This window comes from Leptopilina heterotoma, unplaced genomic scaffold, assembly GCF_015476425.1.
Source record: "Leptopilina heterotoma isolate Lh14 unplaced genomic scaffold, ASM1547642v1 Lhet_281, whole genome shotgun sequence".
In the NCBI taxonomy this organism is placed as follows: Eukaryota; Metazoa; Arthropoda; class Insecta; order Hymenoptera; family Figitidae; genus Leptopilina; species Leptopilina heterotoma.
Genome location: NW_025110988.1, coordinates 600,721 through 672,809, shown reverse-complemented (window position 1 = coordinate 672,809; position 72,089 = coordinate 600,721). Strand labels below are relative to the sequence as shown.

Genomic DNA, 72,089 nt, shown 5'->3' with positions numbered 1-72,089 from the left:
TGCAACAAGTCAATTATTTTCATAAATAATAAAATTTTTACAGTGATTCAATTAATTTTGTAAATAATAAAATTCTTTATGATAATTGTATTTTAAGCAACATTAAATTATTCAATAAATTATTTCTGTTTGTATTAAAATAATTGAATTCTAGTAGAATTTTTAAATAAAAATTGATTTAAAAATGAATTTCAGTTGAAATTTTATATTATAATTGAATATTAAAAGCATTAGAGCGTGAATTTTTAGTGTCCTTTTTTCTGTGTAAGGAAGAAAATGTCGTTTTATGTTTATTCGTTTTTTTTTTGGTGAAGGAAGTGTTTGACTTTTTTTTTGCGGAAATTTCGAATATAAAATTTTGTCTGGGGTAGCAAAATACCCCAATTTGAGAGTCTGAGATTAAAACAAGTTTGTAGTATTAAAAAAGAAATCGAAGAGTGTTTTAGAAAATATATTTTACAACCGAAAGATCCAGATCTATTACTATATAATTTCTTTTTGCCAGAAAGGAAAAACTAAACGAGAGATTCTCCCTCGAGAATTTCCTGAGGGAAAGCAAAAGTCCTGTGTGAATCTTTCTTTGGGTGGTCGCATTTCAGGATGCTTTTCCCTTTTGCTCTCTCAGTAAGAGAGAGAGAGAGAGAGCATAAGAGAAAGAGAAGGAGAGTGAGTTCTCTTTCTCTGGACCCTCAGACTCCCACAAAAGGATCAGTAAGTCCAACGCGTAGTAAAGCCTCGACGAGAGTTGAAAGTTTGCCTTTAACCCATAGCTATAAAGTGTAAACTTACTTACGTGTCGACTGACGTCTGTTACAGAATGAAACGCGGGTGAAAATGTGTTTATTAATGGCAAAGGGGCACGCGAGTCAAATATAAATATCAGGGGCAGTTGGTCTCCTAAGCACATAATTTCAAAACGTTTACTACTTCAGGTGCCAATTATAGAATTCGTTCATTGTGTCTCGTTTTAATAAAATGCTTTTGATCTTTATTTGACATCAAATCTTTTCTTTCTTTCCTTTTCTCTCTCTCTCTCTTTTTTTTCTTTCTTTTTTTTGCCTTCCTCATCTCTCCCTTTATTTCTTCCTTTTTTTCTCTTTCCGTACTGTTAGAAAAATGAATTCAGACCAAACTTAATTTTACTTAATTGGACTTGAATTAATTAGTAATAGTAATAGAATATTTTTTTGAGTATCTAATAATTTTTAGAGTGAATCAGAATATTCTTTAGGGCCAGGGAACAAGTCAGAATCAGTCAGGATAAAGTCTGTAAATGAGGGAAAAGTCAGGGAAAAAGAAAATTAAATTTTTCTTGCAACTCTATTATTGATATAGTTTTATTTTTATCTCTGAAAAGCAGACGATGATACAAATATAATAAATATTTCTTTGTCGTTCTCACAACATTCTTGTTTTCTAGGGAAAAAATGAAAGTGTCTAAATATGATGAAGTCTAAAGTTTCCAAGTTTCTTTGTCCAAAACGGGGAGAGACTCTTCCCTATTTTTAGTCTCATCATGATAAATTTCAGTAGAGTCGAAAGATAAATAACTTCTTGACGGACTTATACTGTTTTCACATTCAAGTTTATATATAAATTACTTATTTATACAAATATATGTTTTTATTTATATACATATACACATATATAAGGAGAAGAAGGAATTGTTAACTAGAAATTTTCATTTGTTGTTGAAACAAAATTTTTTATTATTTCAACAATTTTGAATTGCGTTATTAACAAAACCACTTCAAATGTTTGCTGTAACAATAGACTTAATTGTTTGAGACAAGAAAACAATTTTGTTGCAGCAAACAGTCGGATATGTTTTTTTAAATACTATAAATCCTATATTTTAATCCGATAGTAAATACAACAATCCTTTTTCTTTATATGTATACAAATATATACGGTAAACAAAAATATATATATATATATATTCTCCCACAATATTTGTCATTGAAATTGAAAACCCATCCCCACCACTATTAAAATTCCCAGTTTCCATCAATCGAATTGGAAATAAGGAAGCGTATCGGAAGAGCAATTCGGGGCCAAAAACGATACGATGCGAAGGAATTTCGAGTGCATGTCACGGGTTCTTTGTTGGGTGTATATATATATAAAAAGGATGAAACTGCGTACCACATTGGAAGAGGTCCCTTCGTAATACCCACACATTTATATATAGAGGAAAGGAGGACAACGACTAGGACAAAAACTGGGGTAGGTGCCAAGGGGATCCCCCGTTTAGATCCTATAAAAGTCCATACAAGGACATTTGCGGTACTTCATTCAGTTTCCGAAGAGAAACGAATAAAGTGGAACGATGAAGAACTCGAGAACTGCTCCACTTGCAAACAATGATCAGGTAGTCGAGGTCCTATCATCCTTTTCTTTTTTTTCTGCTTTAAGATCATAAAAAAAAGAAAGATCTCTCGTCTCCCTCTTTCTTGTGGGTTATTCCCGGGCGTGAAAATAGTTGCTATAGGACTTGTTACCACATACCGGTTATATATATATATAGTAAAGGACGCACGATATACTCGTAAATTTTGCGTGCGAACGCAACGACAATGTGCGTTAAATCATTCTCGATCGCTTTTAAAAAGGGCTATGAATTATTGCTCTCGGGATAAATAATTTGAGAGAAGGCTGCACTGACGACGACGACGACGGGCGTCGACGTTGTCGTCGTCATCGTCGTAGTAGTTGTCGTCATTGCGCTTTTCGCACGGTCGATTATTTATTAAAAGGAGAATGAAAACGAGTCACTGTAAGGGTATATTATATGCGAATATGTGGCGAAGGAGGGATGAAAAGTGTGTCCCTTCTCTATGTCGGGTAAATACTTCGATATATATTGTAATATACATGGTAAAAAGTTTAGGGCGCGTTGTGCGGTTATGGTCGATTAAATTATGTGTCCCGCATCGCATGATATCTTCAAATAACTTTTCTCCGCGTATCTTTTCGATTTTGTCGGGGAATGATTAGATTTTTAATATATTAGCCATGAATTCTTAGCTGACTATACTTTTTTTTTAATACTCTAGATGGAAATGTAATTTGAATTTATTGCGAATTTGTATGTGTTAAAGGCTTTTTTCATTTCTGAAGAATGGATGCCTAGAAAAATATTTCTGTTGATTTAAAGAAAATGCATTTACAGGCTTCGCGCTCATCTACTAAAACCTACTATTTACTATACTTTTTTTTACGTTATGCTACTATTTGGGTACTTTATTTGAATTTCAACCACTAAAAGCTACTATTTCAGTATTTTTTAGAACTTTCACTACTTTAAATTTGGTTATACTGGAAATCAAAAAACTATTCTCAAAAATTATAATCAAATTCTTTAAAAACAATATTTGCAAAAATAACAAAATTTTTCACATAAATTCAATTCTTTTTAAACGTTTTAATAAAATTTTTTACAATAATTTAATTATTATCATAAATAGTAAAATTTTTCTGAGGAATTCAATTATTTTTGAAAATTTTAATAAAATTCTTAGCAGCTATTCAATTATTTTCATAAATAATAAAATTCATCTTAGGATTTAAATTATTTTTTATACAATTTTACAGGAATTGCTCCAAAATTGTAATTATTATTTAAAATTTAATTTCAATTCCTCGAAAAAATCAATCATTTGAAAGAATGTTTTTTTAAAATTGTTTGGAAAAAATTAATTATTCGCAAAAATTTTAGAATTTTTACAGGAATTCAACTATTTCTAAATATTTTAATAACATTTTTTTGAAATAATTCAATTATTCTTTTAGATTTTAATAAAATTCTTCCCAAGGATTCAATTATATACCTAAATAATTCAATTATTTTTAAGAATTTTCATAAAATTCTTTGCAAAATCCAATTATTTTCATAAATGACAATATTCATCACAAGAATTTAATTATTTTGAAAAGTAATAAATTTTTTCATGGAAATTCAATTATTTAAAAAAAAATAAAATCGTTTGGAACAATTCAATTATTTTCATAAATAATACAATGCTTTTTAGAAATTAAATTATTTTCAAATAAATTTAATAAAATGACACACAGAGATTCAATTATTCTCAAAAATTTTAATTGCATTCTTTGTAAAATTTAATTATTTTTATAAACTTTTCGCAATTCAATGATTTTTAATATCTACTATTTTCGTAAAATTTCTAAATAGAATTTAATTATTTAAAAAATCCAAAAGGACTACAAATATTCAATTATGTTTAAAAGTAATAAAATTCTTCGCAAAATTTCAATTATTTTTATAAATAATAAAATTCTCCAAAATTCAATCATTTTCAACAATTTTAATAAAATTTTTGGCAAAATTTTAATTATTTTCAAAAAGTTTCCTCAATTCAATAATTTTTAATATGTATTATTTTAATAAAATTTTTCAAAAGAATTCAAATGTTTAAAAACAAATTTAATAAAATTGTACAAAAACATTTAATTATTTTCATAAGTAATAAAAACTACATAGGAATTTAATTACTTTCAAATTTTTTTCTAAATTTCTCTGCAATAATTCAATTATTTTTATAAATAATAAAATTTTTTACAGGGATTCAATTATTTTCATAAATAATAAATTTTTTTTTATAAATTCAATTATTTTTGTAAATAATAAAACTCATTGCAGAATTTCAAATTATTTTTAATACAATTTTAATCAAATTTCTATAAAATTGCAATTATTCTTAAAAAAAATTTTTTAATTCGTCGAAAGAATTTAATCATTTTTCAATTTGTTGATAAAATTCTTTATGAAAATTCAATTTTAAAAAATATTCAATTATTCAATACGTTATGTATTTTTTTATTTAAATAATTGCATTCTTGTGGAATTTTCTAAAAAAAAATTGATTTAAATATGAAATGCAGTTAAAATTTTAGATAATATTTGAATATTAAAATCGTTATAGCGTGAATTTTTAGAAACAATTAAATTTTGAAAGTCTTGCAAATTTTAATCTTTGAAAATTTGAATTTTGCTTATTTTTAAGTAACAATTCTGTAGAATTAATTTTTTTGGAAATGAGAAATTTAATTTTTTTTAAAAATTATTTGAAGTTTTTATTTACTAATATACATATATATTTAATTAAAGAATTTCCAAATAATAGACATTTCGTAAAATTGAAATGTAAATGAATGGATTTAAAAATTCTCAAAGAAGTTTTTCAAAAATTATTGAAAATCAGGAAAAAGTCAGGGAAAAATAAAATAAAATTTTTGTAACAACCCTGAATATTAAAAATACCAAAAAATTTGTGGTTTGAAGAAAAATAATTTTAGTTCAAAGAAAATTGTATAAGTTGAAAGAAAATTTTCTTTGTTTAAAAAAAAAAAAATTTTGAACCAGTGTAAAAAAAGCTTTGTAAAAATGTTGTGCGGTATTGTTGAATTTGAATTCGAACAAATAAAAGAAAGACGACAAACAAATGTATATATATATATAGAGCGAGGAAAGTACAGATGGACCTTTCTAATTTGCCCTCGGGAGCTGCCAACCCTGCTTACAATTCGAAAGGATTTTAGGGCACTGGGGACATTTTTATTGAGTCCTAAGTAAACGCTATTCGGGACAAAAATTTTCCTAATGCCGAATCTAGAATTGACTATTTTATACAACATGCTCTTTATTGCCCTTTGTGTTCTTTCTTCTTTTTAATACTGTTTCTTTTATTATTAAATTTTCCATTCATATTTTTTAACACACCCTTTACTGCAATATATTTATTGTAATTTATAGTAATATATTTTTAATACTATATTATTAGTATATACTACAAGAGAAATATTTTATTTGAACCAAATGTAATTTATTGGAGACTCTTGTTTCATTCAAAATATTTTTTTTAAATAACAAAAAAACTATGTTTGCTAAAAAAATGTTAATTTAAAAAACGTTTCTTTGATTTAAACAAATTTTCTTTGAATCCAGAAAATATGTTCCTTATATCAAAGAAATTGGAAAATTATTAATACATGGGGCAAAGAAATAATTCTTCGACTAAAAAAGGAAAATTTCTTTGAAACAAATAAATTATTGTTCACTGAGAAAATAATACACTTGAATCAAATAAATTTTCTGGATTCAAAGAATTCAAAGAAAATGTTATTTTCCTGACTTATTACTAATTTTCATCTCAAAAATATTTACTTCTCTCTTATCGTGCTAATTAATTGAATTCCTACAACGAATTTTATTATTCATGAAAGAAATTAAATATTTATAAAAATTATTTAATTCTTGCGAAGAATTTTATAAAAAAATTTAAATAATTAATTTTTTCGACTAATTTTATGCAACTTTTCATTTAAAGAATTGATTTCCTGAGAAATGTTTATTATTCATGAAAATAATTGAATTCTTACGAAGATTTTTATAGAAAATTTTTTAAATAATTAAATTCTATTTAGAAATTTTATGAAAATAGTAGATATTAAAAATCATTGAATTGCGAAATGTTTATAAAAATAATTAAATTTTACGAAGAATTCTATTAAAATTTTTGACAATAATTGAATGTCTGTGTGGCATTTTATTAAATTTGTTTGAAAATAATTTAATTTCTAAAAAGCATTGTATTATTTATGAAAATAATTGAATTGTTTTGTCAAATTTTGTCAAGAATTTTGAACTTGGAGAAGAATTTTATTATTTATATTAATAATTGAAATTTGTCGAAATTTTTTAACATAATTGTATGTCTGCGAAAAATTTTATTACCTTTAAAAATAATTTCAAACTAAAATATTTTAGTTATTATCCACGAGTTTTGAACATATTTTAATTATAAAAGCTTTACTTGGAACAGATATAAATTTCCCTATATTAGCTAAAGTTTTAACTGAAGTATTTTAAAAATTTGGCTAATATAGTGAAATTTGTAGCCATTCCAGGTGAATATTTTTTTTCATGATGAAATTTAATGTTATTGCAATAAACTTCTAATTTAAAGAAGAAATTAATATTTCGTTCATTTGAACCATTAGAACTTTAGCGATATAAATATTTTCAAGAACAGAAAAAAAACCTTTCATTTGAAAAAATTTTCTAAAGGGGAAAAATGATTGAGGGAAGAAAAAACACAAAGGAACTTAAGGCAATGGAATTTGAGATGTTTATTGATAATATACATTCTCAGAGAGAGAGAGAGAGAGGGAAGGAAATTTGGCTTTGGCAAAGATCAAAAGAACGAGAAACGTTCAGAGTCAGGAAGTAAAAAAGCAGTATTATATATATGTTTATATGAAAAAGTTTTTCTTTAGAATTGTGAATTTTCGGGAAAACGGAGATTGACGAGTAGAACAAAAGTGATTGGTCTGACAGTGCAGTGACGTTTTCTACTTTGAGAAGTAGAGAAAAACTGTGACGAACAGACGGTATATGAGAGAAATTCTATGGTGACACCCTCACGGGCAGAAACTCACCGGGGTAACATTTCTCTTGATTTAGCGAAACAATCCGAGCATCTGAATTTCAAATATGAACGCGTTGAAGCATCTCGCCCCCTTTTCCTCGCATCACCATCCACAAAAGTAATCCGTCCTGTATATAGATACAAGGCGCGCAAAGGCGCACGTGACTCGTATCGTATTAATTCGAAAAAAAAGAGAATCCTCTCTCTCTCTCTCTCTTTATTCATATCAGAATTCTTTTTTTGCAAATTAAATGTCGAGAAAATTATTTCTCAATTCATTACTTTTCTGGTAGGGAAAAAAATTGTTATTAAAATTTCCAATTATTTGAATTTTTTAAAATTATTTTTAGAATTTTAACTATTTGCAAAACATTATTATTATACTTATAATTTTTCAAAAACTTCGTTTTTTCAAGATTTCAAAATTCAGTTTTTCAAATTTAATTAATTTTTCTCAAATAAATATGAAAATATTTATTGTTAACGTGGGTGAAAAGTTCGCAGCGTTTATGATTAACAATTGAAAGAAAAAAATTATTTTCCTACCAAAAAGAATAAAACTTCTTGTTCATTAATATTTTTTTTTTGTAAATCATTATTCAAAAAAAAAAAATATATCCAAAATATTTTCTATTCAAAAATTAATGAATAATTTGCTTAAAAAATATTTTTCTTCGTAAATCGTTGATTATAAACGTTGTGAACTTCACCAACGATATTGTTATTATAATTTCTAAATACTTTCAATCTAAAACCTTTTGAAATAAATTTCTAAAAATTGTAGTTTCAATTCTTCAAGAATTCAATTAGTTTTTAAAATTTTTATTCATATATAAATAAAAATTTTAAAAACAAAAAAAAAACAAAATGACACAAATTTTAGGATTTTAAGTAAATTCTGAATTTTTGTGTCTTTTTGTTTGCCTCATGAATAATAAAATTACCACAAATTAGAATAAAAAACCTTCAATTTTTTCAATTTCTGAATGTAATTTCTTTTTAAATAACTTAAATCTTGAACAACTATCATAAAATAATGATTTATAAATTATTATAAAATGAATAATTTTACTTAAATATTACAAAATTAATTTAATTTTAAAAGAGTTGTATTTACAATTTTCATAATTAAGTCAATATCTATTATTTTAATAAAATTTTCCAAAAGTATTACAAAAATTCAATTATGTTCAAAAGTAATAAAATTCTTCGAAGAAATTCAATTATGTTCGAAAATTTAATAAACTTCTCGTCAAAATTTCAATTATCTTCATAAATAATAAAATTATTTTTCGAAATTAAATTATATACAAAAATTTTAATAAAATTCTTGTCAAAATTTCAATTATTTTCAAAAATTTTCAATATCTCTACTATTTTAATAAAACTACCAAAAAGAAATCAATTATTTAAAAAAAATTTTAATGTAATTGTACGCAAACATTTATTTATTTTCAAAATAATAAAAATTTCACAGGAATTCAATTATTTACAATTTTTTTATAAGTTTTTCTCGCAATAATTCAATTATTTTCATAAATAATAAAACTCATCCCAAAAATTCAATTATGTTCAAAAACTTAAAAAAAATCCTCTACAAAATTTCAGATATTTTTATAAATAATAAAATTCTTCTCTAAAATTCAATTATTTACAAAATGGTTGATAAAATTCTTTTTGAGAAACATTCAATTATTTAATAAATTATTTATTTTTACATTTACAATTTTTATCAATAGATGAACTTCGAAAGGTTTTAATTTAAAATTTTATAAAATTTCAATTTTAAATGAATTTAATTAGAAATTGTAAAGAAGAGATTTTTGAAAAAGTTTAAAATTCAAATTATGTTCAAAAATTTTTCAAAAATCTCGTGAAAATTTCATTTATCTTTATGAATAATAATTTTCGTCTCCAGCATTCAATTATTTTTAAAAATTTTAATAAAATTCTTGGCAAAATGTCAATTATTTTAGTAAAATTTTCCAAAAGTATTCAATTATTAAAAAAAAATTTTGATTAATTTTACCCAAACATTTAATTACTTTCATAAATAATAATAATTTCATAGGAATTCAATTATTTACAAATCTTTTATAAATATTATTAATAAATTATTTTCATAAATAATACAACTCATCGCAGAATTTCAATTATTTTTAACGCAATTTTAATCAAATTCCTTGAAAATGTAAATATTCTTAAACATTTTATTAAAATTCGTCAAAAGAATTCAATTATTCATAAATTTTGTTATAAAATTCTTTATAAGAATTAAATTTTAAGAAACACTCAATTATATAATTTTGTATTTAAATAATTGAATTTTCATAGAATATTCTAAAAAAAATTGATTTAAAAATGAATTTTAGTTCAAATTTTTGACAATAATTGATTATGAAAATAATTCAATATTCTTATAATATAAAATAATTATTTTATCTTTCGATCATCTTTAATTAATTGTAAATTTGTTTAATTTCAAAAAGGTTTGAATTTGATATTTTTGAAAATCTTAATTCCTATGGAAAAATAATAATAATTAAATATTTATTTAAAATAGAAGTTATTGATGTTTTTGAATAAAATTTTTTCCTTTATTTGCTAAAAATTAAAAAATTTTCAATTTAGTTTTTAATTGAAATTTGTAATTGACAAATAGAATTTATAAACATTTTTTTCCTTTATTTTTGAAAAACTTTGAATTTTATTCAAACAATTGTAATTATGAAATAGAAATAATTAAAATTATTCCCTTATGAAAATTGAGAATTTTCTACAAAAATATTAAGATACGGGAATATATGTAATGTTTTTTTTTTCCAAAATAAAAGAATGAGTTTGTGAACAACATTGTTATTGATAATTAAAAATTATGCATAAAATGGGTATTTATTTCCTATTTCTTAATCATAATTTTTTAACATTTTTTTTTATTTCTTTATTTATATCATTTTTCTATTTTTTATAAATAAAAAGGAGAAAAATTTGTATAATTTTGATCAGTCAAACAAAAATTATAGAAAAAGCATATAGTAAACAAAATGGGTATATTTTTCATTTGTTAATCATAATTTTTTTTAAATTTTCTAATTTCTATTATTTTATTACGAATCATGAAAAAATACCTGCATATTTTTTTCGATTTGTCAAACAATATTTTTTGAAGAAAAAAAAAAACAAAAGCATACACAGAAACTAACTTCAAATTGCGAACAGAATGAATAAAAGAATACGAAGATTAATATAGTTAATTAATTAATAATAATATTTATTATTATTATTATTATTATTAAATTTCTCTGGTATAAAATATACACTATCTTTTTTTCGTTTTTTTTTTTTGTATATAAAAATCGTTGAATTAATCTTGTAATACAATTTTATAAATAGGGGGAGTAGAGGGGAGATATAATTCCGGACTGAAGAGACTCTTGAAGAGCAATTTTTGGTGAAAGAACTCAATTTTCTGATGCAATCGTGAAAGACATCAATTGTATGGGACCCCCTTGAATTGATTTCAGAAAGTAACTCTCGACTCTCGCGCGCATCTGTTTCGCCTTGGTACTTTTTCTCTCTGTATATACCTAAAATTCTATATCTATATATATTTTCTAAGTAAAAGTGCACATTTGCAGAATTCATAGTTCATCGAGTAGAAATGAATACAATTTCCCACTAAAGTTGTCCTCTGATTAACGAAGGGGAATTCGTAATATTGTCGATAGGGCGTGATAAATTTCGTCAAATGTATATTGGCGCAATTGAATTTTCATTTCTCGTGAAAATTAAATTTACCTTTTTTCTTTCTCTCGTGGATTCGTTTTTTGTCTTTTGCTTCTTAGCATTGTTTATGGTATAAATTTAAATAAAATGTTTAAAATGTTAAATTATTTTAAATATTAAAATGTTAAATTATTTTAAATATTAAAATATTAAATTATTTTAAACATTAAAATATTAAATTATTTTAAGTATTAAAATATTAAATTATTTTAAATATTAAAATATTTTATTGTTTAAACTGTTTAAATATTTAATTTAAATAAAATTAAATTAAATTTAAAAAAAAATAAAATAGTGATATGATGAATTCGTACTTTTTGGTTTTTGGTCGAAAAATTTAAAATTGACTCCTTCGTGTTGACGACTCAATTATTATTGTTGCATTCGCAAAATTCACGAGACGAGCATTGTGTCCCTACATCTCTTATATACGTGTGGCAGATGGTTCTAAGAAATCTATGTGTCATGAAAACCTGTTGGTAGTCCCGCAACATATTACATGCCAGTTTTTAAACTGACGTTTCATTATGTTAAAAATATCTTCGAAAATATTATCTTTTACATGACCGAAAGAAGCGAAGCAAGGTCAATTTTTTTTACCAGCGATCCAATTAAAATATTTGAAAATACCGAGGAAATTTATCTCTCTTTTTATTGGTAATTTTTTCCTCTTAAATTTAGAACATCTATTTTGTTTTTATTTCGAATAGTGTAAATAGAAAACAAAAATATTTTTTTTAATTACAAAAAAGTTTTTGAGAAATAAAATGGTGGCTCCACTTGAGAACGCCAAGGTCATCACTAGGTGGCGTGGAATTTGGTTTTATCAACTCAAGTGCCATCTTGTGGTGACCTTGGCGTACTTTTTTAAATAAGTATTTATTTATTATTATTTTTTCAAAGGAAATTATTATGTTCAAAAATTTCAAATTTAAACCTTTTTGAAATTAAACAACTTGTAAACATATTAATTGGGGGAAATAAAAATAAAATGTAAATTATTAATATAAAAATATTATTATTATAAAACATGAAGAAATCGATAACTCCGAGTCTTCGACTCGGAGTGATCCATTTCTTCATATTTTATAATAAATAAAGATCATTAAGTGAAAAAAAATTATTTAATACTATTACAATATTATTACTCTAACTTCTTCAAAATTATTATCATCATTTCAATTCAATTATTATTTTCTAGAATTTTTAACTAAAATTCTTCTTTAAATCAATTATTTTTAATAATTTTCGCAAAAGTTTATATTTGAGAATTTTCAAATCCATTTGTTTACCATTCAATTTAACAAAATTTCTATTATTCGGAAATTCTTCAATTAAATATAAATTAGAAACTAAAAACTTTAAATAATTTCAAAAAAAAAATCAATTAAACTTTTTCAAAAAAATTAATTTTACAGAATTGTTAGGTAAAAGTATAAATAATTAAGATTTTCAAAGACAGTAATTTGAAACTTTTACAAAATTCAATTATTACTAAAAATTCACGCTATAAATTCTTTTAATATTCAATTATTATGTAAAATTAACTGAAACTAATTTTTAAATCAATTTTTAATAGAAAATTCTAGGAGGATTAAATTATATAAATACGAAAATAAATAATTTATTGAATAATTGAATGTTTTTCAAAATTGAATTCTCATAAAGAATTTTATCAACAAATTTTTCACTAATTGGATTCTCTTGGCAAATTTTAATAAAATTTTTCAAAATAATTCTCATTTTTCGAGAAATTTGATGAAAATTGTATTAAAAATAATTGAACTTCTGCCAAGAATTTTATTAAAATTTTTGAAAATAATTGGATTTTGGAGAAAAATATTATAATTCATAAAGATATAAATTAAAATTTTTACGAGAAGTTTTGTACATTTTTGAACATAATTGGATTTCTGAGAGGAATTATATTACTTTTGAAAATAATTATATTCTTGAGACAAATTTTATTAAAATTTCTTTTTAAATAATTGAATTCTTTTATGAAATTTTATTGAAATAGTAGACATTGAAAATAATTGAATTTTGACTAATTTGTTAAATTAATTAAATTTTTACGAAGAATTTTATTAAAATTGTAGGTATATTATTTATGAAATTAATTGAATTCCTAAAGAGAATTTTATTATTTATGAATATAATGGAAACTTTATAACAAATTTTATTATTTATAAAAATAATGGAATTATTGAGAAGAAATTTATAAAAAACTTGTAAATAATGGAATTCCTGTGAAATTTTTATTATTTAAGAAAATAGTTAAATGTTTGTGTCGAATTTTATCAAAATTTTTTTAAATTATTGAATTCTTCTGAAAAAATTTATTAAAATAGTAGATATTGAAAATTATTGAATTGGGGAAAATTTTTTGAAAATAATTGAAATTTTGCAAAGAATTTTATTAAAATTTTTGAAAATAATTGAATTTTGGAGAAGAATTTTATTATTTATAAAGATAATTGGAATTTTTGAACAAAATAGAATTTCTGCTAAGAATTTTATTATGTACTTTTGAACATGATTGAATTTTTGTGATACTTTTGGAAAATTTTATTAAAATATTATATTGAAAATATAATATTTATTAATATTATTATATTAAAAATCATTGAATTGGGTAAAATTTTTGAAAATAATTGAAATTTTGCAAAGAATTTTATTACAATTTTTGTAAATAATTTAATTTTGAAAAAGAATTTTATTACAATTTTTGTAAATAATTTAATTTTGAAAAAGAATTTTAATGTTTATGAATGTAATTGAAACTTTGACGAAAAGTTTTTTAAATTATTGAATATAATTGAATTTCTTCGAAGAATTTTATTACTTTTGAAAATAATTGAATTTCTGTAATCATTTGTAACTTTTCCAAAATTCAATTATTTTAGTGTTTTATGTAAAATTCTTCTAAAAATCCATTTTTTTAAATAAATAATTAAATAAATATTAATGAATTTAACTAATTTCATAAGAATTTGAATTATTAAAATTTTTTCAAAATTCATTGAAAATTGAAATTTTTCAAAATTTATTGAAAATTGAAATTTTTCTAAATTCATTGAAAATTGAAATTTTATAAAATTTTAAATTGAAAACTTTCAAAATTCATTTATTTATGAAAATTGTAAACGCATATAAAAAAACAACAAAATACAGAATTTTCTAATGAATTTTAAAAATATATTTTTTTCTATTACTTTTAATTTAACAAAAATTCCTGACTTTTCCTGAATTCTCTGTCTCAGAATATATGATTATTATTGTCACAATAGCATTAAAACTATATTCCAATTCATTTTTTATGTTTGTGAAAAAAAAGTGGAAATACAAATTTTTTAATTTTAATATTTTTAAAATTGCTAATTTTATTTTAAAAATTAAGTAAGGAGTTAGTGTGCGAATTTATGCTGGTTTATAATTAAATCTAGAGAGTTTGACAATTATTTTTATTATTATTATTATATTCAATCAAATAATTCTTTTTAATAAATTTTAATTCCAAAACACTCTTCTCATGAATTTTTTGTCAGTGAAAGAAAAAAGTCAGTTGAAAAAAAATAGAATAGAAATATTTCTATAAACAGAAGTAAAAATAGAATATAAAAAATAATCTAATTGGAAAAAGAGTAAATTTTTTTTTTAAATATCAAAAAAGTAAAATAGAAAAATAGTTGTAAAATTATTTTTGGATAAAAAAAATTCAGTTTAAATGTATAAAAGAGAATAAAAATATAGGTATGCAGAAACGATGAGGCGCATATTCGTTTGCTCGCATGGGCGGTCCCTCCCCTTTTGTTTGGGAGCACATTTCAAGGTTACAATAATTTGCAAGAAGGAAAGAAAAAAGGAGTAAATATGTGACAGAGGGAGAGAGAGAAATAGGACCCACCAGTGGCATGTTACGAGGAGCAGCTGAAAAGCAAGCACGTGGGGCCCAAGGTCTTCCTTTACTTTTGCCTTTATTCTTTTATTTTTTACACACATGCTCCGAACAAATGCCAAAAAGAGAAGTGCGTAAAAGCCCCGGAAATAAGGAAGTGATGACTATTTTTCTCACTTCATTCTGATACACCTGTTCGACTTTTTTTTTTCTTCTCCCTCGTTCGCAAATTAATTTACACCCCCCACTCCGACTTTTTTCTCTTTTTTTTATTACCTAATTTTAATTACCTGATTTTTATGCAATTTTTATTACCTGATTTTCACCTAATTTTATGTCCAATTTTTATTACCTGCGATTTTTTATCCAATTATTATCACAGTAAATCGTGAGGAATTAAAAAGTGTTGCATATTAAATTAACATCAAAAAAGATTAAAATAATCAATTTTGGTGTTATTTTTTACAATGAATGAAATTTTAGTTTATTAAATTTTTTTAAAACTATAAAACATGAAGATATCGATAACTCCGAGTCTTCGACTCGGAGTGATCGATTTCTTCATATTTTATAATAATTAAAGATGACCAAGTAATAAAATCATTAATTTATATTATAAGAATATTATACTTCTTCAAAATTATTTTCATTATTTCAATTCAATTATTATTTTTAAAAATTTTTAACTACAATTTTACTTTATATGTATTATATTCTTAATAATTTTCGAAAAAGTTCTTTGGCAATTTTCAAATTCATTTGTTTACAATATTCAATTTCACGAAATTTCAATTATTCCTAAATTCTTTAATTAAATGCATATTAGAAAATAAAAACTTATTATATTAGAAAATAATATAAAAGAAAATTCAATTAAACTTTTTCAAAAAAATTAATTTCAAAATTGAATTATTTCTAAACATTCACGTCATATTGCTTTTAATATTCAATTATAATCTAAAACTTTAACTGAAATTCATTTTTATGAAATGAAAATAAATTTTTATTAGTAAATTCTACAAGAATTTAATTATTTAAATGCAAATAAATAATTTATTGAATAATTGAATGTTTCTTAAAATTCAATTCTCATAAAGAATTGAAGTAACAAATTTTTAAATAATTGAATTCTTTTGTCGAATTTTATTAAAACTTATTGCATTGAACATAATTACTTTTTTCAAGGAATTCAATTTTAATTGTATGAAAAATAATTGAAACGCTGCGATGAGTTATTTATTATTACTAAAAATAATTGAATCCTTAAGAAGAATTTTATTACTCTTGAAAATAATTGAATTTCTGCAATAATTTCTAACTTCTCTAAAATAAAATATTTTTCCAGTGTTTTTAACTAAAATTCTTCAATAAATTTATTATTTTTAATAATTTTTAAAAAAGTTCTTTGAGAATTTTCAAATTCATTCGTTAACAATTCAATTTTACAAAATTTCAATTATTCGCAAATTCTGCAATTAAATATATATTGAAAAATAAAAACGTGAAATAATTTCAAAAAAAATCCTATTAAACTTTTAAAAAGAATTAATTCTACAGAATTGTTTGTCAAAAATATGAAAAATTAAGAATTTTAATGATTTTAATTTGAAACTTTTTCAAAATTCAATTATTTCTAAAAATCCACGTCATAATGCTTGTAATATTTAATTAGAATCTAAAATTTTAACTGAAATTCATTTTTAAAACCATTTTTATTAGTAAATTCTACGAGAATTCAATTATTTAAATACAAAAATAAATAATTTATAAATTTCATATTTCTTGAAATTAAATTCTCATAAAAAATGTTATCAACAATTTTTTTAAATCATTAAATTCTTTGGACGAATTTTAATAAATTTTTAAGAATAATTACATTTTTCGAGGAATTCGATTAAAATTGCATTAAAAATAATTGAAATTCCGCAATGACTTTTATTATTTATGAAAATAATTGAATTCCTAAAAGAATTTTATTATTTATAAAAATAATTGAATCACAGCAAAAATGTTTTTATTATTTTTAAAAATAACTGAATGTTTGCATAGAATTTTATTCAAATTTTTTTAATAATGGAATTCTTTTGAAAAATTTTATTAAAATAGTAGATTAATAATAGATTATTTTAATCCTTTCTGGTGTTAATTTAATCCTAGAGGGATTAAACTGTTGCAGATTATTTGAATCCATTCTGTTGTTATGTTAACACCTCACGTTTTACTGTGATTTGATTTTTTAATTAGTTTCTATTATCCAATTTTTAATCTAATTTTTACCTAATCTGTACCTGATTTTTAAATTTTTATTTTACCTGATTTTATAATCTAATTTTTTTGCCTGATTTCTTAGTTAATTTTGATTAGATAATTTTTTATCTAATTTCTATTACTTGATTTGTACCTGACTTTAATTATTTGGTTTTTTGAGTTAAAATAAAATAAAATAAAAAAATTTCTAAACAAAAAATCAGGGACTATAGGTTAATTTTATATTTAGAAATATTGACTCGGCTAAAAAGAATATTTGCGAAAAATTCTTTTTTTTTGACATTACCTATACAGGATTTTTTATATCCGTTTAACAAAAAAATAAATAAATATACAATTATACACGGTACGAAGAAAGAATTAAAAATAATAATGCTGAGGGCAAAACACTACTGAATTATTCATATGTAAAAAAAAAAAATTTTTTCGGTGTGTAAATTGACTATATCAACGTGTATGTATATTAAATTTTTTAAAAGTTTAATGCTTCCCGCATATTACGGAAATTACACGAAAAGTCACGAAGGTTTTATTACAAAAACGATCCTAAGATAATGATAAACATAAGTCAAGGTAAATAGGTTTGTATATGTATATATATAAATATAAACGCAAAACAAAGGAAACTGAATCATAATCATTACTTTTCACGACACATTTCCAGATTCTTGTTTTTGAATTTTCATAATTTCAACTCACACTTTATGAATTGTTATTTGCCATTATTTTTAAGTATTTGATCGTCCTTTAGATTTGAGAATTATTTGCAGATCTGTTTTTTCTTACGTCTTTAGATATTTTTTGTAGATAAGTGAGAAATTCTTCTTAATCGCAGGTGTATTTTGTTTTTGGGACTTAGAACTTGGGAAATTATAAAGCTTTTCAAAAGATTTTTGAAACCTTGTTGGTAGAGGATTACAACAATTTTTATATTATTTTATAATGAAGATAATAAAATATAAACATAATTTTAAAATTTTAATTACGTAAAGAATAGTAATGAAAATAATAAAAAAAAAGTGGAATAGAAATAATAGAAAAGTAATAAAAAAAATAAAATAAAATAACAGAAATAGAAATAAATAAAAAATTGTATGAAAAAAGAAATAATTTTTTCTTTTAAATAACTGTAAAAAAGAAATAAGTTAGAATTTTTTTTTCATATTAATTACAGAATTAATTAATGAAAAAACATATAGAAAAACGAAAAAAATTTTTTCTCTAAAATTTTAAAGGCCTTGAACGATATATTCGTTATAGAGTCTCTGGAGAATTCAGGAATTGAGAAACACGTGTCTGACCTTTTTTTTTTCCTTCTCTGTTATTTTTTTTATTTTTGCGAGATCATAAAAGAGTTGAAAATGTGTCGGGTTTTGCCTTCTTTAGAAATATCGTGAAACGCAAACTCGCTAAAGCGAATTTTTTACGATCCACGAGCTATATAATATTGCGTCATTGGGATTAAAATTTAAAGACTTAAGACTATAAAGAGGCGCCTTTGGGGAGTCTGCGATATCTGGACCGTGTGCGGGAGTAAAAAAGATGATCGTGAAAATACACTGCCTTGAATTGTTTTGGTTCAACTTAAATTTTCCACCAAAGAATCACAGTTTGCTTTTGGATAAAGGGAGGGGGTGGAAAGAAAGAGAAAAAAAATGCGAACGGCTGTTAGAGATGAAAGAAAGTGTCCGCTGACGATTAGTCATGTGGATTATTTTCAGAATATGTGTTTATAGAAATAAGTGGAAAATGATATGAATAAAATTTGGAATTTTTTTTTTATTTTAATTTAATTTTTTATTTAATTACATGAAAAAGAAGATTGGGTCTTTTTTTCATGCTTCCATCGTGTGGGTCAATTGCAGGTTTAATACCAGGGTTGACACAGGTCAGGGAATTCAGGGAAAATTTTTGCAGAACTATTATTTCTAGAAACTGTAAAAAAAATTCTTAAGAATTCAATTATTTTCATAAATTTCCATAAAATTCTAAAAAACAATTCAATTATTTTCGAAAATAATAAAAATTTCATAGAAATTCAATTACTTTCTTAATAACTAAAAATTTCGCAGTAATTCAATTCTTTACAAATTATTTACAAATTTTTTATAAATTTCTTCGCAACAATGGAATTATTTTTATAAATAATTAATTTTTCACAGGGAATCAATTATTTTTTTAATAATTAAATTCTATTTAGAAATTCAATTATTTTCAAAAGTACCTAATAAAATTCTTGGCAAAAATACAATTATGTTTAAAAATTTCAAAAAATTCGTTTCGGAAATTCAATTATTTACAAAAATTGTAATAAAATTCTTAGCAAAATTTCAATTACATTCGAAAATTTTTCTCAATTGAATGATTTTTAATATCTGCTATTTTAATATAATTTTCCAAAACACTTCAATTATTTAAAAACAAATTTGGATAAATTCCACGCAAACTTTCAATTATTTTCTTAAATAATAAAAAATTTAGGTGCAGAAATTCAATTATCTGAAAAAAATTTTGATAAAATCTCAGCATAAATTTAATATTTTTTAAAAATAATAAAAATTTCGCTGAAATTCAATTATTTACAAATTTTTCAATAAATTTTTTTGCAATAATTCCATTATTTTCATTTATAAGAAAATTTGTTACTGGGATTCAATTATTTTCAAATGTAATAAAATTCTTTGTAGAAATTCAATAATTATGTTTAAATTTTTTTTTAATTTTCTATAAATTATTCATTATCATTATAAATAATAAAATTCTTCACGGAAATTCAGTTATTTACAAAAATTTTATTAAAATTCTTGTCAAAATTTCAATTATATTAAAAAATTTTCCTATTTTCATAAATAATACAAATTTTTATGCAGAGAATCAAAAATTTTTTAAAAATGTTAAAATTCATTTTAGAAATTTAATTATTTTCATAAATAATAAAATTCATCAGAGAATTTGAATTTGAATTTGAATTTTTTATACTTTTAATTAACAAATCTGCGCAGAATTAATTTTTTTGAAGAAGTTTGAATTTTTTTAAAAATTATCTGAATTTTTTATTTTCTAATATATATTTAATTGAAAATTCGCAAAGAACTTTTTCCAAAATTGAAAATAAATTGAAAAAAAATTGATTTAAAGAAGAATTTTAGTTAAAAAAGTAGAAAATAATTCATCTTTAATTATTATTTATCATAAAACATGAAGAAATCGATCATTCCGAGTCGAAGACTCTGAATAAGAATAATATTCTTATAACTTCTTGAAATTTCGAAAGGTTTTGAATTTGGTTTTTTGAAAATTGTAATTTATCTGGTAAAATAATAGTGATTGAATATTTTTTTTAAAATATGAAGTTATTGATGTTTTTGAATAATTTTACTCTTAAAGAAATTTTGTAAATATGTAAAAGAGCATTTTTTGAGTTTCTAATCATTTTTAGAGTGAATCAGAATATTTTTTACAGTCAGGGAAAAATTAAGATTTTGTCTGGAAATGAGGGAAAAGTCAGGGAAAGACAAAAATTAAATTTTTTTGTCAACCTTGATAATATATTGTTTTCCGTGCTATGATGAATGAAATGAAACGAAATACACAGAAGAATTCTTTTTTCGCTATTAAAAATGATGTAATCTATATAGATTTTTAATGGACGAGTAGTGATATTTCGTCCACGAAAAGAAGTTTTGAACAAAGAGCGACAGCTGTTTTTCAATGTCTGCTATAGTTTCCTAACACACGAAAGCGAGAAGAAAGAGTATCTCACTCTTCCGGCGACTATAACTCTCCGTATTTCCTTTTAGTCTATAAACGTTTTATATATATATACACACACGCTTCGATCGTTTTCAGGCAAAAATACACGTATATATATAATCACGAACCGTTAATTTCCCTATCAATTTCCAGCTCGATGATTATCAATGGTTTTTCCGCATAAATTAGGAACAAGGTCATGGGGAAGTAGCTATCCGGCCATTTGTGTGTTCCAACCGAAAGGCAAATTCATGGTCAAAATTTATGTGTAATCGTTAAATTTAAAAGAGACAATGATATTTAATATTTCAGGATTACTATTTTTCTTTAATATAAACATTATTTTTTATAAATAAAAATTGTTTGGCACAAATAAAAATTGTTTGACACAAAAAAAAAAAATGTGGTGGACACAAACAAAATGTGGTTGATACAAACAAAATTTGGTTGAAACAAACAAAAATTGGTAAATTCAGAATAAAATGTGGTTGATACAAACAAAATTTGGTTGATACAAACAAAATTTGGTTGAAACAAACAAAAATTGGTAAATTCAGAACAAAAATTGTTTGATACAAATGAAAATTGTTTGGTACGAATAAAAAGTGTTTGATACAAACAAAAATAATTTGATATCAACAAAAATTAATTGATACGAACAAAAATTGTTTGATACAAATAAAAACTATTTGATACAAACAAATGTTTACTTGATAAAAGACAAGTAATCATTTACTTATGAATTAAATAAATTTTCCTTTCCGGCAACAAATCACCATTTTCCAAAAGCAAAACAAAAAAAAAAGAGCAAAAGACTTGATGCACAGAAAAAGAAAGGCTAACAATGTTTCTGGGCTTCGTTATGAAGGCAAGTCAGAGCTCGTTTCTCTTGATTTCGAGAAGCAATCGAAAGTTTCTAGACGCTTGGGATGGTTCCCAGTTCGCAGCTACTTTGGGTCTCAAGGGTAGTGTATATAGGGAAGTCCCTATGTGAGGCTTTCGAGGCCTGATAAATGCGATGGTTTACTTTCAGGATGTCTAATTTACCGAGTGTGATTTTCTCTCTTTATATATATGTACTGCAAATTACTTTTTCTGATAAAGAAAAAAAAAAAAGTCCAATTGGAAGGAATTTTGCTATAGTTGTACTTGTATCTTATATATTTACTTTTAACGGTGCATTTGTCTTTGTCAACAACAATAACGAAGATGTACTCTCACCATCTTCCTGGAGCATCGGTCATCGTTTGCCGTTTATTCTTCGAAACTATTCACATATATATATATTTCTTTACACGAGAGAACTCATCGAGATTTATTGTCCTTATGATTGATGTCTCAAGAAACTTGCATTTATTTTTCCTCATTTTCTTCTTTTTTTTTCATTGAAATTGATTTTCAAAAAAGTTTAAATATTTGAACTCATCTACTGAAAACCTACTATTTGTTAGTATTCTTTTCGATTTGCAATAATATATAAAATAAATTAATTATGTGTTGAAGTTAACGATCACTCCGAGTCGCAATATATAAAATAGTCACGTGATTCCGAGGGCTGCAAAAAAAATTTAAATTAAAAACTTCGATCCATAGATAGTTTAAAAGATAAAAATATAAATATTTTTTTCTAATAGAATTTTAAAGTGGGAAATTTTTCAATTTGAAATATATTTGAATGGAGAGAAATTTTTATCTACGGACACATATATATATATATTGGGAAAAATTTGAAAAAAGCCATTCTATAAATTGTACTATAAAGTTGAATCGTATAAAATTCATATTGAATAAATGAAAGTCGCTTTTATCCGAGTATAGATTTGAACATTTACACGAATCCCATTTTTTCCGGGAAAAGAAATGACGCTATTTCGATGGACCAGATGAGTATAAAGATATATTCTTTACGAATATGATCTCTTCGTTTCTTGACAAATGGCGGAGCTTTAAAACAAAAAAAAAAGTCTCTCTTCTCCTAGACTTTTACATATATTCCAAAAGAGCATTCAAAATGAAATAAAAAATGTAATAATAGATTTCTATTCGATTGTGTGAATCTCAATTTTATCGTCAATAGAAAAATATCGTAAAAAATTTCAATAGAATAATAAATTTGTCTTTATTTCTCATCATTATATGATACCTTTTTTAATGTTCTAATTCAGATTATTATAGATTATGCAATATTACACAATTATGTAGTAAAATTAATATGAAACAAATATAATTTCACATAAATTAGAAATAAAATAGAAATTCAAGTTTCAGGAAGTATGGATCGATTAATATCATATCGTCCGTATTTTTCGTGTTAAATTTCGTAATTATATGTTATTTGAATGACTTCTTTTTTACTTCAAAAAAAAAAAAAAAAAAAAAGAAGAAGAAGAAGAAATAAAGAAATGTTGACGAAAGCGAGTACCTCCCCCTAGCCGAGCCTTTGAAATAGTCCCGACTATATTACATGATTTCAAACGGATCGTAATGACCTGGAAATACTTCTCTTGACAGAAAGATGATACAGAGCCAAAGTAAACTCCGAGAACGAACAAAATGTTCTCTCTTCTCACGTAAATTATAATCTCAAGACGAACAAACATGTGTGTACGCTGAGAAAAAAAAATTTCTTCTAATCGTAAAACAAGTGTAATTCAAAATAGCAAAAAATAAAAAAAAATATTTTTATCTATTCTACTCTTAAATTTAAAAAATGTTATGGTGTACAAGAAAATATTAATTGAGCCTAAATCGCATAAAACTGTCCGTTTACATTTACCACGAGATTTGGAAATTTTCGTAGTAGATTTATTGTAAAAAATATTTCTATTTAAACTAAATATTAAATCATTATTATTTTTCTATTGTAAAATTCATGTTTTATAATAATTAAAGATGACCGAATGATAAAATCATTATTTTATATTATAAGAATATTGTTACTCTAAATTCTTCAAAATTCTTTTCATAATTTCAATTCAATTATTATTTTCTAGAATTTTTAACTAAAATTGTTCTTTAAATTAATTACTTTTAATAACTTTTGAAAAAGTTCTTTGAGAATTTTCAAATCCATTTGTTTAAAATTCAATTTTATGTGAAATTTCGATTCATTGGAAATTCTTCAATTAAATATATATTTGAAAATAAAATCTTCAAATAATCCCAAAAAGAAATTCAATTAAACTTTTTTAAAAAAAAATTAATTCGTTAGAATTATTTGTTAAAACTTAAAAGTATAGAAACAATTCCAAATTTTCAAAGATTTTAATTTGAAAACTTTTCAAAATTTAATTATTTCTAAAAATTCGTGACATATAACACTTTTAATATTCAATTATTAACTGAAATTCATTTTTAAATCAATTTTTATTAAATTTATTGAATTATTTATTGTTTCTCAAAATTGAATTCTGATAAAGGATTTTAATAAATTTTTTTAAGAATAATTACATTTGAAAAATTGAAATGAGTTTTATTGTTTATGAAAATAATTAAAATCCTAAACAAAATTTTATTATTTATAAAAACAATTGTAAAAAATTTTATTATTTATGAAAATAAAGAAATTATTGCGAAGAAATTTAAAAAAATTGGTAAATAATTGAATTGCTGTGAAGTTTTTATTATTTATAAAAATAATTAAATGTTTGCGTAGAATTTTATCAAAATTTTTTTTAAATAAATGAATTTTTTTGGGTAATTTTATTAAAATAGTAGATATTAAAAATCATTGAAATGAGGAAATTTGTTGAAAATAATTGAAATTTTGATAAGAATTTTATTAAAATAATTTTTGAAAATAATTGATTTACTGAGAAGAATTTAAAAAAAATTTTTAATATAATTTAATTTCTGCGAAGAATTTTAATATTTTTGAAAATAATTGAATTCCTAAAAAAAATTGTAGTATTTATAAAAATAATTGAATCCCTGCGGAAAAATTTATTATTTATAAAAATAATTCAATAATTGCAAAGAAATTTATAAAAAATTTGTAAATAATTGAATTTCTGGAAAATTTTTAGTATTTAAGGGCATTTGAACCTTGATGACGTCACACATGCTTTGCACAAACTGAAACGTCATCAAGGTTCAAATGCCCTTAAGGAAATAATTGAATTTCTGTGAAATTTTTATTATTTAAAAAAAAAATTAAATGTTGGCGTAGAATTATATCCAAATTTGTTTTTAAATAATTGAAGACTTTTGGAAAATAATATTAAAATAGTAGATATTAAAAATCATTCAATTGAGAAAATTTTTCGAATGTAATTGAAACTTTGTTAAGAATTTTATTAAAATTTTTGTAAATAATTGAATTTCCGAGAAGAATTTAAAAAAATTTGTAAATAGTATAATTCAATTTCTGCGAAGAATTTTATTACTTTTGAAAATAATTGAATTCCTAGAAAGAATTTTATTATTTATAAAAATAATTCAATTATTGCGAAGAAATTTATAAAAAAAATTTGTAAATAATTATTTACAACTTGAATTTCTATAAAATTTTTATTATTTAAGAAAATAATTAAATATTTGCTTAGAATTTTGTCAAAAATTTTTTTTAAATAATTGAATTCTTTTTGAAAATTTTATTAGGATATTAGGTAGATATTAAAAATCATTGAATTGAGGAAAATTTTTTAATGTAAAGTGATTCATTAAATAATTTGTAAGTAAAAATTTTATGATAGTTCTTCAAGAATTGTGGTATTTAATAAGAAATTATTATTGACAGAATAAATAGAAAAAATTGAAGGCTTTGTATTAGAATTCGTGGTAATTGTATAGTTTATGAGGCAAACGGAAAAAAAACACCAAAACCACCGCTAGGTGGTAGTTGAGTTTATAAAATCAGATCCCTCGCCACCTAATGGCGACCTTGGCGTTCTCAAGTGGAGAAATTAAACCACCATTTTGTCTTTAAAAAATTTTTTTATAAATAAAAAAATGTTAGTTACTAAAATTTTGTGTCACTTGTCAATTTTGATACTATTTTTTATTCAGTCCGAGGTCTGAAATTAAGATTTCGATTCTTTAAAAAATAATTAATTTCTGTTTTTTGATTTACTTTGTCAAGTGAAATATTTCCATGGGGGACAAGTGCACCGGATATATTTCATACCCATATATAATATATGTAATTAGTCAATCATGATTTGTTTTTTTTTGTTTTGTTTTTTTTCTATTTGTTTGTCGGCGGGAGTGACGTAAATTTCCGTTACAGATGGTTTGTAGCGACCTAGTTTATATAGGAACCCGGGAATTCTAGCAATACAATTTTCCATTAAGTTGACGACTCAGTCCACCCCTTCAATTTTAGTTTTACTACGCTTTGGTACAACCCCTCATCACTAACCTTATTGTCTGATACCAGTTTATGATTATAGCTTTCTTTGTGTATACACCGGGAAGAGTTAACTTAACTTGAATTTAAAGTAAAGTTCCCGATGCTTGTTTTATCTATATATAAAAAAAGAAAGAAATCGTTTTATATGAACGCAATCGAAAGTATTCATAAATTTTTTCATGGGCAAAAGAGGGAAATTTTTTCATGGTATAAATAAAGCAAATTTTTCATTGCGAAAAGAAAGATATTTTTTCATGGGGAAAGGAATAACTTTCTCGTGAGGAGAAAAGGGATTTTTTTTTATTAGAAAAAGTATTGAAAACTTAAGGAAATGATTTTTATTAAAACTAGTTGTTTTGGGAATAACAAAATTTTTTCATGAGGAAAAAAAGGATTTTTTTTTATTAGAAGAAGAGTTGAAAATTAAAGAAAATAATTTCTATTAAATGAAATCGATAATTTTTATTATCCTGAATTTTTAATGGACGTTAATTTTGCTTTGTCATAACATACATGAGTCATTGTTGACGATCTGTTGAATCATCCCTTGATGTAATTTTGAAATATTGATTAGAATTTACAATGAAATTTGAAATTGATTTTTATTTTTGAAATTAAACAACTTATAAAAGTATTATCATTATTTTATATTAAGAATATTGTTACTGTAAATTCTTAAAAATTATTTTTATCAATTCAATTCATTTATTATTTTCTAGAATTTTTAACTAAAATTCTTCTTCAAATCAATTATTTATAATAATTTTTGAAAAAGTTCTTTTAGAATTTTCAAATACGTTTGTTTGAAAATCAATTTTACGAAATTTTGATTATTCGGAAATTCTTCAATTAAATACACTATATAAGAAAAATTTTGGAAATTTTCCCCAAAAAATTTAGGAATTCCACTAATTATTTAGAAAAATTTACTAACATAAATAAGGGAACTTTTCTAAAAAATTATCGAAAACTTCCTATGAATTTAGAAACATTCTCATGTAATAGCGTAGAAAAAATCCCAAAAGTTTGGAAAAATTCTCTTAAACGTTTAGAAAAATTTCTAAGAATTTGAAAAAATTGACATATTTGGAAAAATTTACATGTAACTTCAAATTATTTTTAAAAAAAATGAAATTAAACTCTTTCAAAAAAAATAATTCTTCAAAATTTCCAGTTAAAAGTATAGAAAATTCAAATTTTCAAATATTTTAATTTGCAACCTTTTTAGAATTATTCAATTATTTAAATAGAAAAGTAAATGATTTATTGAATAATTGATTGCTTTTTAAAGTTTAATTCTTCTAAAGAATTTTATCAACAAATTTTCAAATATTTGAATTCTTTTGACGAATTTTAATCACATTTTTAAGAATAATTACATTTTTCGAGGAATTTGATTAAAATTATACTAAAAATAATTAAAATTCTGCTATGAGCTTTATCATTTATGAAAATAATTGAATTCCTAAAACAAATTTATTATTTATAAAAATAATTAAATTCATAAAAGAAATTTTTATGAAACTAATTTAATTATTGAGAATAAGTTTACAACAAATTTGTTAATAATTGAATTCCTGTGCAATTTTTATTATTTATGAAAATAATTTGTAAATGTTTGAGTGCAATTTTATTAAACAATTAAATTTTTTTATGAAATTTATTAAAATAGTAGATATATTGTTATTTATAAAGATAATAGTGATTTTTACGAGAATTTTTTTAAAATTTTAAACATAATAATTAAACTTTTGTAAGAAGAATTTTTCTACTTTTGAAAATAATTGAATTCTTTTGAAAAATTATATTAAAATAGTAGATTATTAAAAATCATTGAATTCAGGAATATTTTTGAAAATAATTGAAATTTTGCCTAGAATTTATGATCCCCAAGTTTCGGAACGTTCAAATGAACGAAAAATTTTTTATTGGAGATATTTTAATAAATTACTAATCACAAACAAATTTAGAAACTGAAATATTTACGATTAAAAACTCAGTAATTAATTTTTTTGATAGTAACGCAAAATAATTGCAATAAAAATTTTATTTGTAGAAGAAATAAATAAATTTCGTTCATTTGAACGTTCAGAACTTTAGGATCTTTAGAATTTTATTAAAACTTTTGTAAATAATTTAATTTCTGCGAAGAATTTTATTGTTTTTGAAAATAATTGAATTTATGTATAATGACTTGCAATTTCTCCAAAATTCAATTTTTTTTGACAGTTTTTAACTTAAATTTTTCTCTAAATCTATTATTTTTAATATTTAATTAAATATATATTGACAAATTAAACTAATTTCAAGAAGAATTTGAATTATTAACAATTTGCAAAAATGTAAGTTTTTTAAAATTACTAGGATTAAATTCTTTAAAAATTGAAATTTTATAAAATTTCAAAAGCTTTGTGAAGTTCACTTAATTATGAAAATTGTAAACGCAACTCGTTTAAAATGAAATTAATTTTGAAATATTTAAGTAAAATTATTCATTTAATAATTTATAAGTAATAATTGTATGATAGTTTTTCAAGAATGAAGTTATTTAAAATTTTAAAAAGAAATTATTACTGTCAGAAATGGAAAAATTTGAAGGTCTTGTATTAGAATTCGTGGTGATTTCATAGCATAAAAGACACCAAAATTCAGAATTTTCTTATGAATTTTAAAATTTAAATTTTTTTCAGTACTTTTAATAAAAAAGTCTGACTTTTTCTTGAATTCCCTCTCTCAGAATATAAGATTATTGTGATTCTAATAGTAATAATCTTTATTCCAAATCATATTTTTAATTTTTATGGAAAAAAATTTGATATAAAATTTTTAAATTCTATTTTTTCAATTTGCTAATTTTATTTAGAAAAGTAAGTAAGAAGTTAGTTAATTGTAGTAATAATTCTGAAAAAAAATTCAAATAATAAATAATCCAAATAAAAGAAACAAAAAATCTCAATCAGTGTTGAAATCTGTAAATTTCAACGCCGATGATTTGAGATAGAATCTATATACACGAGTGTTGTAACACCTGCACAAACAGGTCCTTTTTGTATATTATAAGTTGTGCAATTTCGCATCGGGAGGATGATGCCTAAATAATAGGAGACTTCCTATAATATTATTACTAGCAACGATGTATTTATGTACACATATATGTGGATCAATATGTATTCGTGTATACATTAATGGAATAAATACAATGGCAGCCAACCCTTTAGGCTCAGGGGTTAGCTAATTGCGTTTGATCATCGATATCGTTGTTTACGATTAAGAGGAGACTTGGTCAGAAATAGAGGGTCCCTTCCGTTTATTATACGAAAGCAGGTGGAAGCCGTACCACAATTTTCTAACTCGTTCGTTTTGTCTACATCATAAAAACCATGTCGCATACGGCGCGGCACTTTGTTGATTCTGTTATTGGTTTATTTCATACCAGATGGCGGATCAACTTTGTGTAAAAAAAAAGAAAGAAGGAAAATTTGACCTTGCTTTCTGTTTATATTCGTTATTTGCAACAGATGTTTGGTTTATATCCATCTATGAAATTCTCATTCTAGTGAAAGAGAAACAAATGAATTGTTCTCAAAAACGTCTTTTCAAATTTTATGATGTATTTTATAACTTAATCCTGGAAATATTAGTCTACACTTTAATCCTGAAAATGTGTTCTAATCCTCAAAAAAAAAAAAACTTTCAAAACTCGTCAAATCCTTTAAATTGTTTTATGACGAGAGTAAAGGTCTCTTTACTAAAATTTGTGTGACCCTGAGATAGGGTGGAGACAAATTGCAAAAAATCCAGGTAGAATCTTAAATTCATTCCCACTCCTCAAAACTTTGTACCCCCACTCTTGTAAACCTTATTTTTGACAGAACTTTACTTCACTTCAATTTGTAACTTGTTGAAATAAACACCTTTGTACAATGTACATTTCACTGCTCAAATTCATTCAAATAACCAAATTATTCTCCGCGTCTTATTAACTTAACACGCGGGCATTGTATCCTAGTTCATTAAAAATTATAAGTTAGTGGTGCAATGCCAAAAGATAACATGGTCCTTCGAGCCGGATACTAAATGAGCAATTGTATGCGCGAAAAGTGATAAGTTGCAGTGAAAAATTGTTCAAGGAAAACAATTGGTGAAATTAATTAAACTCTCACAATACAAGTGTGTATTGTTTTAATGATTGACTCAAGTGACATAAATAAAACAAACGATGCAAAGTGAAACACGCTAATACATAAAATAGTGACAATCAGTTTGCCAAGGACTTGTGCACATTTTAAGACGACATCTTCTTCAAGTTTCGGCAGGAGCAGAGTGGACATTTCTGAGACTCAAAAGAAAATTCTAATCCATACCAATCAACACCTGTCAGCAAGAGAAGAGTAAGTTTGTGAATCTCTCTATCCTTATTCTAATCTATTCCCTGTCAGTAATTGTTAATTAATTCAAAGAAGTAAACAAGGTTAATCAATCATGCCTACCGATTCCTCAGAAGATTTAGCAAATTTAAAGAGCGAGAGAAGAGTATTAAAATCTAAATTTACCAAATTTATTAATTTTATTAAAAACGAACAAAATGCATCCAAATACACAGAAGTTCGTTTGCGAATTCAAAAAATCGAAGGTATTTTAGAGCAGTTTGAAGATATTCAATCAAAAATTGACGCAATTTCGCAAGACTCAAATTCCGACGATTTTGATAGTTTTGAAACTCTTTATTACAGCGAAATGAGTAAAGCTCATGATTTGCTTAACAAAGAAAATGCACGTCCGGTTATTAACGATTCACTCACAAATTCTAGGAATTTAAACCAAGTTCCTCAAAATCACATTCGCTTACCAACTATTGAACTAACGACATTTGATGGTTCATACGATAAATGGTTGGATTTCTTTAATTCTTTTACGTCAATGGTTCACAATAATCGAGATCTTTCAGATTTACAAAAGTTACATTATTTAAGGTCGTGTCTTAAGGGAGAAGCAATGTCAATTATCTCCTCTTTAGAATGTTCAATAGAAAATTATTCCATCTCTTGGGAATTGCTTCAAAAAAGATTTGACAATAAACGCATAATCATTCGAACTCATGTAGATGCATTGTTAGAATATCCAAAATTAATAAAGGAATCTGCCCAGGAATTAAGGAAATTGTTAGATCTTGTGCAAATTCATTTACGAGCATTAAAATCATTAAATGAGCCAGTAGATTCTTGGGACACCTTAATCATACACCTTATCACATTAAAACTCGATAGAAATACACACAAAGAATGGGAAGAGTCAATTGTTGGATCAGATATGCCAAAAATGAAAAAATTTTTGTTATTTCTGGAACAACGATGTCAAATTTTACAAATCGCATCAATTAATTTAAACATGCATTCAAATAATGCAGGTAATTCAGTTCCAAAAAACAAACCACAGAATACACAAAAAAAACAAGCGCTTATGGTTGCTGGAAAATCTAATTTATGTATTATTTGTAATGCCGAACACAGATTATATAAATGCGAAATGTTCTTAAAACTCAGTATTAAGGAACGGGTAGAAAAATTAAAGGAAGCCAAGGTATGTTTCAATTGTTTAAATAGCGGACATATCAATTCAGAATGCAAATGGACGGGTTGTCGTAAATGCGGGAAAAATCATAATACATTACTACATTATGAGGGAAGGAATGATAATTCGAAAGAAGGATCAAATAAGGAAATCAATACAACCACAAATAATCCAACTCCTCAAGTTTGTAGCGCTATAATGACATCTCAAGTTTTGCTTTCAACTGCTGTAATTAAAATGAGGGCTAGCGATAACAGTCTCAAACAAGCGCGCGTTCTATTAGATAATGGATCCCAATCGAATTTTATCACTGAAAATTTTGCAAAATCGTTAAATCTCCCAACAAAAAAAATCAACCTTCCAGTTGAAGGGTTGAATCAGATTGAAACGCGTATAAACCAATCTATTAACACACAAATATTTTCTAAACATTCCAATTACAAGGAAAATGTCGAATTTCTCGTTATACCTCAAATCTGTAATTTATTGCCGAATCAATTCATTGATAGATGCGCACTTACCATTCCACATAATATTCAGCTAGCAGATCCGGAATTTTATAAACCAAATCACATTGATGCATTACTCGGAGTAGAAATCTTTTATGATTTGCTTATGCTGGGTCAGATTGAGATACCAGGCCATAAAGCCAAATTACACAAAACACAGTTAGGGTGGATAATCTCAGGTAAGCTCGGATCAGGTAGGAAATGTAAACCTTCTACTAGTATGCTCACGCTAGGTACACTAAATAAAAACATTTGTCAATTTTGGGAATTAGAAGAAATAAAAGATAAAACCTTTTTATCCGAAGAGCAATTTGAAGTTGAAGAGCATTTTAAAAGAACCACACAACGCGATCCTCAAACAGGAAATTATACAGTTTCTCTACCATTTAATAAAAAGGTAGAAAATTTAGGAGAGTCATTCAAACTAGTTGAAAAACAATTTTTAGCGTTAGAGCGAAGACTTGCAAAAAACCCAGATTTAAAATCCGCGTATGTAAAAGGCATGCAAGAATCAATACAATTAGGGCATATGGTTGAAATTAACGATGACGATATTCAAAAGCGACATTGTTTTTTACCACATCACCCTGTAATAAAAGAATCGAGTTCCTCTACTAAGACTAGAATCGTATCCAACGCGTCCTTTAAAACAAGCTCAGGGATTTCTTTGAATGATTGTTTGAAAGTGGGTGCCGTTGTTCAAAATAGTAGCTTTGAAATCACACTAAAATTCAGAACACACCAAATTGTTTTAGTAGCAGACATTGAAAAAATGTACAAGCAAGTACTTTTAAACAAAGATGATGCGCAATATCAATTAGCACTCTGGAGAGAAAACGAAAACGAAATAATAAAGAAATTTATTATTCCCGTAGTTTTGTTCGGAACCTCCGCAGCTCCTTTTTTAGCAACACGTATTTTAAATCAATTAGCTGAAGACGAAAGAGATCGTTTTCCTTTAGGCAGCAAAGCTTTAAAGGAAGACTGCTACGTAGACGACATAATGACAGGAGATGACGACATAATAAAGACTATACAACTTCGGGACGAATTAATAAATATTACCCAATCAGCAGGGTTTCGGTTAAGAAAATGGATTTCAAACCACCCGGAAGTGGTAGAATCTTTGGCTGAATCTAATGAAAACATAGATTTGCTTATTAATAAAGGTATAGAAACTAAAGCACTCGGTATTCAGTGGAATACAATCTCCGATGAATTTGTTTACAAACTTGTTGAGAAACCAGACCATAAATATACAAAACGTACCATCTTATCTATCATTGCTGGATTATACGATCCCATAGGTTTATTAGGGCCAATTATAGTGTCAGCAAAAATTGTTATGCAACAACTGTGGCAATGTAACATAGATTGGGATGAGTCAGTTCCACATACTATTTACACCCAATGGCAAAAAATCGAAAGTCAATTGCCACTATTAAATGAAGTCAAATTTAATCGAAAGGTTATAATCAAAGATGCAGTTCGTATTGAAGTGCATGGGTTTTGCGATGCAAGCGAAAAGGCATACGGAGCCTGCATTTATATTAGGTCGGAAAATTCTAACGGGAATGTTCTCACAAATCTTTTATGTTCAAAAAATCGCGTTGCGCCATTGAAGGTAATTTCGCTTCCAAAATTAGAGTTGTGCGGAGCATTGTTGTTATCACGTTTAATTAAATCAATATTACCCGTAATAAAAAGGCCAATTGATGAAATCCTTTTATGGTCGGACTCCACCATTACTTTGCAATGGATTACCACACAACCAAATTTATTGAAAACATTCGTCGCAAATCGAGTTGTGGAAATCACTGATGCAACGAAGACAATGAAGTGGAGGCACGTGTCTTCACAGGACAACGCAGCCGATGTCCTTTCGCGCGGACAGCTTCCTGCTGAGTTCTTAAACAATGCTTTGTGGAAAAGCGGTCCACAATGGCTTAGTGAAAACCGATCTGAATGGCCTAATGACCACAGGCAGGTAGTTCCGTTACTAGAAATGAAGACAATAGTGTCACTACCCGCGGCATTAAATCAAAACGCAATGTTATATAAATATTCTAACATTAATAAATTTACACGAATTATTGCATTTATATTGCGGTTCTTAAACAATGCATCGAAAAATAAAGTTCCATCTCGCGGTTCTTTAACCATCACTGAATTAAAAAACGCACTGATAGTTATTTTAAAAATGACTCAGAGAGAATGTTTCTCTGAAGAAATCAAACAGCTGAAAAAAGAAAAATGCGTACATGTAAAAAGCGATCTCCGTTCTCTTAACCCTTTTTTAGATAATGACGGATTACTGAGAGTAGGGGGAAGATTAAAAAATTCAAGTCTTACTTATTCGGAAAAATATCCCATCATTTTACCGAAAGGTCATCATGTCACGACTTTGATTATTCGCGAGCAACATTTAATGAATTTGCACGGAGGAACACAATTAACTTTAAATTCAGTTAGGGCGAAATATTGGCCAATCAATGGAAAAAATGTTACCAAATCAGTTATACGCAAATGTGTTACTTGTTTTCGTGCAAACCCAATGGATCAAAACTATTTTATGGGCGATCTCCCACGCGATAGAGTAGTACAATCACGACCCTTTCTAAATGTGGGACTCGATTATTGTGGTCCATTTTTTATCAAGGAGAAAAAATTTCGAAATCGTGGTAAAGTAAAAACTTACGCGTGCATTTTTGTTTGTTTGGCAACTAAGGCTATTCACATTGAATTAATCACAGATTTAACGACGGAAGCATTTCTTGGCGGCTTGCGTCGATTTTTTTCAAGGCGTGGATATTCTTCGAATATTTATTCCGACAATGCCACGAATTTTGTAGGAGCAAAAAACGAACTTCACGATTTAAATAAATTTATTAATGAAACTGAACACACAGAGGAATTTACAAATTTTCTTACAAACAAAAAAATTCAGTGGCACTTTTCGCCACCTCGATCACCTCACTTTGGAGGGCTGTGGGAGGCGGCAGTCAAATCGTTTAAATCCCATTTTAAGAAAACGGTCGGGGATGCCTTGTTTACTTATGAGGAATTGTTAACCTATACAACTGAAATCGAAGCCATCCTTAATTCCCGTCCCATCACACCTTTATCTGACGATCCCAATGATTTACAAGCCCTTACTCCTGCGCATTTCCTTATTGGAGATATATTCACAAATCTTCCCGATCTCAACCTGAGGGATACTCCAACGAATCGTTTATCCAGCTGGCAACATATTCAGTACGTGCGACAACATTTTTGGAGGAGATGGTCAAAGGAATATCTCAATCAGCTGACGGTCCGATCAAAATGGCAATTCAAGAAACCGGACAATATAACCATTGGGACAATGGTTCTTTTGAAGGAAGACAATGTTCCACCCCTTCGCTGGCCTTTAGGACGGATAACAGAAATTTTTCCGGGAGAAGATGGCCTCATCAGAGTCATCACAGTCAAAACACATGCGGGGACCTACAAGCGCTCCACTAGAGGCGTGGCACGTCTCCCCATTGAATAGTCTCCAAATGCAGTGTATTAAGAAGAAAATTCTAGACAATAATTAGTGAATGAATGTCAATGCAACTTAGAGACTCAGACATTGTGTTGTTAACTTAAACTTTGTTGCTCTGTTCATATCATTAAATATTGAACCGTGCTCGTTCAAGGCGGGCGGAATGTTTATATTCGTTATTTGCAACAGATGTTTGGTTTATATCCATCTATGAAATTCTCATTCTAGTGAAAGAGAAACAAATGAATTGTTCTCAAAAACGTCTTTTCAAATTTTATGATGTATTTTATAACTTAATCCTGGAAATATTAGTCTACACTTTAATCCTGAAAATGTGTTCTAATCCTCAAAAAAAAAAAAACTTTCAAAACTCGTCAAATCCTTTAAATTGTTTTATGACGAGAGTAAAGGTCTCTTTACTAAAATTTGTGTGACCCTGAGATAGGGTGGAGACAAATTGCAAAAAATCCAGGTAGAATCTTAAATTCATTCCCACTCCTCAAAACTTTGTACCCCCACTCTTGTAAACCTTATTTTTGACAGAACTTTACTTCACTTCAATTTGTAACTTGTTGAAATAAACACCTTTGTACAATGTACATTTCACTGCTCAAATTCATTCAAATAACCAAATTATTCTCCGCGTCTTATTAACTTAACACGCGGGCATTGTATCCTAGTTCATTAAAAATTATAAGTTAGTGGTGCAATGCCAAAAGATAACACTTTCTATTTCCCTTCAGAAAACGCACAAAAAGATTTAATAGAAACTATTTTTAGGGAAGGAAAAGTTTTATGTTTACTTTATAATACTCAGATTGAAGGAAAAATTTATTTTGATTCGATTAAACTATTTTTTATTCGAATCAAAGGAAGTGTTTATTAATAAATATTTACATGTATCAGGTAAATATTTATTTGTATCAAATAATTTTTATTTACAAGTCAATTGGTATTTGTCAAAGTCATAATGATATTTGCTTCAAATAAACTGAAAATAATTTGATTCAAATAACAGATTATTTATCTAACTATTATCAATTGAATATTTACTTGAATCAAATAATTTTTATTTACATCAATTAAATTGTATTTGGTATAGTAAATCGTATTAATTAAATTTAATTTTATATTAATTTATATTTTTTAATATAAATTTTTTGTATTAAATTATTAATCAATAATTTCAGTATTTTAAGCAAATACATCATTTAATTGACTCAAAACACTAAAAATTATTTAATTCAAGTAAATATTTAATTTATAATTGGCAAGTAATCAGTTATTTGAATCAAATGATAATTATTGAAATAAAAAAATAATTCTAAACATTGAGAACAATTTTTTTTAATCCAAAAATATGTTGCCTACCAAAAAAAAATATGTTTTGTATTAAAACATATTTTATAATTGAATTAAATATAATTTTTATTGAATCAAACTTATTATGATATTGAATCAGAATTATTAATGCCAAAATAATTTTTCGTTGACTGCATAGCAAAGATAATTAAATTTGATTCAAATATATTGTTTTCTCGGTGTAATAATAATAATTTCTGTTTTTGTTTTCAAAAACATTTCTCATCATGAAAATTGACTGACAAGTATATGAAATTATACAATATGAAAACTGATTTACTTTCAAAACGATTGCTATATATAGAGAGAGGGAGAAATTTAAAATTCAAAGCACGTGAGTTCGAGACACCCATATCTGTCTTTCTGGCATCGCGATTCTAATTTAGATTTTCTTCGTATAAGGAGATTTCTATTACAAATCCATAATAAACATTACAAGATTTATTTTACACAAAAGTGATAATCGAATAGTTTTGAAATTTTTCCCCATTTACATTCGAAAAATTATGTAATTTATCGTATATATAATAATTAATCTTACTAAATAATATTCATTAAAGTTTATATCGAAAGGGGAAGAAAATATTTTTTTATTCCTGTTTCGTATGACTTTTATTCTTCTTTAAATGAATTTAAAATTTTTTTTTTTTTTGATTAGAAAAATTTATCTTTTAATAGGAATTTAAAATTTAAATTCATTTTCAATTTCTTTGTACAATATTTTTAATGTTTTTAATTTTTTTCATTTAATTTTGAATTATTTTTATGACTTTAGTCAATTCCGACTTATTTTCAATTTTTTCATTTAATATTTTTAATTATTTTCAAGTTTTTCGTTCAATTTCATATTCAAAATTTTTGATTCATAATTTTTCATCTAATTTGAAATTATTTACTACTTTTATAATTAATTTTTAAATTATTTTTAGGCACTTGATTTGATTTCAAATTATTTATAAAATTTTTCATTTAATTTCAATTTATTTTCAATTTTCTTATTTAATGTTTAATTATTTTCAATTCTTCAATTATTTTGTAACTATTTTTAACGCTTTTTATTTAAATTAAAATTATATCTACAATTTTTTTATTTAATTTGTAATTTATTTTCAATTTTTTATTTAATTTCAAAAAAATTTCAAAATTTTAAATTTATTCATTCAAATTAATTTCATTTTATTCTTATTTTATTTGAATTTTTGTTTGTATTTAGTAATTGTAAATAAATTGCAAATAATTGTAATGATTAATTGGAAAAAAAAGTTGTTAATTGACAAGTAAACGTTCAGAAGTTGTATTGTACTATAAATATTTTCTGATAAATGTGATAAATTCTCCCCATTTCACCTGTCAAGACGCCCTAAAAACCCTCTTTCTTCTACTACTGGATTCAAACACCCTTTTTATATTGGAAACTTTTTACTCGATAATTATGAAAGTATTTTAAAAATTTCTCATTTAAATTGTTGAAATATTTTTCAAACATCTTTTAATAATTTTCAAAAGTCTGTATTGGAATTTTTTGCAATGACATTCTTTCTTTATATTTTATTATTGGAATTCTCGGCTTGACGCATTTTTTTTTACTTTTAGCTTAAAAATTTAATTTTATATGTTACAAAAATTCACTTTAATTATTATTTAATATTAATTAATTAATTAATTAATTATCATTTAATTTCGTTTTTATTAAATTTATTCTCTTTCTCTAAACAAAGAACTAAATCTTTTTTTTTCTCCTTCAAGAGAGAATTCGAACCAAATTTTTAATTCTTTTAGAAATTCAATTATTTTCATCGCAGAATTTCGAATATTTTTAAGTTAATTTTAAATAAATTCCTCGAAAAATTTTAATTTTTCGTACTTTTAACTGGAAATTCTGTAGAATTAATTTTTTCGAAAAAGTTTTATTAAATTTTTTTAAAAATTTTTTGAAGTTTTTATTTTCTAATATAATTTAATTTAATAATTTCCAAATAACCGAAGTTTCGAAAAATTGAATTATTGTAAACAAATCGATTTAAAAATTCCAAAGAATTTTTTCAAAAATTATAAAAAATAATTGATTTAAAGAAGAATTTTAGTTAAAAATTCTAGAAAATAGTAATAAGTGAATTTAAATGTTGAAAATAATTTCGAAGAAGTTAAAGTAACAATATTTTTATATAAAATAATAATTTTATTACTGAGTTATTTTTAATTATTATAAAAACATGAAGATATTCTTATAAGTTATTAAATTTTAAAAGATTTGAATTTGAAATTATTGAAAATCTTATTTTCTATGGAAAAATAATAATTAAATATTTGTTTAAAAACGAAGTTATTAATGTTTTCGAATAATTTAAGTTTTGAAGAAATTCGTAAATAAATGTAATAGAACATTTTTTTTTTGAGTATCTATAGTCATTTTTTGAGTGAATCAAAATATTTTTTAGTGTTAGGGAAAAAGTGAAAATTTTGTCTGGAAATCAGGGGAAAAGAAAATTAAATTTTTGTGGTAACTATGCAAATATATATTGCATGTTTCAAATGAAACATTTCTCTGGGTGTAAAAAATAAATAAATTTATTTTTAAAGCAGTTATAATAAATACAAATTAATTTTTTTTGTTGCAGTATTAATTATACTTTTCGTCTTTTTTCCCCTCGTATTAAATTTTGTTTTCCTCTTTTTTTTTGCCAAAAAAGTATATCGTGCAGACGGTTTACCAATGAGACATGCAGCCAATATCTATAATAACAGAACAGGGACTCCCCAAAGATAGCTTATTTCTAAGAAACTCAAATCTAAACAGGGAATTATGTTCGCGTGACTATTCGCCACAGTGCCTTTGAAAAATTTCCCCCTAAGTCTTTGGGAAATGGGTATGTAAGTTAAGCAATATTCCCGACAGGAAATGGGAATGTCCGGATGTGGCATCGCAGTTTCCAAACAAAACAAAAAAATGGAGAGAAAAAAAATCATTGATCGCTCCGATAATAACAACAACCCTTCCTCTATTGATATTCAAAATACGCTTTTAGATTATTATATACAATGAAAATAGTGTGAAGAAAAATTGATTTAATAGAATATGGTTGTCATTTGTATATTGATAAAATGATATGGTTGTCATATATTTATTATAGAAAAATTGTCCCTCGATCTTTTTTTTTTGCTTGACCTCGTGACTTCTGGTGATGATGATTGACACGAGTCTTTATAAGAGTGGGCACGCTTTTCTTCTTGGTTAGATGGACCGTTGGAGGGTCCTCGAGAGTTTCTACCCCAGTCATTACTTTGGCATTAACGAGGGATGATTTCCCTCTTTTCTTTCTTCCTACTTTGATAACCCTTGAGCTTCTTTCGTCAGGAGTCAGATTCCCAGTGGTATTCAAGAATCTTTCCAATACCACGAAAAGCCCTTCTTTGATTGCTAAAAGATCGAGTTGTTGAAAGGATATTTTTTCTTCTTATTTTGTACTGTATTCTTTTTTCTTTTTCTCTGTTTAATAAAATTACGTAATAATAACTTATGTCGTTGGAAAAGCAGGAGAAAAAATAAAATATTTTTTTACATCCAAATATTAATTATTCTAGTAAATATATTAGGTAGAATTTACCTAATTTACTTTTCATTTATTTTAAATGAAAATTTACTGTGTCAATATGCAATCAAATATTTTTTAATAAAACACAAATTAAAAGTATAGTAACAGAACTATAAACCTTTATTTTAACTTTAAAGTTATTGCAATCTTAAATTTTATTTAAAAATCTTGACTTGTCAAAGAGTCATAAACATTTTGCAACTTAAAACAACATTTTTTTTCATTCTAATAATTCCACTCAATTTAAAACTGCAATAATTTGTTTCATTCGTGAACAAAATAGAATTGTTTCAAACTAAATGAACAATAAGTATATTTTTTTTTATTTGAACCAAAAAATACAGCCAAAGGTAAACCATTGTAGGCACTAAAAATTAGAGATTTTTAAATTAAAATTAGAATTAAAATTTGATTTTTTACGAACTCTAAATGTTTATTTTTAGACAGAAATATTTTGTACTAAATTTATAAATTGATTAACAATTGCCAATAAATTTCCATACTTTTTTCATAACTAATTTTTTTCCTAACTTAGGGTTGTCACAGGTCAGGAAAAAATCAGGAAACTCAGGAAAAAGTTAGGAAAAGTAGAATTCGTCAGGAAAATCAGGAAAAAGTCAGGGAATTTTATTAAAAATACTGGATAAAATTAATTCTTTAAAATTCATAAGAAAATTCTGAATTTTTGTCATCTTTTTTGTTTCCCTCAATAAACTATGAAATTACTACGAATTCTAATACAAAACCTCCAATTTTTTCTATTTCTGACAATAATTTCTTTTTAACTAACTTAATTCTTGAAGAACTATTCATAAAATTATTACTTGTTAGAAATTATTTAACGAATAATTTTATTTAAATATTTCAAAATTAATTGGATTTTAAAAGAGTTGCATTTATAATTTTCATAAATTGAGGAACTTCAAAAGGTTTCAATTTGAAATTTTAGAAAATTTTAATTTTTAATGAATAAAATTAGAAATTTTAAAGAACTTAGATTTTTAAAAAAGTTTAATAATTTAAATTCTTTTCAAATTAGTTAAATTTATTAATATTTATTAAATTAATTATTAAAAATTATGGATTTTTAAAAGAATTTTGTATAAAATAGTAAAATAATTGAATTTTGGAAAAGTCACAAATGATTACAGAAATTCAATTATTTTCAAAAGTAATACAGTTCTTTGTAAAAATTTCATTATGTTCAAAAATTTCCAAAAATTTTCGTCAAAATTTCAATTATCTTTATAAATAATAAAATTATTCTCTGAAATTTTCAAAAATTTTAATAAAATTCTAGGCATAATGTTACTTATTTTCAAAAAATTTCTAGAAATCAATTATTCTCAATATCTACTATTTTAATAAAATTTTCCAAATGAATTCAATTATTAAAATAAAATTTCACGCAAACATTTAATTATTTTCATAAATAATAAAAATTTCACATGAATTCAATTATTTACAAAATTTTTATGAATTTCTTGTCAATAATTCAATTATTTTCATAAATAATAAAATTTTTGACAGGGATTCAATAAATTATATTCATAAATAAAATTCATCTCAGAATTTCAATCATTTTTAATACAATTTTAATCAAATTCCTCGAAAATTGTAATTATTCTTAAAAATTTTATTAAAATTTGTCGAAAGAATTAAATTCTTTGAAAATTTGTTGATAAAATTCTTTATGAACACTGTTTACTTAAAAGTATCAAGTTGCAATTAATTGATACCAAAAATGTGGATCATATCAAAACTTGATCCAAATTTTTGGTATCAATTTGATCCATTTATTCAATAAATTATATATTTTTGTATTTAAATAATTAAATTCTCGTAGAATTTTCTAATAAAAATGGATTTAAAAATGAATTTCAGTTAAAATTTTGGATAATAATTGAATATTAAAAGCATATTAGCATGAATTTTTGGAAATAATTGAATTTTGAAATGGTATCAAATTAAAATCTTTGAAAAGCTGGATTTTTTATACTTTTAGCTAACAATTTTGTAGAATAAATGTTTTTGAAAAAGATTAATTGAATTTTTTTTGGAAATTATTTGAAGTTTTTATTTTCTAATATAAGTTTCGAATAATCGAAATTTCGTATATTTGAATTGAAAACAAATGGATTTGAAAATTCTCAAAGAATTTTTTTAAAAATTATTTTAAAAAAAATTGATTTAAAGAAGAATTTTAATTAAAATTTCTAGAAAATAATAATTGAATTGAAATGATGAAAATAATTTTAAAGAAATTACAGTAACAGTATTTTGATAATATAAAATAATAATTTTATCACTCGGTCATCCTTAATTATTATAAAACATGAAGAACATTCTTATAAATTGTTGAATTTCAAAAAGGTTTGAATTTTAATTTTTGAAAATCTTAATTCCTATGGAAAATAAATAATGATTAAATATTTATTTAAAAATGAAGTTATTGATGTTTTCGAATAATTTTACTTTTGAAGAAATTTGTAAATAAATGTAATAGAACATTTTTTTTTAGTATCTAATCATATTTAGAGTAAATCAGAATATTCTTTAGGGTCAGGAAAAAAGTGAAAATTCTGTTTGGAAATCAGGAAAAGTAAGGGAAAAACAAAATTAAATTTTTGTTGCAACCCTACTCTCTAAATTTGAATTAGTAAAAATATTTACTAATTTGATTTAGTGACTGATTTTTTGCTTATAAATTAGTAAATTTCACTAATAAATAGCCATTTTTACAATTTTTTTTTATGTTTATTATTTTTATTTTATTATTTCTGTACCTACTATACAATACAATACAAAAAACAAAAAAAAAAATAAAATAAAGTTTTGACTACTGTCAATAAATTAATTAGCAGTAGTTAATTATATTAACTACTGTTAATATAAATTTGTATATAGATTTTTTAACAGTAGTCAATAAATTTCCACAACATTATAAATATAGAAAATTTTGAAAAAGAAAAAGAATCACTAATGACTGTTTACGTATTAAACAGAGTCAATTAACATTCTTCATTGAAGGAAAATTAAAATGAAAAAAACACAATCGATCATTGCCCCAGTGACAAAGTGTCCCTGGACTATGTAAGTTCTATGCCTTTACCTTGAAAATATTCAAGACAAATATAGTCGAGTATATAAAACTTGCATATATAGATATATAAATACATAAAACCCAGAGCGTGGTTTCTCTTCATTGACATCTTTGCAATATGCAGGCGCACACACATATATCTATATATATATATATATTTAATATACTGCAAAGAAACGCAAACCGGCACTGCAAACAAATATTCAATATATGCCTCCTTGAACTGAATTGAGTTCATGAACCTGGCGTTTACGCCGATTATGTACATGTGCGGTCGCAAATGAGATTAAGAAGTTATTCTTCGTTGTACGTCATATTGCAATGACAGTTGCGTTTCTCTTCAATAGGAAATGACGATAAAAATAAGTGCAATCTTTTGTCATCTCCAAGTATATATATTTGAGTATAAACTGACTTTACTTCAGTAGACAATAAAATTTTATGTAACGACTCAGAAATATCTATATATATATATATATATATATATACATATTTCTTTCATTGTTCCCTTTTTTTCCCTCCCTCGTATTAGTATTTTATTTTTTTTTTCAAAAGGAGAAAAAAGAGGAAACTTTATGAGATTCGATATTGAAGTAATTTTTTACGAGTGGAAAAGTTTTAATAATAAAAAAAATTTATTTGATTCAAATAAACGATTGCCTTTCGATTTTATCAAATAAATATTTATTTATTGTAATAATTGTAATCTATGTTAATAATCGTTGTATTCTGGTTATCTGTTCGCAGTTTAAATTTAGTTTTTGTTTGCTTCTTTATTTCCTAACATTTCTAATAATTTTTCATTTAAAATTTGAAAAATTTTAAACTTAATGTATTGAAAATTATTGAATTCTACAGAGAAGTATTTAAAAAAAAAATTTGAAAATAATTGAATTCTTTCGAGAAATTTTATTAAAATTGTAGGTTGAAAATAATTGAATTCTCGCAAAGAATTTTATTATTCTGGAAAGTAATTGAATTCTTCCAAAGAATATTATTAAAATTTTTGAAAACAATTTAATTCTTGTCAAGAATTTTATTAAAATTATTTGAAATAATTTGATTATTGAAAATAATTATTAAATTATTGAAAATAATCGAATTATTGAAAATAATTGAATTATTTAAAATAATTGGATTATTGAAAATAATTATTAAATTATTGAAAATAATCGAATTATTGAAAATAATTGAATTATTGAAAATAATTGAATTATTTAAAATAATTGAATTATTTAAAATAATTGAAATATCATGTTTATTAGTAATTTTATTATTAAATTTTATTAAAATTATTTATTATTTATAGAAAATTAAATTCTTTTAGAGTTTTTGTAAATAATTAAATTTTTTAATATAATTTCTTAAAATTTCTTGAAATTAATGTTGTTAAATTTTATTAAAATTATTATTAAAAAATTAGATTTTTAAAAATATTATTATTAAATATTTTTTGAAGAATTTCTTTCAGTTTTTTTTAAATCAATGTAGTTTTTCCTATAACTTTTATTGAAAATTTTAAAAATAATTTAATTGAACAAAAAATTTTTTTAAACTTCTTACAATAATCTGATTTGTTAATAATTATAATTAAAAATTTTATTATTGAATTTTATTAAAATTGTATTGTAAATAATTGAATTCTTGAGAAGAATTTTATTATTTATAAAAATAATTGAATTCTTGAGAAGAATTTCATTATTTATAAAAATAATTTAATTCTTGCGCAGAATTTTACTCTTTGTAAGAATAATTGAGTTGTTTCGAAGAATTTATTAAAAATTGTAGAAAATAATTATTGAATTCTTTTGAAAAAATTTTATTAAAAATTAAAAAAAATAATTGAATCCTTTCGTCGAATTTAATTTAAATTGAATTGAAAATAATTAAATTTTTTAAAATTGTATTGAAAATAATTGAATTTTCACAAAGAATTTTACTATTTATGAAAATAATTGAATTTTTCCCAAGAATATTATTAAAATATTTATTAAAACAACTGAATTATTTTGAAGAATTTATTTGAATTTTTTGAAAATAATGGATTTTGTTTAATAATTTTGTATTCAAAATTTGAAAAGCCTAATTGAATTTTATGAATAATTTCTTTTAAGGTTTCCAAAAAATAGTGTTTTACAATAATTTTAATTTTAATTTTAATTTTAATTTTAATTTTAATTAATTTAATTAATTAATTTAATTTAATTTTAATTTTTTTTTTAATTTTTTTTTTTTTTTGTTTTACATTAATTTTTTTTTTTTTTATTACTAAATTTTATTAAAATTATTTATAGAAAATTTAATTCTTTTAATCAGTTTTTTTTAGAGTTTTCGTAAATATAATAAAATTTTTAATAAAATTTCTTTAAATTTCTTGGAAATTATCTACTTTTTTCTTAATAGTTTTGATTGAAAATTTTGAAAATAATTAAAATTTATAAAGAATTTTTTCAAAACATTTGAGAATAATTGAATTTTTTGGAAAAATTTTATTATAATTTTGAAAAATAATCGAAATTGTTCGAAAAATTTTATTAAAATTTTATTGAAAATAATTCAATTCCTGAGAAGAATTTTATTATTTATAAAAAATATTTTAATTTATTTCGAAAAATTTTACTAAAAATTTATAAAAAAAATTGAATTGTTTCGAAAAATTTATTAAAATTTTAGAAATAATTGAATTCTTTTGAAAAATTTTTCTAAAAATTTTAAAAAATAATTGAATCCTTTTGTGAAATGCCATTAAAATTATTTTGAAAATAATTGAATTCCTGACAAGAATTGTACTTTTTATAAAAATAATTGAATATTTCCAAATAATTTTATTATTTATGAGAATAATTGAATTCTTGCGATTTTTATTTTCAGTTTCATTTTTACTTTCACTGTAAAAGTGACTTTTGAAAATAGTGAAGTAAAAATAAATTTCCCTGTTGGTTTGATAAATTTTTATTTTTACTTTCACTTTCACAGGAAGTGAAAATAAAAATCTGACAAAGTGAAAATAAAAGAGAAAATCAATTTGTCAAATTGAACATCAAATTGAAAATAACAAACCATCAAAGTGGAAGTGAAAATTGAAAGTCAAAATAAAAATTAAATTACATAATCGACCACCTGATTTGAAAAATTAATTGAGTAAAAACGTTTTGACTGTTAATAACAGTAAAATAATATTAAAATAAAATAAATAAAATAAAAATAAACGAAATAAAGATAATTAAAATAAAAAAAAGTAGAAGAAAAATAAAAATAAACAAAATAAAAATAAACGAAATAAAAGCAATTAAAATAAAAATAAGCAGAGTAAAAATAATTAAAATTAATAAAATAAATAAATTTTTACAATAAAATTAATATTTTTACAATATTTTGAAAATAATTGTTAGAAATGTATAGTTTGAAAATAAGTGATTGGAAAATAATTAAATTTTCTTTCGCTTAATAAACAGCAGTATTAATAGAAAATAGGGCTTCTTCTTTTTTTATTTCTTGTGCACTTGTTGGAGATTCCTTTGAATTTAGTGTCAACGGAATAATTCTATTTGCACATATCTCGATGTTGCTAATAAATTAATCTTCTTCCTTACCTGTTGCTCATGAGGACGTTTAGCGGCAATTAATTGCAACCTGGCCTGTTCAACGTTATTGACTGCATGTAATGCCAATAGTGCAACGTCCGACGACGACCACCAACTAGCTCAAGGAGAAAGAGCATTGCCTTTAGAACTATGAGTTTTCACGCGCTCAACACTTGACCTCGTACTATGTAAGACTATTTTTTTTTATTCTCTTTAATTCACTTTATTTTTTTTTCTTTACATAAGGAACTCGGATTATTTCAATTGTCCTCACTCTGATAATCATCAAACTTTCAATTTTTTTTTTTCATTTATTTTTCTATTTTCAAATCAATTACTTTTGGAAAAATAAAGTTTTTTCCGATTCATTGTTATTTGGAATTTATTCTTTTAACAATTAACGATTTAATTCAATTTAACAAAATTAAAAAATAACAACGACAAAATAAATTTTTAATTTTTAATTCTTATTTTTTATATTGAGTTTTTTGCACAATTTCTCCAAGAGAAATTCTTAAATTTTTTAAATTAAAAAGAACAACAAAACATTTTACATTTTAAATTATTTTTTTTGTATAATTTCTTGAAGATGAAATTATTCGAATTATTTAAGTTATTAATAATTAAAATAGAAAATAACAACAAAACAAGTTTAAAAATTCTATTCCTTATAAATGAGTTATTTTTTATTTATATTTTTTTTGTAAATTTTCTCGAAGAGGGAATTATTCAAATTATTAACAATTGAAATTTTAACAATAAATCAAATTAAAAAAATAGTAATTATTTATTTTTTAAAAACATTTTCTCAAAAAGAATTATTGGAATTGTTTACATTATTAATAATTTAAATAAAAAATAAAGAGAGAACAAATTTAAAAATTTTAATTATTACGAAATTCTTTTCATTGTCTATTTATTTTTCTTTTGTAAAATTTACTGAAGAGGGAATTATTGAAATGAATGAAATGCAGAATCTCTCTAAAACATTCTTTTTTTTCATAAAAATACATGTGTTATCTTTTGGCATTGCACCACTAACTTATAATTTTTAATGAACTAGGATACAATGCCCGCGTGTTAAGTTAATAAGACGCGGAGAATAATTTGGTTATTTGAATGAATTTGAGCAGTGAAATGTACATTGTACAAAGGTGTTTATTTCAACAAGTTACAAATTGAAGTGAAGTAAAGTTCTGTCAAAAATAAGGTTTACAAGAGTGGGGGTACAAAGTTTTGAGGAGTGGGAATGAATTTAAGATTCTACCTGGATTTTTTGCAATTTGTCTCCACCCTATCTCAGGGTCACACAAATTTTAGTAAAGAGACCTTTACTCTCGTCATAAAACAATTTAAAGGATTTGACGAGTTTTGAAAGTTTTTTTTTTTTTTGAGGATTAGAACACATTTTCAGGATTAAAGTGTAGACTAATATTTCCAGGATTAAGTTATAAAATACATCATAAAATTTGAAAAGACGTTTTTGAGAACAATTCATTTGTTTCTCTTTCACTAGAATGAGAATTTCATAGATGGATATAAACCAAACATCTGTTGCAAATAACGAATATAAACATTCCGCCCGCCTTGAACGAGCACGGTTCAATATTTAATGATATGAACAGAGCAACAAAGTTTAAGTTAACAACACAATGTCTGAGTCTCTAAGTTGCATTGACATTCATTCACTAATTATTGTCTAGAATTTTCTTCTTAATACACTGCATTTGGAGACTATTCAATGGGGAGACGTGCCACGCCTCTAGTGGAGCGCTTGTAGGTCCCCGCATGTGTTTTGACTGTGATGACTCTGATGAGGCCATCTTCTCCCGGAAAAATTTCTGTTATCCGTCCTAAAGGCCAGCGAAGGGGTGGAACATTGTCTTCCTTCAAAAGAACCATTGTCCCAATGGTTATATTGTCCGGTTTCTTGAATTGCCATTTTGATCGGACCGTCAGCTGATTGAGATATTCCTTTGACCATCTCCTCCAAAAATGTTGTCGCACGTACTGAATATGTTGCCAGCTGGATAAACGATTCGTTGGAGTATCCCTCAGGTTGAGATCGGGAAGATTTGTGAATATATCTCCAATAAGGAAATGCGCAGGAGTAAGGGCTTGTAAATCATTGGGATCGTCAGATAAAGGTGTGATGGGACGGGAATTAAGGATGGCTTCGATTTCAGTTGTATAGGTTAACAATTCCTCATAAGTAAACAAGGCATCCCCGACCGTTTTCTTAAAATGGGATTTAAACGATTTGACTGCCGCCTCCCACAGCCCTCCAAAGTGAGGTGATCGAGGTGGCGAAAAGTGCCACTGAATTTTTTTGTTTGTAAGAAAATTTGTAAATTCCTCTGTGTGTTCAGTTTCATTAATAAATTTATTTAAATCGTGAAGTTCGTTTTTTGCTCCTACAAAATTCGTGGCATTGTCGGAATAAATATTCGAAGAATATCCACGCCTTGAAAAAAATCGACGCAAGCCGCCAAGAAATGCTTCCGTCGTTAAATCTGTGATTAATTCAATGTGAATAGCCTTAGTTGCCAAACAAACAAAAATGCACGCGTAAGTTTTTACTTTACCACGATTTCGAAATTTTTTCTCCTTGATAAAAAATGGACCACAATAATCGAGTCCCACATTTAGAAAGGGTCGTGATTGTACTACTCTATCGCGTGGGAGATCGCCCATAAAATAGTTTTGATCCATTGGGTTTGCACGAAAACAAGTAACACATTTGCGTATAACTGATTTGGTAACATTTTTTCCATTGATTGGCCAATATTTCGCCCTAACTGAATTTAAAGTTAATTGTGTTCCTCCGTGCAAATTCATTAAATGTTGCTCGCGAATAATCAAAGTCGTGACATGATGACCTTTCGGTAAAATGATGGGATATTTTTCCGAATAAGTAAGACTTGAATTTTTTAATCTTCCCCCTACTCTCAGTAATCCGTCATTATCTAAAAAAGGGTTAAGAGAACGGAGATCGCTTTTTACATGTACGCATTTTTCTTTTTTCAGCTGTTTGATTTCTTCAGAGAAACATTCTCTCTGAGTCATTTTTAAAATAACTATCAGTGCGTTTTTTAATTCAGTGATGGTTAAAGAACCGCGAGATGGAACTTTATTTTTCGATGCATTGTTTAAGAACCGCAATATAAATGCAATAATTCGTGTAAATTTATTAATGTTAGAATATTTATATAACATTGCGTTTTGATTTAATGCCGCGGGTAGTGACACTATTGTCTTCATTTCTAGTAACGGAACTACCTGCCTGTGGTCATTAGGCCATTCAGATCGGTTTTCACTAAGCCATTGTGGACCGCTTTTCCACAAAGCATTGTTTAAGAACTCAGCAGGAAGCTGTCCGCGCGAAAGGACATCGGCTGCGTTGTCCTGTGAAGACACGTGCCTCCACTTCATTGTCTTCGTTGCATCAGTGATTTCCACAACTCGATTTGCGACGAATGTTTTCAATAAATTTGGTTGTGTGGTAATCCATTGCAAAGTAATGGTGGAGTCCGACCATAAAAGGATTTCATCAATTGGCCTTTTTATTACGGGTAATATTGATTTAATTAAACGTGATAACAACAATGCTCCGCACAACTCTAATTTTGGAAGCGAAATTACCTTCAATGGCGCAACGCGATTTTTTGAACATAAAAGATTTGTGAGAACATTCCCGTTAGAATTTTCCGACCTAATATAAATGCAGGCTCCGTATGCCTTTTCGCTTGCATCGCAAAACCCATGCACTTCAATACGAACTGCATCTTTGATTATAACCTTTCGATTAAATTTGACTTCATTTAATAGTGGCAATTGACTTTCGATTTTTTGCCATTGGGTGTAAATAGTATGTGGAACTGACTCATCCCAATCTATGTTACATTGCCACAGTTGTTGCATAACAATTTTTGCTGACACTATAATTGGCCCTAATAAACCTATGGGATCGTATAATCCAGCAATGATAGATAAGATGGTACGTTTTGTATATTTATGGTCTGGTTTCTCAACAAGTTTGTAAACAAATTCATCGGAGATTGTATTCCACTGAATACCGAGTGCTTTAGTTTCTATACCTTTATTAATAAGCAAATCTATGTTTTCATTAGATTCAGCCAAAGATTCTACCACTTCCGGGTGGTTTGAAATCCATTTTCTTAACCGAAACCCTGCTGATTGGGTAATATTTATTAATTCGTCCCGAAGTTGTATAGTCTTTATTATGTCGTCATCTCCTGTCATTATGTCGTCTACGTAGCAGTCTTCCTTTAAAGCTTTGCTGCCTAAAGGAAAACGATCTCTTTCGTCTTCAGCTAATTGATTTAAAATACGTGTTGCTAAAAAAGGAGCTGCGGAGGTTCCGAACAAAACTACGGGAATAATAAATTTCTTTATTATTTCGTTTTCGTTTTCTCTCCAGAGTGCTAATTGATATTGCGCATCATCTTTGTTTAAAAGTACTTGCTTGTACATTTTTTCAATGTCTGCTACTAAAACAATTTGGTGTGTTCTGAATTTTAGTGTGATTTCAAAGCTACTATTTTGAACAACGGCACCCACTTTCAAACAATCATTCAAAGAAATCCCTGAGCTTGTTTTAAAGGACGCGTTGGATACGATTCTAGTCTTAGTAGAGGAACTCGATTCTTTTATTACAGGGTGATGTGGTAAAAAACAATGTCGCTTTTGAATATCGTCATCGTTAATTTCAACCATATGCCCTAATTGTATTGATTCTTGCATGCCTTTTACATACGCGGATTTTAAATCTGGGTTTTTTGCAAGTCTTCGCTCTAACGCTAAAAATTGTTTTTCAACTAGTTTGAATGACTCTCCTAAATTTTCTACCTTTTTATTAAATGGTAGAGAAACTGTATAATTTCCTGTTTGAGGATCGCGTTGTGTGGTTCTTTTAAAATGCTCTTCAACTTCAAATTGCTCTTCGGATAAAAAGGTTTTATCTTTTATTTCTTCTAATTCCCAAAATTGACAAATGTTTTTATTTAGTGTACCTAGCGTGAGCATACTAGTAGAAGGTTTACATTTCCTACCTGATCCGAGCTTACCTGAGATTATCCACCCTAACTGTGTTTTGTGTAATTTGGCTTTATGGCCTGGTATCTCAATCTGACCCAGCATAAGCAAATCATAAAAGATTTCTACTCCGAGTAATGCATCAATGTGATTTGGTTTATAAAATTCCGGATCTGCTAGCTGAATATTATGTGGAATGGTAAGTGCGCATCTATCAATGAATTGATTCGGCAATAAATTACAGATTTGAGGTATAACGAGAAATTCGACATTTTCCTTGTAATTGGAATGTTTAGAAAATATTTGTGTGTTAATAGATTGGTTTATACGCGTTTCAATCTGATTCAACCCTTCAACTGGAAGGTTGATTTTTTTTGTTGGGAGATTTAACGATTTTGCAAAATTTTCAGTGATAAAATTCGATTGGGATCCATTATCTAATAGAACGCGCGCTTGTTTGAGACTGTTATCGCTAGCCCTCATTTTAATTACAGCAGTTGAAAGCAAAACTTGAGATGTCATTATAGCGCTACAAACTTGAGGAGTTGGATTATTTGTGGTTGTATTGATTTCCTTATTTGATCCTTCTTTCGAATTATCATTCCTTCCCTCATAATGTAGTAATGTATTATGATTTTTCCCGCATTTACGACAACCCGTCCATTTGCATTCTGAATTGATATGTCCGCTATTTAAACAATTGAAACATACCTTGGCTTCCTTTAATTTTTCTACCCGTTCCTTAATACTGAGTTTTAAGAACATTTCGCATTTATATAATCTGTGTTCGGCATTACAAATAATACATAAATTAGATTTTCCAGCAACCATAAGCGCTTGTTTTTTTTGTGTATTCTGTGGTTTGTTTTTTGGAACTGAATTACCTGCATTATTTGAATGCATGTTTAAATTAATTGATGCGATTTGTAAAATTTGACATCGTTGTTCCAGAAATAACAAAAATTTTTTCATTTTTGGCATATCTGATCCAACAATTGACTCTTCCCATTCTTTGTGTGTATTTCTATCGAGTTTTAATGTGATAAGGTGTATGATTAAGGTGTCCCAAGAATCTACTGGCTCATTTAATGATTTTAATGCTCGTAAATGAATTTGCACAAGATCTAACAATTTCCTTAATTCCTGGGCAGATTCCTTTATTAATTTTGGATATTCTAACAATGCATCTACATGAGTTCGAATGATTATGCGTTTATTGTCAAATCTTTTTTGAAGCAATTCCCAAGAGATGGAATAATTTTCTATTGAACATTCTAAAGAGGAGATAATTGACATTGCTTCTCCCTTAAGACACGACCTTAAATAATGTAACTTTTGTAAATCTGAAAGATCTCGATTATTGTGAACCATTGACGTAAAAGAATTAAAGAAATCCAACCATTTATCGTATGAACCATCAAATGTCGTTAGTTCAATAGTTGGTAAGCGAATGTGATTTTGAGGAACTTGGTTTAAATTCCTAGAATTTGTGAGTGAATCGTTAATAACCGGACGTGCATTTTCTTTGTTAAGCAAATCATGAGCTTTACTCATTTCGCTGTAATAAAGAGTTTCAAAACTATCAAAATCGTCGGAATTTGAGTCTTGCGAAATTGCGTCAATTTTTGATTGAATATCTTCAAACTGCTCTAAAATACCTTCGATTTTTTGAATTCGCAAACGAACTTCTGTGTATTTGGATGCATTTTGTTCGTTTTTAATAAAATTAATAAATTTGGTAAATTTAGATTTTAATACTCTTCTCTCGCTCTTTAAATTTGCTAAATCTTCTGAGGAATCGGTAGGCATGATTGATTAACCTTGTTTACTTCTTTGAATTAATTAACAATTACTGACAGGGAATAGATTAGAATAAGGATAGAGAGATTCACAAACTTACTCTTCTCTTGCTGACAGGTGTTGATTGGTATGGATTAGAATTTTCTTTTGAGTCTCAGAAATGTCCACTCTGCTCCTGCCGAAACTTGAAGAAGATGTCGTCTTAAAATGTGCACAAGTCCTTGGCAAACTGATTGTCACTATTTTATGTATTAGCGTGTTTCACTTTGCATCGTTTGTTTTATTTATGTCACTTGAGTCAATCATTAAAACAATACACACTTGTATTGTGAGAGTTTAATTAATTTCACCAATTGTTTTCCTTGAACAATTTTTCACTGCAACTTATCACTTTTCGCGCATACAATTGCTCATTTAGTATCCGGCTCGAAGGACCATGTTATCTTTTGGCATTGCACCACTAACTTATAATTTTTAATGAACTAGGATACAATGCCCGCGTGTTAAGTTAATAAGACGCGGAGAATAATTTGGTTATTTGAATGAATTTGAGCAGTGAAATGTACATTGTACAAAGGTGTTTATTTCAACAAGTTACAAATTGAAGTGAAGTAAAGTTCTGTCAAAAATAAGGTTTACAAGAGTGGGGGTACAAAGTTTTGAGGAGTGGGAATGAATTTAAGATTCTACCTGGATTTTTTGCAATTTGTCTCCACCCTATCTCAGGGTCACACAAATTTTAGTAAAGAGACCTTTACTCTCGTCATAAAACAATTTAAAGGATTTGACGAGTTTTGAAAGTTTTTTTTTTTTTTGAGGATTAGAACACATTTTCAGGATTAAAGTGTAGACTAATATTTCCAGGATTAAGTTATAAAATACATCATAAAATTTGAAAAGACGTTTTTGAGAACAATTCATTTGTTTCTCTTTCACTAGAATGAGAATTTCATAGATGGATATAAACCAAACATCTGTTGCAAATAACGAATATAAACAACATGCATTACAGATACATAATTTATAAAAGTTCAGAAGCGGTTATACAATAAATTACATAAATATACAAATGATATTTCTGAATAAATAGAAAAAATTGAAGTAATCTTTGAATAAGAAAACTTTTCATTCGCATAGCATTTACAGAACGATTAATTCCAGTTGTCAATTTAAAATATGATTTCTATATTCTAATTCTTTTTTCTTCGTTTATATATTTGCAATAATTTTCCGTAATTATACAAATATATAAATACATATTATATGTGTATTTAATCATCAACAATTCCCACAATGAGCGTGGGAAATATTAAAATCGTTAAAAAGGAAATTGTAAAAATTTTATTTAAATTCGTATTATCTCATATTATTAACCGCTTGGAAATTTTAGATGCGTCTCGTAAAATTTTATAAGAGGTCATAAAGAGTGCGTGTAAGTAATCATTTAATCAACTAACAGCTCACTATACAAATTGCTCATAATGTGTCCAATATGGTGGACTTATACTTATATTCACAAGTGCAAAATAAATTTTTCACGATCCAAAAGTTTTCGAGTAATTTTTATCGACGTGACTTTCAAATATATATTGAATTTCACAAGTGCGAATTCTTACACTGAAAACAAAAAAGTTGTTTCATAAAAAATAATCGATTACTTGACTATTATCAGTTAAATATTTACTATAATTAAATAATTTTTATTTGAGTCAAGTATTGACTTAAATCAAGTCATTTTTATTTGAATCAATTCAGGATTGCCACAGAAAATTAATTTTCTTTTTCCTTGACTTTTCATTTAGGGAAAAAAAAATTAATTTTTCGATTTTTACAAAAAATTTTGACTTTTTCCCTGATTCTAAAGAATATTTTATGATTAAGTCTAAAAATATTTAGACACTCAAAAAAATATTCTATTACATTTATTTATTTACGAATTTCTTTAATTGTAAAATTATTCGAAAACATCAATAACTTACATTTTAAATAAATATTTAATCATTATTATTTTTCTGTAGGAATTAAGATTTTCAAAAATTTCAGATTCAAACCTTTTGAAATTTCATGAGTTATCATAGTTAAGGATGACCGAGTGATAAATTTATTATTTTATATTATAACAATATACTGTAACTTCCTCATAATTATTCTCATCATTTCAATTCAATTTTTATTTTTTAGAATTTTTAACTAAAATTCTTCTTCAAATCAATTATTTTTTAATAATTTTTTTAAAAAGTTTTTTGAAAATTTTCAAATTCATTCGTTTACAATTCAATTTTACGAAATTTCGATTATTCGGAAATTCTTTAATTAAAATTATATTAAAAAATAAGAACTTAAAATAATTTCAAATAAATTCAAATAAACTTTTTCTAAAAAAAATAATTCTACAGAATTAGCTAAAAGTATGAAAAATTCAGATTTTTAAAGACTTTAATTTGAAACCTTTTCTAAAGTCAATTATTTCTAAAAATTCACGCTATAATGCTTTTAATACTCAATTATTATCTAAAATTTTAACTGAAATTCATTATTAAATCAAATTTTATTAGAAAATTCTACAAGAATTTACTTGTTTAAATGATTGGGGTACAAAAGATCCAATCCAAAAGGTCCAAGACGAAAAATTCAATCCATAAGGTCCAAAAATTTATTTATCCAAAGTACAAAAAATCCAAGAGTACAAAAAGTCCAAAATTGCAAATTGTCCAAAATATATATAATTCTTTAAAAATGTAAATGGTGTTTTGTTATTTATGAAAATAATTGACTCCTTGTAAAAAATGGTATTATTTATGAAAATAATTAAATTATCGACAAGAAATTTATAAAAAAATTTATAAATAATTGAATTCATGTGAAATTTTTAATATTTATTAAAATATTTAAATGTTTGTGTAGAATTTTAATGAATTTTTTTTTTAAATAATTGAATTCTTTTGAAAAATTAAAAATTTCCGAAAATAATTGAATAATTTCGGAGAGGATTTTATTATTTGAAAACGTAATTGACAGGGAGTCTACTAACTATGGGAAATTCGGGAAAACAGGGAAATAAATTATAATATTGTCAATCTCTACGAACTTTTATAAAATTTGTTACTTTTGGGAAAATTATTATTATTAAGTTCTAAAATGTGTTGCCTAATTATAAATTTATGAATTCCTTGAAAGAAATGTAGTTTTTTAAAAATATTTTTAATAAAATTTACAAAGAATTTTATTAAAAATTTTGAGAACAATTGAATTTTTAGATAAATTTTATTACAATTTTGAAAAATAATTGAAACCATTTGAGAAATTTTATTAAAATTTTATTAAAAATAATTCAATTCCTGAGAAAAATTTTATTATATATAAAAAATAATTTAATTCTTGCAAAGAATTTTACAATTTAAAAAAATAATTGTATTGTTTCGAAGAATTTATTAAAATTTTAAAAAATAATTTAATTCTTTCGAAAAATTTTACTTAAAATTTAAAAATAATAACTGAATTGTTTCGTGAAATTTTATTAAAATTGTTTTGAAAATAATTGAATTCCTGTCAAGAATTATACTATTTATAAAAATAATTAAATTCTTCCAAAGAATTTTATTATTTATGAGAATAATTGAATTCTTCCAAAGAATTTTATTATTTATGAGAATAATTGAATTCCTGTCAAGAATTATACTATTTATAAAAATAATTAAATTCTTCCAAAGAATTTTATTATTTATGAGAATAATTGAATTCTTGCGATTTTTATTTTCAGTTTCTTTTTTACTTTCACTATAAAAGTGACTTGTGAAAATAGTGAAGTAAAAATAAATTTCCCTGGTAGTTTAATAGATTTTTATTTTTTCTTTCACTTTCACATTCATAAGAATTTTTTTGCCTTCGTTTTATTTTTTAAAGAAGGGATTTTTTCCAAAAGGTCAGGTATTTAGAAACTGTTTATATTTTATTTTTGAAACAGAAAATTTTTGTTTCTTAAAAAAAAAATGGTTTCGACATGTTTGTTAACGAATTTGTCGATGGTCAAAAAAGGGCATTTTTTAAAAAGTGCCCTTATTTTATTTTTGAATGAAGGGAATTTTTCCGAAAAGGTCGGACACTTAGAAACTATTTAGAAATCATCTTTAAGATAGAAAATGTTTGTTTCCTCAAAAAAGAAAATATTCTTGATAATTTTTTTTTGCGTTAAATGTCAATTGCCAAAAAAGGGCATTTTAAAAAAATGACTGTTGAATTTTCGAGAAAGAATTATTATTGATCGAATTAGAGATTCTTTGGCATATATTTAAATATATCGAGAGTGATCATTTGAAAATGATGAATGAATGAAAAATAAGAAAAAAAAAGTTTGACCTCTCTCATCATTAAAAAAGTATTTGCAGTCGCATGATGAAGAGGAATGGATAAGGCTATAAAAGAATATAATGAGTTAAAGATTGTATTTGATTCATGATTGAAAAAGAATAGAATATAAATTTCAAGTGTGGCTATGGATTTATACCGTTATATATTTTCTCGTTGCTGATCAGTATTTTTTTTTTTTTTTTTTTTTTGCATCACAGGGACAGACTACCGTGCTGCTATATAACGATACCGCGATTTTAAACGAATACCGCTTTTATCCTCTCGTATAACGATCGCTCAACTATTTTATTTGCCGTCCCAGCATCACTTTATGTGCATCTATACAGATACAGATATACAAATACAAATAAATTTGTTAGTTATATATTTGTATCTGTAGGTACACATATAAAATATATTTTCTCTATATATAACATGCATTCGATTTGAGTCTCTCAGAAAGACTGTCTCTATACTCTCACTAATTGAGGCCGTAAAGGTGCATATTGTGGCCTCTATGCAGTTGCAAAACCAGTCTGGCACACCGTCCCATTTCGAATTTAGTATGCTTGACAGCTTTACGAGAGCAACATTTATGGTGCACATTGTGCCTTCTTGTTATTTAAAATGAATGAAAATTCAACTCCCTCGTAAAAAAAAATTCTTGATACGTCTCTCCACTTTCGCTGATTAATCAGTTAGAATGTGGCTTTTGGTCCTTTTTCCTAAAAACGAAGTGCATATCAGCAAAATTATATTTTACACCAAAAAAAAACGAGGGGCTGGTCAAAACGCTTTCAACCTACTTCCAAAAATTTTAAATTGACAAAATGGTACACTGAAAATTAAAATTATTTAAATAATTCAAATAACCGACTACGTGTCTATTGAAGGCATCACAGTTGGTCCCCTTTTGTCCCCTTATTTCAATTTTAACACCTTTTTCACCTTTTTTGACGATTTGGCACCATTTTCCCCTTTTTCTGCTGATTTGTCCCCTTTTTCACCATTTTCTAATAAAAAATAAGGAAAAATAATTAATTAACATTCAAATAATTAAAATATTATTATTAAAAGTTTTTTCTAGAAAAACAAAAATTCTAATACAAAACTTATTTTTTCCATTTTTGACAATAATTTCTTTTTAAATAACTTAATAATTCTTGACCAACTATATCATAAAATTATAACTTAGAAATTATTTAATTTCAAATTTTATTTATACACATTTCAAAATTAATTGAATTTTAAAATAGTAACGTTTACAATAGTAAGTTTACAATTTTCTTAACTAGATGAACTTCAAAACATTTTAATTTCAAATTTTATAAAATTACAATTTTGAATGAATTTCATTCAAAATTTTAAAGAACTTAAATTTTTTGCAAAAAATTTTCAAAATTTAAATTATTCTAAAACTATAGTTAAATTTTTTAATATATATTTAATGAATTATTAAAAATAAAGAAATTAACAAGGAATTTCAGTTAAAAAGACTTAAAAAAATTTGTGAATTTTGGAAAAGTTTTAAATGATTGCAAAAATTCAATTATTTTCAAAAGTAAAGAAATTTTTTGCACAAATTCAATTATATTAAAAAATTTAAAGAAATTCTCGCGTCAAAATTCCAATTCTCTTTATAAATAATAAAATTCTTTTTCGAAATTCAATTATTTTCAAAAATTTTAATAAAATTCTTGACAAAATTTCAATTATTTACAAAAATTTTCCTAAATTAAATGATACTCAATATCCAGTATTTTAATAAAATTTTTTTAAAGAATTCAATTATTTAAAAAAAATGTTATTAAAATTCTACTCAAACGTTTAATTATTTTTATAAATAATAAAATAATTTTACAGGAATTCTATTATTTACAAATTTTTTATAAATTTTTTCGCAATAATTCCATTATTTCTATAAATAATCAGATTCATCGCAGAATTTCAATTATTTTTAAGATACAATTTTAATCAAATACCTCGAAAAATGTAATTATTTTAAAAAATTTTATTGAAATTCGTCGAAAGAATTTAATATTTAAAAATTTGTTGATAGAATTCTTTATGAGAATTCAATATTGAGAAACATTCAATTATTCAATATAAATTATTAATTTTTGTATTTAAATAATTGAATTCTCGTCGAATTATCTAATAGAAATTGAATTAAAAGTGAATTTCAGTTAAAATTTTACATAATAATTTAAATTAGAAAAAAGGTTTTTACTAACTTGAATATTTCAAAAAATTTGTTGATAATTTAAATAAGTATTTTTATTTATGTTTAATTAGGGGAAGATTTTACTGATTTGAAATAGTAAAAATTTTTGCTAATTTAAATTAGAAAAAATCTTACTAATTTGAATTATAATTATTTATAATTTCTTTTAATTTTTTAATTCTTCTTAATTTAAATTATAAATTTTTACTAGTTTGAATTAGAAATAATTCTTACTATTTTGAATAAATAGAATTTTTTTTTTTGCTAATTTGAGTTAGAAGTTTTATTTGATTTTAATTAGAAAAAATTCCTACTAATTTGAAGTAGTGAAATTTGTTGCTAATTGAAATTAGAGAAAAATGTTACTAATTTGAATTAGAAAAATTTCTTTTTATTTTGAATTGGAAAAAAATGTTTAATAACTTGGATAATTAATAAAAATTCTTGCTAATTTGAATTAAAAGTTTTTACTAGTTTGAAGTAGAAAAAAATCTTATTAATAAGAATCAGAAAAATTTCTTACTTTTTATTTCGAATTGCATAGAAAATTTTTTTTCTAACTTGTTTAATTAGAAAAAAAATTCTTGCTAATTTGAATTAGAATAAAGTTTTACTAGTTTCAAAATCATTTATAAAATTATAATTAATTAGAAATTAATTATGAAATTATAATTATTTAGAAATTAATTATAAAATTTTAATTGATTGAAAATCAATTACAAAATTATAAATGATTGAAAATCAAGTACAAAATTGTAATTAATTGAAAATTAAAAAATGAAATAAAATATAAAATTATAATTATTAACATTATTAACATAATGTTTTTGTAATTATTAAAAAACCACAATTTCAAAATTACCTCATAATTGCAAAACTATAATTATATATAAGTGAATATTGAACCAATAATTGCGACACAATTTGATTTAATATTTAGCCAATCATTAACAGTGCGAGGCAAAGGAAAATTGTGAATTAAAGTTTGTTTAATTTATGTCTGTCGTATTATCTAATTACAATGGCAATTAGAATTTGTCATTTAGATTTGATAGTGGTTAAACGGAAACTACATCTATAGGCGTGTATATATATATATATGGGAGAATTCATGAATTGTTTAAATGTCTGCTTTGATGCGCGCCCCTTAGAATTGCTAGGCAGTCATACAATCATGTTTGCCAGGTTTCCTGGACTGAGGCGTCTCTCACCTTTACTCCTTTTATAATATTTATCGCTAATAAAACGATCGCGTTTCAACTGACAATTATTGGACAATTGAAATATACTTCTTTTGCAGATGGTTATAAAGGAATTTTCCTTTTTTCAATTCTTTTTTTCAATTCTTTTTCCCTCGTTTTATATGCACTTTTAATCTTTAGCTGTCAAGTATTATACTTACATGGGGAAAATAAATTTGTTATAGTTGTTATTTTAGTATTAATTGGTATTTAAAATAATTCCTAAATCGATAGAATATATTTTATTATTATTTTATTATACTTGTTTAATAATTGTATTTTTTATACAATTTTAATAGCATTTCATGAAATTATTCAATTTTTTTTAATGTTTAATAATATTTTTTGAAAAAATTCCATTATTTTCTACAATTTTAATAAATCCTTCGAAACAATTCAATTGTATTTAAAAAAAGCAAAATTCTTTGCAAAAATTCAATTATATTCAAAATAATTTCACGAAAGAATTCAATTATTTTCTAAAATTTTAATAAATCCTTCGATATAATTCAATTATATTCATAAATTTAAATAGTAAAACATTTTGCAAAAATTCAATTATATTCAAAACAATTTCGCGAAAGATTTCGATTTATTTCTTATAGTTCGTTATAAAAAATTTGAAAAGAATTCAAATATTTTCTAAAATTTTAATAAATCCTTTGGTACAATTCAATTATATTCATAAATTTAAATAGTAAAATTCTTTGCAAAAATTCAACTATATTAAAAACAATTTCACGAAAGAATTAAATTTTTTTTCTTAATTCATTATAAAAAATTTTAAAGGATTCAAATATTTTCTAAAATTTTTATAAATTCTTCGAAAAATTCCAATTATATGTAAAATTTTTTGCAAAAATTCAATTATTTTCAAAAAAATTTCACGAAAATATTCAATTTTTTTTCTTAATTCGTTATAAAAAATTTCAAAGGATTCAAATATTTTCTAAAATTTTAATAAATTGTTCGAAAAATTCCAATTATATGTAAAAATGTTTGCAAAAATTCAGTTATTTTTATAAATTTTAATAAATCTTTCAAAACAATTCAATTATATTTATAAATAATAAAAATCTTTGCAAAAATGCAATTATTTTAAAAAATATTTAATAGATCCTTTAAAACAATTCTATTATATTTATAAATAATAAAAATCTTTGCAAAAATTCAATTATTTTTAAAAATTTTAATAAATCCTTTAATACAATTCAATTATATTTATAAAGAATAAAAATCTTTGCAAAAATTAAATTATTTTCAAAAAAATTTCACGAAAGAATTCAATTTTATTCTTAATTATAGTTATAAAATTTTAATAAAATTCAATAATTAAATGTTTAAATTCAATTATTTTTAAGATTTTTAATTAAAATTTTTAAAGAAACTCCATTATTTAAAAAAAAATTTAAAGAAATTCTTCAAAAAGAGTTTTATTAGAATTATCAAAAATTTTAACATACTTCTTCTTGAGAATTCAATTATTTTCCTAAATAATAAAATTCTTTAAAAAAATTCTATTATTATCAAATTTTTTGATAAAATTTTTTGCAACAATTCGATGATTTTCAATAAATTAATTTTAAAAATGGAAATTATTTAAAAAGAAAAATTATTAGAAAAGTCATGTAACAAAAAAGGAAATAACAACTAATTTCAAACTGCAAAAAGATTACCTGAATACAACGATTATTAATTAAATAACAGTTTTTATTGTTTAAATTTTTAATTGTTTACTCGTTAATTAATGTTTTAATTTTTTTTAATTGCTATTTATTTTTTATTTGTTTACTCGATAATTATTAATTTTTTTATTCATTATTTTTTAAAATTATTTACTTGTCAATTATTTTTTTTTTGTTAATTGGGTTTCAATTGTTTATTTCTCAATCGTATTGTTTATTTCTTTGTCTAATTATATTGACTTGCTGTGAATTAATTACTCTCGCAAAATAGTGATTTTTTAATCAAAAGGTTTAAAAATTTTTTGTAATTTTTTTTTTTCAGTGAATAATAATATTGAAATAATATATATAAAAGAGAATACGAAAGGTTCTTCAAACTCTTGTTTCTAGGCAACCAGCTTCCCTTTTAGTCCACTTTTAAAAGGTCCAATCCGCCATATTATTTGCTTGTGAGTTTATACCCATCAGTCCAGGGAACCGAATAAATTCCGCAAATTATATATTTTTTTCTTTTATCTTTTACATTTTGAGCGAAAAGTTTTGCTTTTTTTCAGCATTTGAATTTTATTTTTTTTTCGATGTGTATTATACTGGAAATAACAGGTATAATTATTCTGATTAATATCAATCTAATTTATTATCATTATATTTTTCTCCTTTCGTTTTCCTTTTTCTTTTTTTTTTATTTTTTTCCCTTTTTTTCTTTTCTTTTTTTTACGTTTGCTTTAATTTTGTTAACCCTTTTTTCCTTTTTTCAATTTGTGGTATAAAATTTGTGATTTTTTAAAAAGTTTGCCATTCTATAATATATGCGCGGACTTTTATATTATAATTAAATTATAATTAGTGAAAAGTAACTGACAAGAGTCTTCTTATTTTTCATTATGCAAATAATATAATTTAATTGTAATGAATGATATATTTTCTCTTTTGTGAAAATAACTTCTCAACGAGATAATTTTTTTTTAGATTCTATTTAAAAACTGCAGACAGTATTGTCTGATGCCTTTTTCGCTGAGGAAAATTGTTAAATACAACTTTTAATTGCATATGTGCTTCACATTCTGAATTAAATTTTCCTAAAGCTACAAAATGTGAACTCTTTATGTGCTTTTTAGATGATAAAATATTTTTTATCTCTTGTATTAAGGCTCTTAGGAATTATGAATATGAGTTTGAGGCAAAAACTTTACATATAGTTTATTAAAAAAATTAAAGAAAAATAAATTTAAAAAAATTAGATGTAAAAGTTAGTGAACTAAATAACTAATTTAAAATTTCTCTAGTTTTATAATTATAATTAAATATAAATATAAAATATTAATATATTAGAAGAAAATGTTAAATTTAATTAAAAATTCATTTAATTTAATTTCATTTTTAATTAAAAATTTAATTTAATTAAAAATTCTTTTAAAAAAATGACAGTGTTAAAATTTCAATGTGATGTGTTTTATATTAATTAATATAGTGAAATATTTTGAAATGAAGGGAATTTTGAAAATTTTCATACACTGTTGAAACTCAACACACAGATGTTGCCTGGCAACCGTAGACTTTAAACCACTGGTATATACGAAAGGGTTAAAGCTTCTCGTTATGCACCCCTCTTTGCTTTATGACTTGCAGGGCGCAGGAAAACGTTATCCCACGTACTTGTTTTACACAGGTGATTTTATTTACAATGTAGAATGTATACATTCTAACATTTTATCATATAAATGCAAAACTTAATTAAAATAATTTCTTTTATTATCTCCGCAATGAATAAACATTTCTTTGCTTTTTAAATAAAATATCAACATTGTATAGTTTCTTTTCAGAGAAAAATTTGTTATTTGCTCAAAAAAAAAAAAAAAAAATGAAAAATGAAAAAAGAAAAGAAAAATAAAAAAAAAATAAATAAATTATAATGAGATTAAATTAATTTTCACTGATAAAATGCTTTATTCCTTCGAGCTTAATTAGAAAAAAAATAATATGATTAAAGTGGATAAAGCAGGAGCAAATAGAATACAATATATATTTCATGACAGGTCGAGAATGTCCGTCAATTTCACTTATTACTTATTTGGTCCAGCGAGTATCTGCGTTTGCTTTTAGTCTAAATGCCATTTTATGTGGTTCGATAAAAAGGGGAGGAATTGCGGAAAGTGATTCAACAAAATATTTTGTTTTACTCGCTCACACATAAGTGACAATTTACTCGTCACTCCGAATTATATTATTGCAATCTCCTATTTATATGATTGATGATAATCTAATCGCTTAAACTTTACTTAAAATAAATTAAATTATAATCAGATTGCGAATAAAATTTTAATTAAATTAAATATAAATTGAATAAAACTTAAAATAAATTCAATAAATTGAATAAAACTTTAATTACATTGAATAAATTAAATAAAATTAAAAAAATTTCTTTTGTAATGGGTTTTTAATTATCTAATTAAATTTTTCTAATTTTTTTCTCTAATTCAATTCAGAAAGAATTTTTTGCAATTCAAATTTAGAGACTCAAATTATTGATTAAAATAATCAATATAATTATTTAAAATGATTAAATAATCAATAATTTGAGTCATTGAAACAACAAACATTTGAATTACAAAAAATTCTTTCTGAATTGAATTAGGGAAACTATTATTAATTTAAATTAAAAAACGTTTGTATTAAATTAAGTAACGTAGGAAAAAATCTTGTTATTTTGAATTAGAAGAAGTTTTTACTAACTTTAATAATTAGGAAAAATTCTTGCTAATTAGTATAAATTCTTAATAATAAGAATTCGAAAAAATTCTTACTACTTTGAATCAAAGAAAAATGTCACTAACTCCAATAATAAGGAAATTTTATTGCTACTTTTAATTAGAAAAAGCTTTTACTACTTTTCAAATTTGAATTAGTAAAAATGTTTACTAATTTTAATTAGTGACTGATATTTTTTTCTCTTGATTTAGTAAATTTGACTAATAAATTAATTAGTAGAAATTTTTACTTAATCCTAATTTACAGTTTACTAGTTTGAATTAAAAAATGTTTTTACTAATTTAATTTTGAAAAAATTCTGACGAATTAGAATAAATTTGAAGAAGTTTTTACTAGTTTGAATTAGTAAAAGTTTATAAAAATTTTTATTACCAGTTTTTAAATTAAAAAATGTTTTTACTAGTTTAAATTAGTCAAAATTCCTACAAATTGGAAGTAAATTTTGTTCTTAACAATTGGAATTGAATAATTAGGAAAAAATTAGGAAAAATTATTTGTAATACGAAAAATTTATTTTAATTTTAGTGAAAATTATTACTAATTTGCTTTCTAAATCTGAATTTCTGAAATTCTACTATAGCGAATAGTAAAATTTTACTAATTATAGTAATTTTCATGGACGAGTATTCCCTTTTCTTATTAGTAGAAGACGACTAATTTTTATCAATGTTTTACTAATTTTTTAGTAGAATTTTACTAATTGCTAGGCATCTAATTCACCAAATGAATTTTTTAAACTGTTTTATTGACTCAATAAAATATATTTGTACTAATTTTTAGTAAAATTTTTTTAACAATTGGTAAAATTTCATTAAGTTCTAGTGAAATTATTATCAAATCATTATTTCGTTGACGACTTTCTATCATTTGTTTAGTAACTTTCTACTAATTCAAATTTGGAGCGTGAAATAATAAAAATTCTTGATAAATTTTTGACTTAGTAAAAATTTTTACTAATTTGGTTTAGTAAAAATTCTCACACATTTGATTTAGTTTACATTCTTACTAATTTGGTTTACTAAATATTCTTACTCGCATTTGATTTAGTATCAATTTCTTACTAATTTGATTTAGTAAAAATTCTTACCCATTTTATTTAATAAAAATTATTACTAATTTGATTTAGTAAAAATTCTTACTTTTTTAATTAAATATAAATTCTTACTAATTTGATTTACTAAATATTCTTACTTATTTTATTTAGTAAAACTTTTTAAGATTTTACTCATTTGATTTAGTATAAATTCTTACTAATTTGATTTAGTAAAATTTCTTACTGATTTGATTTAGTAAAAATTCTTATTAATTTGATTTAGTAAAATTTCTTACTAATTTGATTTAATAAAAATTCCTACTCATTTGATTTAATATTAATTCTTACTAATTTGATTTTGTATAAATTCTTACTAATTTGATTACAAATTCTTACTAATTTGATTTAGAAAAAATTCTTACTCATTTAATTTAGTGTAAATTCTTACTAATTGGAGTTAGTAAAACTTCTTACTCATTTGATTTAGTATAAATTCCCACTAATTTGATTTAGTAAAATTTCTTACTAATTTGATTTAATAAAAATTCCTACTTATTTGATTTAATATAAATTCTTAATAATTTGATTTAGTAAACATTCTTACTAATTTGAAATAGTGCAAATTTTTACAAATATGAATTATAGGAGAATTTTTTCTTACCAATTTAAAGTAGTAAATGCTTACAATAATAATTTGAATTATTGACTGACTTTTTTCTTTGGAATTAAATTTTACCTAAAGATATAGTAATGAAAAATTGTTTCCACTAATTGATTGGAAAATTTTTACCCTTTAACGCTCCCGGAAAGGGACGAGGAAATTTTTTTGGTCTGTTTTTCAAAATTCAAAATGGCGGATCCAATATGGCGAACAAATTTTTTTAAATTCATTGCATTAGCTTGAAACTTGATATACGAGGGTAAAAAAATAACGGAGCATAAAAAATAAAATTTACTTCTCTCTATAAAAAAAAAATAAAGTATAGTAAAAATCGGAATAAAAATCCAATTACTTAGAAACAAGACTGTTTTGCAACTAATAAATTTATTTAATCTACATTATGTGTATTTTTTGGGGAAAAAAAAATTTACCATGGGCGTGTCTAGGGGTTAAACTTGCGAGTAAGGAAACTGTGGGAGGTCCCAGCATCCCTTGATGCCTAAGAGAAGAAATCCCTGCGTTTGAGTAATCTCAATCTCGTACATCTATGGAAAGAGAGAAATATCAAGAGAGAGGAGAGATATCAAGGGGGAGAGAGAAAGAGAGATGTATCTGGAGAGAGGAAATAGATATCAAGAGAGAGAGAGAGAGAGAGAGAGAGAGAGAGAGAGAGACCAGAAATAAATATCGTAAAGAAAAAAAAGGCGTTTAGACTGGCGCCAAAAGACGGATTTTTATTCTTCTACATTTTCAGTGAAATGATTGCATATATATTTTCTTTCCTTCCACTCGTATAGTCAGTGGCCTGTAGATGAAGCCATAAGGAGAGAAGAAAATAATCCTGCATCCTGTCCCTCTGGAGGGACGACGCATCATTCCCCTCGAATGTTTGCTGATTGGACGGCTGAGCGGGTCAGTGGGCCAGCGTTCTTCTGTGGCAGTAGTCGTTCTCTTCGTTGGTGTTGGCCTTCAGAACAAAGAAGGGGCTGTCAGGATGGGGGAGAATTCGAGGTTCCAATGGGGAAACTGGGAAAAAAGGCGAGTACAAACAACTTGGATAGGAAGCCGGATGGCATTGTGAGTGGTATGCCGTGGGGGTGAGGTGAGGGTGGCTCAAAAAGGGAGGGATAAGCATGGAATCCCACTCCTCCTCCAATCTTGTTTCCCGTTGTCAGTGCCCTTGCCTCATGCCACTCAGTTTCTTTCTTCCTCTTTCTTTCTCCCTTTTCTCTTTCTCTCTGTCTTTCTCCCTCGTTCTCTTTTTTCTATCTTACTCTCTCGATTTCTTTTCTCTCTTTCTTGCTCCCTCGATTTCATTTCTCTCTCTCTCTCTCTCTCTTTTTCTATGAAAAAGAAAAGGAAAAAGAGAGTCTTTCCTCTCTTTCTATTCAATAGAAAGAGAAAAAAAAGACTCTCTTTTTCTCCTTCTATTGAATAGAAAGAGAAAAGAGTTTTTTTTTCTTTCTATTGAATAGAAAGAGAGAAAAGACTCTCTTTTTCCTTTTCTATTCCATAGAAAGGGAGAAAAGAGGGAAAAATTTTCTCTCTCACTCTCTGAGGATTGGAGGAACGAACGGAAAACCCAAAAATGCTGAATAGCAGCTCAGATAATGGAGACCACAGCATTGCGCACTCTTTTCCAAGTAATTAAACTCTCGGATGATGCTCTTCTACTTCTTTCTATCGATCTTGAAGAATTTTCTTACCTTGCACATTCTCTTAGGAAAAGCACTTTTTTTTCTATTCACATTGTCCCAAGAGTTTATCTGCAATTAATTTCGTTAAGTGAAGAATAATTCTCTTTTTCCCAGCCCCCTTAAATTGATTCGATTTTCTATATGGAAAATAAAAGGATTGAAAATAATAAATAATTTCTAATATTTCAATTTCTATTTTTTATTATAATAATAAATAATGAAGGTGTTAAAATAACTGAATTATTATATTACAATTAAAAAAAAAAAAGTTTTGATAGAATAATAAAAATTAAAAATTTTTAATCTGGTATGAAAATTACGTCATTTTGGATTCGACATTTTGAATTTTTGGAATGTGACTTTAAATTCGAAATCCGTCCCTTAAAATTCCCGAGTAACTCATTTTAATTCTGATTTAATCAATTTCGAAAAATCAGTCAGCCATATTGGATTCGACATTTTGAATTTTTGGAATTTGACATTAGATTTGTAATCAGCGACCGTAAAAACGCCTGAGTAGCAAATTTCAATCAGATTTGATCAATTTTTATAAATTAGTCCGCCATATTGGATCCACCATTTTGGATTTTTAGAATGTGACTTTAGATTTGTAATCAGCGACCACAAAAAACCCCTATGGTAACAAATTTTAATCAGATTTGAGCAATTTTGGAAAATCAATCAGCCATATTGGATCCGCCATTTTGAATTTTTTCCATCTAACATCATATTCGTAATCAGCGACGTTAAAGGGTGAAAAATAGTTTTTAAAAGTAAAGCAAAAATAAAATTCTTTAAAATAAAAAAAATTTATTTGAATAAAATTTAACAGAATTTTCCAATTAATTGCAAATTTAAATTGATCTTTTTAAATTATTTACAGGACATTAACTAATTTCAAAGAAATTTTAATTCCATTTTTGCAAAAGACTAATTTTATCGTGTAATTTCTAAATTAAATTTTTCAAAACTTGACTAATTTTTGTTAAATAAATATTAAAGTACTTGTTATAACTACACTGTAAAAAAGGGAGTTAAATTTTTAACTCGAAAAATTTCACTTCTAAATCCAGTGACCGTCAACTCCCTAAATTTTTACAGTGCTTATCAAAAATTTTATAAATCATTGAATTACATCGAAGAATTTTAATTAAAATTTTAAAAATATGGAATTTTTCGATGAATCTATTTAAAATTGTATTAAATATTTTAAAGTAACTAAAATAATGTACAAGTATACAATAATTGAAATTTTTAAAAACAATTTAAAAATTTGTTCAAATTCAATTATTTTTAAAAATTCATGCTGTAACGTTTCTAATATTTAAAATTTTTATCTAAAATTTATTATCAAATTAATTCTGGATAGAAATTTCAACGAGAATTCAATTATTTAAATACAAAAAAAACTGATTGTATAATTGATTAATTCTTAAAATTGAATTTTTATAAAGGAAATCCCAGCGATGAATTTTATTATTTACGAAAATAATTGAATTCTTGCAAAGAATTGTTATTCAAATGTTTAAAAATTTAATTTTTTTTCAAGCATTTTTTATTAAAAATTTTAAAAATAATTGAAATCTCTTTTGGAATTTACTTATATGCGTGTTTTGAAAATAATTGAATTCTTATACGAAGAATTTTATCATTTGGAAAAAGTTATTGGATTCTTGCTAGAAAAGTTGTAGAAATTTTTGAAAATTATTCTATTCTTTTAGAGAATTTTATTAAAATATTTTAAATAATTGCTTTCTTTCGAAAAATTTTCCTTTATTATTAAATTTTTTTTAATTATATATTAAATAATTGAATTTCTATATAAA

General features: G+C 24.5%; 2 protein-coding genes across 2 annotated transcripts; one reads left to right on the top strand and one right to left on the bottom strand.

Annotated features, from left to right (window-relative positions):
* Window positions 1-30,985: 30,985 nt before the first annotated feature.
* Window positions 30,986-36,115, top strand: LOC122504184. The gene has a single exon (XM_043615122.1). It carries the CDS (start codon window positions 30,986-30,988, stop codon window positions 36,113-36,115), a length of 5,130 nt encoding a protein of 1,709 aa, XP_043471057.1.
* Window positions 36,116-47,697: 11,582 nt separating this feature from the next.
* On the bottom strand, window positions 47,698-54,615 carry LOC122504183. Its single transcript, XM_043615121.1, has 2 exons — window positions 49,487-54,615; window positions 47,698-47,866 (listed from the first exon to the last, which is right to left on the bottom strand). The coding sequence occupies exons 1-2, from the start codon at window positions 54,613-54,615 to the stop codon at window positions 47,698-47,700; spliced, it is 5,298 nt and encodes a 1,765-aa protein (XP_043471056.1).
* Between the last annotated feature and the right edge of the window lie 17,474 nt (window positions 54,616-72,089).

What these genes read in the sequence shown, in the direction of transcription:
- LOC122504183 (XM_043615121.1), bottom strand. Translation starts at nt 54,615, where the DNA reads ATGCCTACCGATTCCTCAGAAGATTTAGCAAATTTAAAGAGCGAGAGA. An exon ending in GCACGTCTCCCCATTGAATA is followed by an intron (nt 47,867 to 49,486) that starts GTCTCCAAATGC and finishes TCCTTGAGCTAG; the next exon opens with TTGGTGGTCGTCGTCGGACG.
- LOC122504184 (XM_043615122.1), top strand. Translation starts at nt 30,986, where the DNA reads ATGCCTACCGATTCCTCAGAAGATTTAGCAAATTTAAAGAGCGAGAGA.